This window comes from Zea mays, chromosome 8 (genome assembly GCF_902167145.1).
Source record: "Zea mays cultivar B73 chromosome 8, Zm-B73-REFERENCE-NAM-5.0, whole genome shotgun sequence".
NCBI lineage: Eukaryota > Viridiplantae > Streptophyta > Magnoliopsida > Poales > Poaceae > Zea > Zea mays.
This window is the reverse complement of record NC_050103.1, coordinates 112450423-112521957: the sequence shown is the minus strand read 5'-3', so window position 1 is coordinate 112521957 and position 71535 is coordinate 112450423. Positions and strand designations below refer to the sequence as shown.

At 44.3% G+C, this 71535-nt stretch overlaps 4 protein-coding genes and 2 long non-coding RNA genes across 6 annotated transcripts; 4 read left to right on the top strand and 2 right to left on the bottom strand.

The window, feature by feature from the left end:
- The first annotated feature begins 34988 nt into the window (after positions 1 to 34988).
- Positions 34989 to 41615, top strand: LOC100283638 (saposin-like type B, region 1 family protein). Its single transcript, NM_001156539.2, has 6 exons — positions 34989 to 35284; positions 36079 to 36158; positions 37899 to 38083; positions 38190 to 38387; positions 41017 to 41076; positions 41160 to 41615. Exons 2-6 carry the CDS (start codon positions 36080 to 36082, stop codon positions 41310 to 41312), a joined length of 675 nt encoding a protein of 224 aa, NP_001150011.2. The 5' UTR covers positions 34989 to 35284; position 36079; the 3' UTR covers positions 41313 to 41615.
- A 6420-nt stretch (positions 41616 to 48035) lies between these two features.
- On the bottom strand, positions 48036 to 49092 carry LOC103637187 (Transcription repressor OFP17). Its single transcript, XM_008659438.2, has one exon. The coding sequence runs from the start codon at positions 49067 to 49069 to the stop codon at positions 48389 to 48391; it is 681 nt and encodes a 226-aa protein (XP_008657660.2). The 5' UTR covers positions 49070 to 49092; the 3' UTR covers positions 48036 to 48388.
- Positions 49093 to 50548: 1456 nt separating this feature from the next.
- LOC103635706 (phosphatidylinositol/phosphatidylcholine transfer protein SFH8) lies at positions 50549 to 54612 on the top strand. Its single transcript, XM_008658092.4, has 11 exons — positions 50549 to 50645; positions 50730 to 50841; positions 51617 to 51769; positions 52640 to 52772; positions 52859 to 52936; positions 53018 to 53119; positions 53203 to 53252; positions 53344 to 53443; positions 53534 to 53635; positions 53763 to 53882; positions 54040 to 54612. Exons 1-11 carry the CDS (start codon positions 50549 to 50551, stop codon positions 54229 to 54231), a joined length of 1239 nt encoding a protein of 412 aa, XP_008656314.2. The 3' UTR covers positions 54232 to 54612.
- A 1151-nt stretch (positions 54613 to 55763) lies between these two features.
- LOC103635705 (uncharacterized) lies at positions 55764 to 56752 on the top strand. The gene is made up of 3 exons (XR_002264275.2): positions 55764 to 55870; positions 56466 to 56582; positions 56652 to 56752. It is a non-coding gene; the product is annotated as an uncharacterized lncRNA (long non-coding RNA).
- A 4414-nt stretch (positions 56753 to 61166) lies between these two features.
- Positions 61167 to 62923, bottom strand: LOC100274065 (uncharacterized). The gene has a single exon (NM_001148444.2). It carries the CDS (start codon positions 61930 to 61932, stop codon positions 61246 to 61248), a length of 687 nt encoding a protein of 228 aa, NP_001141916.1. The 5' UTR covers positions 61933 to 62923; the 3' UTR covers positions 61167 to 61245.
- A 60-nt stretch (positions 62924 to 62983) lies between these two features.
- Positions 62984 to 64099, top strand: LOC118473127 (uncharacterized). Its single transcript, XR_004852014.1, has 2 exons — positions 62984 to 63069; positions 63156 to 64099. It is a non-coding gene; the product is annotated as an uncharacterized lncRNA (long non-coding RNA).
- Positions 64100 to 71535: the final 7436 nt, after the last annotated feature.

The following is a 71535-nucleotide window of genomic DNA, read 5'->3' as shown; positions in this document are numbered from 1 at the left end:
GTCAGCAGTGCACAATGTGTTCCACGTGTCGCAATTGAAGAAGTGTCTGCGAGTACCAGAAGAACAGTTGCCAGTGGAGGGCTTGGAAGTCCAGGAGGATCTGACATACATAGAGAAGCCAACGCAGATTCTGGAGGTTGCAGACAGAGTCACCCGGAGGAATACCATCAGAATGTGCAAAGTCAGATGGGGTCACCATTCGGAGGAAGAAGCAACCTGGGAACGAGAAGATGATCTGAAAGCCAAATACCCTGAACTCTTTGCTGACCAACCCTGAATCTCGGGGGCGAGATTCTTTTAAGGGGGATAGGTTTGTAACACCATGAATTTGGGGGTATAAAATTTCTTTGCTCATATTCACAAATTCAGGTGTTACTTCCTTTTCTCATCCTTCCTAATTCTTGTCTCTCTCATTTCTATAGGAGCTAAGTGCTTATTTTACTTGTAGTTATAGTTTATTATGTTAAACCCTAAGGGAGTATGAATTGTTGCATCATGTTGAACCCTAGATTTCACTTTTGTTTGGTGCATAATTCTCAAAAAGTCTAATTTGGATTTGGGGCTCATTTGAATTTGAATCAAATAGAATAGGTAAAAAGAAAAGGGAAAAACAATTCAGAATAAAAGAAAAAGGCAAAGCAGCCCACTTACCCGCCCCCCCCCCCCCCCCTCGGCCTTTCGGCCCAGTCGGCCCACCTCGCGCGCGCGCCTCTCTCCCCTCCTCTCTCTGCGCAGCGGGCCCGGCCTGTCGGCGCGGTCGCCTCCCACGTACCCGCCCCCTTCTCTCTCTGCTCGCCCGGCCCCACCTGTCGGCGCTGCCGCTTCCCCGCGCGTACCCGCTCCCTCGCTCTCTCTGCCCGTGGGCCCAACCCGTCAGCCCCGCTTCTCTCGCGCCCGCACCCGCTTTCTTCTCTCTCTCTCTGCGTCGCGGGCCCGGGCTGTCAGCCCCGTCGTCCCCGCGTAACCGCCGCCGAGCTGCTCGCGCCCGCCTTCCCCGCGCCCACGTCGCGCGTGGAGCTCGGAACTGACCCGCCCCTGGCCACTTGAGCCCCGAGCCCCACTCGCCCTCACCCTCTCCCCCATTTGCGCTCCAGTAGACCCTCTTTCCCCCTCGCTGCGCGCACGCAGAGCGCCGCCGCCATAACCCCGCCGTCCCGAGCTCGGTTCCTCGTCGCCGTTGGAGCTCCGCCGCGCCCCTAGCCCCGGTGAGCTCCGCCCCGACGTCCGCAACCCGGAACGCACCCCAATTCCCTCTTCCCCTCCCTATTTCTCTCTGCCCGCGCTCACCCATCGTCCGCCGTGCAGCCGCCACCGTCGACCTGGGTCCCCGTCGCGTCTCTGTCGCCGCCGAGGAGTCCCCGGAGCCCGCCTTGAGGTAAGGGACCTCTCCCGCCCCTATCGCCCTTTGTTTTGCTCTCTGTTGCGTTTGATTGCTCGCCGGAGTAGAGTAACCCCGCCGCCGAGCCGCCCCGCCGTGAACCGCCCCCCTCCGGTGCCTCTGCCCTGACCCAGACCCCACCAATGGAGTCCCCGTGCCCTCCCTAGCCTCCCCGACCACTCGGATTGCCCTAGAGCCCCGCCAATCGCCCGCGCCCCTCGTCTCCGGCGAGCCCTCCGCCGCGGGGACGAGCGCCGCCGCCCAGCTAGCCGTAGGGAAGACCCAGGCCGCCCATCCGATCTCCGCCGTTCAACCCAGATCGGGCGACCCTGATTCAACTCGCCCGGACCTAATCCTGGCCGTCCGCCGGAGATCCAGCGGCCCAGGCCCACTGCCCCCTCACCCCGTCTCTCTGCCCGTTAGGCCCCACTTGCCAGTCGCCCGCGCGCCCGCGCTGTCCGCCCGGTCCCGCCTGCCAGTCGCCCGCGCCCGCGCTGTCCGCCCGGTCCCGCCTGTCAGCCCGCCCGCGCGCGCGCTCTGCCCGCCGGCCCCGCCTGTAATCCTGCCCGCGCCCCGCGCTGCCCGCCCGGTCCCGCCTGTCAGTCGCCCAGGCCGCCGCGCGCTCGTGCGCCCGCCCGCAGGATCTAATCCTGGCCGTTCGCTTTAGATTTGACGGCCGTAGTAGCCCGATACCCCTTCGCCCGCGCGTTTTCTTAAAGAGACCCCCGGTTTTCTGGAATTTGAACCCGTCGTCCCTGGTTTCTCGCAGATAAGTCCCTGGACCTTTTATTTAATTCAAAATAGGTATTTAGGGTATATTTTTAATCCCCAAACTTGTAAAATTCATAACTTTGTCATATGAACTCCAAATTAGGTGCTTCAAATTGCAAAATGCTCATGATGTTTTTGTCTATCCATTTAAACAATGTTTCTCTGCTATTTCCATGTACCAATTAATAGTTAATCACCAGGATAGGATTAAGGCTATTGGAACCCTAATGGAGATAATTAGAAATTGGTAGACTTTAATAAGAGTTGGATTACTTAAGTTTATGGACTTAAACACTTAAGTTTAGTAACTTAAAACCATGTAATAATTTAATCCCACCACTGACTTAAACCTGATTAGTGGATAATGAATCACTTTGTATAGTCCTCCACCCCAGACCTAGGGAACACCAGAGTGCCCATCCTTTTCTGCTATGAGCTTGTGATCTCTCTCTGCTGCATATGTTTGGTATGTTGCTTTTTGTTTGTTATTTTCCCAAGTGCATAGTGTGAATGATTACTTTACGTAGACAACGAGCAGTCTGTGTTTCCCGAGGCAGTTGCAGAGGAAGTCCCTGAGCAGCAGTTTGGTGAAGGCAAGTGTCCTCTGTCCCACTATGTCCTATTCATTTATAACTTACTACCCCGCATTACTCACTTGAAACCTAAGGATTGACTAGCTTTACACTTTACTTTGTCCTTGATGACCTATTGGGTTGTTATGGTTAGCACTTTGCTATTGCTTTAACATAATCAATGAACATGATGTGACTATTTATGATACTGTTATCATGTTGATGTTGATGATCTTGTGATACTCTAGGGGGCTCAGGCTGTTTCCTGAGTACCTCTCCGTAAGGACTGGTTCGTTGAGAGACCACCCGGGATAACAGTGCAACCATGAGGGTGAAATGGGATGCCCTTAGCTGATTAATTAGATGAACTAGAGGTGTAGTTGCTTAGCCGTCGTGCCGTCAATGGGGTCCAGGCACAGTGCTTGCTCTGCCGAGGCTGAGTGCCGAGGTTCTTTCGTTTTGCTCTTTGTTAGTCACTCTCCTGCGGGGAGGGGTACTGTGTTTATCAAACTGGAGAAACCTAACGGGCAGCTACGATCTCTAGGGAATCTTTGTAAAAGCTACGTAGTGATGCCCTGCCGGACCACCTAGGTAGTGGTCAATGGGGAGTAGCTCTCCCCGGGTAGAAAGGGAATCATGACTCATGGGTAAAGTGTGCAACCTCTGCAGAGGGTAGTGAAACTGGCATATCAGTCGTGCTCACGGTTAAGAGCAGCCTTGGGATCCTCTTTGATTAGAGATACAGATGGTCCGAGATACAATGATTATGATATGGTTTTGGTTCGACTATGATGATGATGTTCCTCGACGAGGAAATGGTTTACGGGTTGGTTAATGCTAAAATCTGGCTTCTACTAATGATAAGTACCTGACCAACTAAAAGCAACTGCTTGAGCCTAACTCCACATAAAGCTAGTCCACCTCAGCCAAACGGGACATTTGCTGAGTACGTTGATGTGTACTCATCCTTGCTTTACCACAAAACACCAGGTTGCCCACATTGTAACCACTGCTCAGGAGAAGGCGAAGCCGTGGAAGGAGACTTCCAGGAGTTTCAAGACTACGATGAATTCTAGGAGTGGGTTGGCGGCAACCCCCAGTCAGCTGCCTGTGGAGGCTTTATCGTTACTGCGTTTCGTTTAGCACTTTGATTTACCTGTTAAGACAATGACTATGTGGATGTCTATGACTCTATGATGTAATAAGTACTCTTTTATGTTATTATTCGAGCATTGTGTGATGATGTTCATTTATGTAATCGCTGTGTACGTGAGTTCTGATCCTGGCACGTACATAGTTCGCATTCGGTTTGCCCTCTAAAACCGGGTGTGACACCACTTCACCTATTTGATGAACTCGGTGTTCATGCCCGAGTTGGATAAGTTCGTGGTGGTCTTCATCGACGATATCTTGATATATTCTAAGAATGAAGAGGACCATGCTCAGCATTTACGGATTGTATTGACGCGCCTGAGGGAACATCAGCTATATGCCAAGTTCAGCAAGTGCGCGTTTTGGCTGGAAGAAATTCAATTTTTGGGGCACGTGTTATCGGCTAAAGGAATTGCGGTAGATCCTAGCAAGGTCAAAGATATTCTGGAGTGGAAACCCCCAACAACTGTTCACCAAGTCCGGAGTTTTCTTGGACTAGCTGGGTATTATCGCAGATTCATACCAGATTTTTCTAAGCTTGTGAAGCCAATCACAAGTTTATTGAAGAATGACATTAAGTTCAATTGGTCTTCTAAGTGTAATGAAGCCTTTGAGCAATTGAAGACACTATTGACCACTGCTCCGGTATTGGCTCAACCGGACATCACTAAGCCTTTTGATGTATATTGTGATGCATCTGGCAGTGGGCTCGGCTGTGTACTGATGCAAGAGGGCCGAGTAATTGCGTATGCTTCAAGGCAGTTGCGCCGACATGAGGAGCATTATCCAACTCATGATCTGGAGCTAGCTGCTGTAGTTCATGCCCTGAAGATTTGGCGTCACTATCTGCTGGGAAATATCTGTCATATATATACAGATCATAAAAGTTTGAAGTACATCTTCACCCAGTCAGAGTTAAATATGAGGCAAAGACGATGGCTTGAGCGCATTAAAGACTATGAACTGGAGATCCATTATCACCCACGCAAGGCCAATGTGGTGGCAGATGCACTGAGTCGTAAGACTTCCTGCCACTGTCTTATGGCAAAGACCTCTGAGAACACTTTGTGTCAAGAGATGGAAAAGCTAAACCTGGGAATAATCCAACAAGGGACTCTGAATCAGCTAAAGCTTGAGTCAATCATTTTGCAAAGGATAATTGATGCTCAAAAAAATAATCTGGGTATGAAGCACATACGAGAGAAAATAAGGGCTGGAGTAGCCAAATTTTTCAAGGAAGACGATCAAGGTGTGATATGGTTTAAAAACCGCATAGTAGTGCCAAAGAACGAAGAACTCCGCCAGCAAATTCTTGATGAAGCACATCTTAGTCGTTATTCTATTCATCCCGGAAGCACTAAGATGTATCAAGACTTAAAGCAACATTATTGGTGGACAAAGATGAAGATCGAAATTGCACGCTATGTGGCTAAGTGTGACACTTGCAGACGTGTCAAGGCCATACACATGAAAACTGCTGGTCCATTACAATCTTTGCCAATCCCAACATGGAAATGGGAAGACATAAGTATGGACTTTATTGTGGGACTGCCCAGGACGGCCAAAGGGTATGATTCTATTTGGGTTATTGTTGATCGACTCACAAAGATTGCCCACTTCTTACCCGTCAGGGCCAAATATACAGTAGCCACTTATGCAGCATTATATATCGACCGTATTCTCAGTTTGCATGGTATTCCAAAGACCATAGTGTCGGATCGTGGACCCCAGTTCGTATCCAAGTTTTGGGAAGAACTTCATAAATCCTTGGGTACCAAATTGCTCCACAGTTCGGCCTATCATCCTCAAACAGGTGGACAGACTGAGAGAGTTAATCAGATACTCGAGGATATGTTGCGGGCATGTGTTCTGGACTTCTCGCAAAAATGGGATGAATGTTTGCCCCTAGCGGAGTTTTCATACAACAACAGTTATCAAGAAAGTATCAAGATGGCACCTTTTGAGGCTTTATATGGGCGACGGTGTCGAACTCCGCTAAATTGGTCTGAACCTGGAGAAAGATACTTCTTTAGACCTGATATGGTGAAAGAGGTCGAAGAAAAGGTTCAGAAAATTATTCATAATATGAAGAAAGCTCAGACTCGACAAAAGAGTTATGCAGACCGACGACGACAACCCTTATGCTTTCTGGTAGACGATTATGTCTACTTAAAAGTTTCACCAATGAAGGGTGTATCGCGTTTCGGGGTTAAAGGGAAGCTTGCACCTAGGTACATTGGTCCATTCCTGGTGATTGAGCAATGTGGACCAGTGGCGTACCGACTCCAACTACCCGAAACATTGTCTGCTGTGCATAATGTGTTCCACGTGTCACAATTGAAGAAGTGTCTTCGGGTTCCTGATCGAACCGTTGAAGTAACTGATGTTGTCCTGGAACCAGATTTAACATACTCGGAACATCCTATTCGAGTTCTGGATCAAAAAGACAGGGTTACCCGGAGAAAAACTCTCAAGTTTTATAAGATACAGTGGAACCAGCATTCTGAAGATGAGGCTACATGGGAAACCCAAGACTTTTTAGATAAGAATTTCCCAGGCTTTTTAGCCTCTTGTAAATTGTAAAGTCTGTATGACTGTGTAATAAAGAAGTGACCCCCACACCACCCCTGTCTTGTACCAAAAATAAGGAAATAAAAGTGTTCCGCGTTTCCTTTTCCATTACTTACCCTAGGATTTTTAATCTCGGGACGAGATTCTTTTATGGGGGGAAGGATGTAACACCCCTGGTGTTACCATAACTAAAACTTGAGCATGGCATCATAAGCATTGGCATTGCATATGTTTGACACACTTAGAGTGCATTCACTAGGCAAAAATTTCAAACAAATTATATTGTTTTAATGTTTTGCAAATAGGACCCTGGATAGGAAGCTTTACCCTAAATAGGGATTAAAGGGGTAAAATTTAACCCAAGTTGAGAAAACCTAAAAGCTTTAAGGGAAAAGTCATAAAATGACCCTAAGAATAAACTTGAATCACATTTATACCCCTAAGGTACCAACAACCCTAATTGGAACCCTAGAAAACCCTACAACCAAACCCTAGGGACTTATGTGCAAAAATGATGAACCTTTGGACTAAAGTGTAAAAACTACTATGTTTAAACATATAAAGTCATTTGGTTCACAAATGTGTGAATTTGCAAGTTAAACCCTAAGTTTTGGGCTTATTTGCAAAAATCACCTCTTAAGCACTATAGAGCCTAAGTCTGAAATTCAGTTTAGTTGGTTCAACTTTGGAGCCCTGTATCTTTTTAAATATAGGGTTTTTGCCCAAAGTGACCACAACAAGTTTGTAGCCCAATTATAGGAGAACAACTTTGTTTAAGGATTCAAGCCATGTTCTTGTAAAGAATTTGGAGATAATCACCCTCAAAGTCAGGCTGTCAGGACATCTTAAGTCTGAGATTCCAGTAACAGTGAAATTGGGCAGACTTTGAACCTAATTTTGAGTTGGATTCGGTAACTATTTTATGGTGAGCTCCATGGCAAAGTTGAAGATGAACTATAGGTCTATAACTTTAGTATAGAGACTTAAATCAGTCACCACAGTAAATTTGGAGGAAATTCGAGTTCAACATTGGCTGTCAGTTTCATCTGACTGAAACTCGTGATGGTACAGTAGCCTGGATTGGATCAGGCTGCCAGCGCGGAACTCTCACCGCCGACGATACCTCCGCCGTGATTCGTGTCGTTGCCGGCCCAACTTGTGCACGGGATGGGCAGATAAGGGCACACGGTAAAAGATCTTCGCCGACGGTGAGCTGGCGATCACTCCGGTGACCCCCGTGGCCCTCTCTCCCTCTTTGCGGCTGAGCGGATTAACTCGCCGGTGACCGCCGCCTCCCGGCCATGTGCCGCGTGGCTTAGCCTTTCCACCGCACCACCGTGACACCTTAAGGCTGTCCCATCGTCGCCGGGGAGGTTGCCACGCCGTTTGCCACGAATTTACTTGCGCCAGTGTTCTTCCTTATCTCCGGCCGCCACCGCGCCATCGTCAATTCAAGCGCCACCGCCCGTCCTCCCTATAAATTGAGCCCGTGACTAGCTCCGTGAGGTCGTCAGCTAACTAGCCACCGCTAATCGGCCACAATCATCCACCAGTGAGCTCGAATTCGCGTTTTCCCCCAAATCTTTTTCCGCCACCGTGAAACAAGCTTCACCGTCGCCAGCCATACTCCGATTAGCTCCTCCCCTCTGCTCTCTTGTTTAAGCCTTCTTATGCGTCTACGATGCTTGCCGAGCCACTGAATTGAACTAAAAGTCCTCTGGTCGCCGGGAACACGACCGTATAGCCGCCATGCTCACGGCCACCGTGGCCAGAGCTCCATAGTTGATCATTAGCCAAATTAATTTGGGGAAAACACTGGATAGGACTTGAATTTGGTTTCTACCGAAGTAGGGCATTAATCCTTAAGTAAATCAGCCGGTCCAGGACCTCGCCGGAGCGTCCCTGTGCCCACCGCCGTCGTGGACTTCTCCCTGTGAAGACTTAGAAGTTGGAGGGCTCTTCAGTAAAGTGTCAGTGACTGTGTTAAATAGTGAAAGGGCTCGTTCGCAGTTAGTTAAAACCCCAAGGGCCTCTGTGCAAGTTTGCCAGCGCGGGCGCGCGCGCGGGCGCCTTTCTGCCCTAGCTGGGCCGCCTGGGCCGGATTCGGCCTAGTGCTATTCAATTGTTTTTCTTTTTCTTTTAATCTCCAGAGCCAAAACAATTATAGAAAAATGTAGAAAAATGCTAAAATTGTGAAACTAATTTTCCTAGGCTTGTTATTTTCCCTAGAATTTAATAAAAATAGTTTTATGATTTTTAGTGGAAATAAGAAATTTTAGGGTATTTAAAATAGTTAAAAGTATTAGTTATGGATTTTTAGAAAATAATTGGTAAGTCCAAAAATGCCCAAACTTTTTATGGGAACTTAAAACAATATTTAGAAGCCTTGGGTAGAGTTTGAATTGATTTGGACCTTGTTTGATCACCAAACCCCAAAACACCCCCCTGCCCTGTGAACTCCTTTACCGACTCCGGAAACCCTAAGTTCCCGGAATTCCGTGAAGGAAAGTTGTATTCAAGACATAAAATAATAAGTTTATGCTATCTTTGCGTCCTCATGAGCATCCCATGGCATCCATTCTTATACTTATGTATGGTTATGATTAGAACGTGAAGAAGAGATAGAAGTCACCGAAGACAGGACACCACCACCTTCGGAATCTCAGGCCGGGAATAGTTTCTACTTTGATATCTGCGGATCCGAGCCTGATTCACCTGTGAACGAAGGCAAGCCCCGGTGCATGCAACCCCTTTCCTTGTGTTTTTAAATACTTTTCGCACACTTAAGTCTAGTGAAATGTGCATTAGGTTCATAGGAGTTGCTTGAAACCCTTTGATGCATTACTTTCCTTGATATCCATACCTTTATAGATACTTCTGTGAAGTATCAAAATTATGATTTACAAAAATGCTTAGCCTTGCTTAGATCTTGTGGATAGAGGTTGTCCTCAATTTAACCCGGGAGAGGATGGCTTCTACCTGCAAGAATATTTTCATTTGGAGCAATAGTGGGATCTTACTGCAAAGTTCCCTGTGATGCTCTTTCATCCTAAGGAACAGACACAATCCTAAGGATGGAAATACTTAAATTGAGACTTGGGTTAGGAACAGGTGATGTTCTACCCAGGTTGGTTAAGGATTAACGCGTATGTAGGCGTGCTGACCGAGGATGTAACACCCGGTTTTAAGGAACAAAGCCGGGTGCATCTCATACATGCGCCAAGAAGACAACATATATAATAACAGAGTGTATAGAGATAAATGTCATAAAACATCAGAGTAATTATTACATAGCGGAAGACTTATTACAAAATAAAGGAATAAATGTAAAACGAACTAAGGATCGTCGGCGCCAATGTCAACTGAGAAACGCCACCTAGATCAGATCATACTCCTCGCCTTGTGGCTCCTCCTGAACCACCGGTTCTTCTCCTGTGGGGGGGTGTGAGACAGCAAGAGTGAGCTCACATACGTTCATAGCTCAACAAGTCGTGGGGAATAATGTGGCATGAACTCACCAAAGGTGGGAGTTCATGAAGTGTAAGGCTGATCAATGGAATAAAGGCTGAAGCTGAGCATTGCTTTTATAAGTTGGTCAAAATTTTATTAGCAATTACTAAGTGTAAGTAAATACCAAACCTTAATAATAATAAAGAAAAGTAATAGTAAAATAATCCCAAATGCGATGCAAATGTCAAATTGAATTTAAGTTCCATAATTAATCATGTGAGGGTCCGAGCCGCTCATGACCGTGAGCACGGCTAGTATACCAGTTTTACACTCTGCAGAGGTTGCGCATCTTTACCCACAAGTCATGTTACCCATCTACCAAGAGATGGCCAATCCCATACACCTCTACCGAGGAGGCGAGGCAGGGTAACACTACGAGGCCTTTACAAAGTTCCACTAGCTTCAGAAATCCCGCTACAGTTTATAGGAAGCTCCAGTGCAGGGTTCTTGCCTGACCGCCATCGCAGCAAAATCAACCCAAGGACCTCCCTACACTGACCACTCCCCTACTGCCCTTGCCCCTTTTGGGTAAGGAAGACCTCCACTAGCTTTCCTAGTTAATCAGCCAAGGGCGTCCCATTATACCCTTGTGGTAGCACTGTTTTCCCGGGTGGTCGCTCCATGTTCCCATTAACATAATGATCTTAACATGAGCAATAATAATAAAAAGATAATAAAGGTGTAATCATGAATAATGTATCTTCATACCCAAATCCACATAAAGCAATAGCAGGTACTACCCAAAAAATATTTCAGTGGTAAACAAGATATAAAGATAGCCAAAACTAGGGTAACCTATTGGGTCCCATCAAAATTATCCTATGCAGATCATTATAATTAATAAGAACATGGCTGGGAAAAAGTAAGTGATCAAGGGCACAACTTGCCTTCCACGAGCTCCTGCTCAGCAGTCTCTACTTGCTGAACCTCAGACTCCACAGTGGCTTGCTCGTCTACTCGCATCAACACAATACATACATAGCATAGCATAAATTAACATCACATCAAACATGCAAATGGAATATACAGTAATAAACTAGACATTAAAATATGATCACAGGAACTGAAATCATTAAATTTGGAGGTATAGATTTTAAGTTATGGATTTTCTAATGTTTTATGTGCTTAATACAAGATTAAGTACTAGCTAAAAGTTAATGTGTCTTTCATGCCAAAACAGAGACACAAATGGGTAGACAATATTATTATAAAAATTTAGGAACTGGAATTAACTAATTTGGAGTTCATATGGATTTACTACAGATCAAACAAGTTTTTACCATTTATTTATGCATTATGAATCAATTTCTGTGATTATTTCTTATTTTCCCAAGTCTCTGGACCGGGCCTAAAATACAGAGAACTGCAGGGGCTCTCTGGTAAATTATTCTAGACTCAGTGAACAATGCCACCAGGACGGCGGGTTCTAATCTATGATTCCCGAGGGGCTATTGTGCAAAATGTTGCGGCGAAGGGGTAGGACTTGATCTCGACCGATGGATTCTGAATCAGCGGTCATGATTAGAACCATACTGTAATGAACCGGTACGCTATCGCATTCGTCCGATCCAAGATCTACGGTTAATATATTACGCGTGCCAGTGGCCCTACGATCCTAGATCTACGGCGCACAACCCATCAAGACAAGGGGGTAATCTACGTTTTAATCCGTACCGCCCGCACTAGAATCAATGGCTGGCGCGCGCTCCCTGCCTCCCCCTACTTGAACGCTGGACGACACGGTGGAGCAGAGCTCCCGCGGCGTCGCACTTCGCCGGAGTAGATGATGATGCGCCCTAGAGTGCAATCCCCAAAACCGAATGGTGCTACGTGTAGAAGAGGCCGGAACGAATTAGGTAGGAGTGTTCTTACCAGGATGAACATGCGGACAACCCCATCCATGGCTTGGTGCGGGTCCGCAGTGGTCGCTTCCCAGCCCGCGGCGGTGTCCGCCGCCCCGAAGCCCGAGCAGGTCCAGCGATCCCCACCCGCTCGTGCTCCACGGTGAAGTTCCCCCCGGCGAGCAACGAATCGAGACAATCCATGCCTATGCTCCGCGCGCGAAGAAGATTTGCACCGCCATTCTCTCTCTCTCTCCGTTTCAGCTATGGCACCGAGGAGACCACAAACGAGGCTCCGATGATGCGGATCAGGGGAGGTAGTCGACGCGCGGCGAAGTGGTGGACCGGATCTGCGCATTTATGGCCCCCAGGGAACAAGGAAACCACCCAAGCGAGCACCCAGGCGAGAAACTCGGTCCATGCGCAACCTCCTGGGAAGAAGACCGAGCTGACCTCCGTGGCCCACAGCACAGCGTCAGTCACAGAGGCTGCAGACCGGGCCCTTCTGTCAGCGAGCGGGGCACAGAAACGATAGGGCAGGCGCGCATGCGGGCTGCGGGTAGAGTAAAGGCTAGCTGGGCCGGAATGAGCAGAAGTGGCCCAGTTATCTGTTTTTCCTTTTTCTTTTTCTGTTTTCCTTTCTTTTTCTTTTCCACTTGATTTCATAATTTGAATTCCATTTCAATTCAAACTTCGTGATAAACTTACCTTAACTTTAAATATCCAACTCAAACATGGCATGAGGTCATCTTATCTATTTAAATATTTATTTTGTGATTATTAGTGTCTCTCTTTTCTCATTTTACTATTTTCAAATCCTAAATTTCAATTTAGTGCTCAACCCAACTCTCAAAGCATTGTTGTATTCCTAATAGTGTTATTATTATTATTATCAAATGTACAAACAAAAATAAAATATGAGGCCTAGTTTATTTTTTTAGGTATTATTAATTCATTGTTCATTTTAAACAAGAATATTCCCCTGTTGTAATGAGTGGTTGGCAAAACAATCAAAAGGATCAACTCTTTTATTATGTTTTACAATTTTAGGTATTACAAATCCTACCCCCCTTAAAAAGAATCTCGTCCTCGAGATTTAAGAAGAACGAGGGAAAAGATAGGAAAAATCTATGCGAAACTCTTCTTCTCTTTCCCAAGTTGCTTCACCTTATCCTTGGTGACTCCATTGCACTTTACACATCTTAATAACTTTATTTCTTGTAACTCGAGTCAATGTATCAAGAATCTTGACGGGATACTCCGTGTAAGTCAAATCCTCTTGAACACTAAGGTCTTCCATTGGTAACTGTTCTTCAGGTACCCTGAGACATTTCTTCAGCTGAGATACATGAAATACATCATGAACATCTGCAAGATGATCCGGTAACTCCAATTGGTATGCAACCTCTCCCACTCGCTTTAAAATCAAGAAGGGTCCAATAAAGCGAGGGGACAACTTTCCTTTGACTTTGAATCTTCTCATACCCCGGAGTGGTGACACCTTCAAATAGACATAATCTCCCTCTTTAAACTCAAGCAGTCTTCTCCGGGTGTCAGCATAGCTTTTCTGCCTAGATTGTGCAGTTCTCAAATTCTCCCTTATTTGCTGAACTTGTTCCTCTGCTTCTTGTATAATCTCAGGTCCAAACAACTGCCTTTCACCAGTTTGATCCCAATACAATGGAGTCCTGCACTTCCTGCCATACAAAGCTTCAAACGGTGACATCTTCAAACTGGCCTGATAGCTATTATTATATGAGAACTCAGCATACGGTAGACTCTTATCCCAACTACCACCATGCTTAAGGGCACAAGCTCTTAACATATCTTCTAACACTTGGTTAGTCCTCTCAGTCTGCCCATCGGTCTGGGGATGGTAAGCCGAACTAAAATTCAATCTCGTATCCAATGACTCGTGTAACTTCTTCCAATACCGAGAGGTAAACTGTGATCCCCGGTCTGATACAATCTTCTTTGGCACACCATGCAGGCATACAATCCGTGCCATGTACAACTCTGCCAACTTGGCTCCTGAATACGTGGTCTTCACTGGAATAAAGTGGGCTACCTTAGTTAGCCTGTCCACAATCACCCATATAGAATCGTATCCAGCAGACGTGCGGGGTAATCCAACAATGAAGTCCATGCCAATCTCTTCCCATTTCCACTCAGGTATCTTCAGTGGATGCAGTAGTCCGGCTGGCCTCTGGTGTTCAGCCTGAACTCTTTGGCACACATCGCACATCGCCACATGTGCAGCCACATCTCTCTTCAATCCATACCACCAGAACTTCTACTTCAAATCCCGATACATCTTGGTACTACTAGGATGAATAGTATAATTCGAGTCATAGGCTCCCTTTAAAATAGTCTCACGAAGGCTTTCAATATCAGGAACACACATTCTGTCCTTGAACCATACGGTGCCTTGCTCATCTTCTGTGAATTCCGGACCTCGACCTTCAGTAATAAGAACCTTGATCTCTTGTATTTTAGCATCACCAATTTGTCCTTTGCGGATTTCTTGCTCCAAAGTAGGTTCCACATCCATAATAACTCCTTTAGTTTGAGCAACTATTCCCCAGGTTAAGTCTCCTGAAATCCTCAACAATCTCATCGAGTAGCTGGGCAACAACAGCTGAATAAACATGCTCCTTTTGACTCAAGGCATCTGCAACCAAATTGCCTTGCCTGGGTGATAGTGAATCTCCAAATCATAATCCTTAATAAGCTCCAACCAACGGCGTTGCCTAAGGTTGAGATCCTTCTGAGTGAATATATACTTCAAATTCTTATGATCCGTGTACACTTGGCACTTAGTTCCCATGACACAATGTCTCCATATCTTTAGTGCATGCACAACGGCTGCCATTTCTAAGTCATGCGTGGGGTAGTTCAACTCATGTTTCCGCAACTGGCCAGACGCGTAGGCGATCACATGTCCTTCTTGCATGAGCACACATCCTAAGCCTTGGCCACATGCATCACAATAAATATCAAATCCTTTCTGCAGATCTGTCATAACCAACACTGGTGGTGACATCAATCTCTTCTTTAAGTGTTCAAAACTATCTTGGCACTTCTCGTCCCACTTAAATTCTCTTCCCTTCTCCAGAAGTGAGGTCATAGGCTTAGCAATCTTAGAGAATCCTTCAATAAATTTCCGATAATATCCTGCAACTCCTAGGAAATTCCGAATCTTCGTAACTATAGTGGGTATGCTCCACGCCACTATCTCCTTGACTTTAGCAGGATCCACTAATATCCCTCCATTAGAAATGATATGTCCAAGGAATGACACCTTGTCAATCCAAAACCCACACTTACTGAACTTGGCATAGAGCTGATTATCTCGCAGCTTCTGTAGCTCCAATCTCAGATGTTCCTCATGATCACTTCACTCTTAGAATAGATAAGAATATCGTCGATGAACACCACGACGAATCTGTCCAAATACTCCATAAACACCTTATTCATCAAATCCATAAAATAAGCTGGTGCATTAGTTAGTCCAAATGACATAACGGTGAACTCATATAATCCATATCGAGTCGAGAAATCCGTCTTGGGAATATCCGATAGCCTAATCTTCATTTGATGGTAACCCGATCGGAGATCAATCTTCGAGAATACCCTTGCACCTATCATCCGATTAAATAAATCCTCAATGCGGGGTAATGGATACTTGTTCTCCACAGTGACATCGTTACGGGACCTATAATCCACGCACATCCCTTGCGATCCTTCTTTCTTCTGTATAATTAGAACTGGTGCTCCACAAGGTGAAGAATTCGGACGAATGTATCCAACCTCTTGTAATTCCGTTAATTGTTTCTTAAGTTCCTTTAGTTCTTCTACGGACATCCTGTATGGTCGCTTAGATATAGGGGCAGTTCCAGGTAAGAGATCTATGATAAACTCAACTTCCGTATCTGGTGGCATCCCTAATAACTCTTCTGGGAAGACATCCGGAAAATCTCTAACCACACGGATATTGACACCAACAAACTTCCCATCTACTAAGAATGCCGCTAGTCTGGTGGCGGTAGTTACTGCAATTCCAACTTCAAATCTTTCTTCTTTGGAACTGGTGAGTTCTATGGTTCCTTCAGCACAGTGTATAAACTGCATTTGACTTTCTTAACCATGACATACCAAGGATTTACGTCTATAGTGCTCTCTTCTAACACTATAGGGGTAGCCCATCTGGGTTAGGAACACAAGGTAAGAAGGAAAGAATGGTAGACAAGGCGTGTAATTACGAGAAATGTTACTGCAGGGGATTTATTAGCTAAGTAGATTAGTGTGTTATCCACTAAAGCTAATACATTACCTTATGGTGGTACATGCTAAGATGTCCGTCTATACTATTTCAATCAATCAAAGAAGCAAATCAGGCATTGATCATCAGAACAATCAACCAACATTTTTAAATAGGGAAATTAGTTTTTTTTTGTCTTAGGTCTCCTATCTCTTAAAAATTGCCATAAGGGTAGGGATTCCAAGGTGTGAAATCCATCTTGTCTTGGAGTAGAAAAGGTAAGAATGATCAGAGTAGAACAGTAGAAGGTGAGACAGGATCAAGATAAGTATAGAAAGAATCAAAGTAAGGTAAGTGTAGGATGAATCAGAATGAGATAAGTAGGTAAGGGTTTTGTCCATTTCTATCTAGGTTTCGTCCTACAGTCAACATTTCCTCTGATACCACTTCTGTAACACCCGGTTTTAAGGAACAAAGCCGGGTGCATCTCATACATGCGCCAAGAAGACAACATATATAATAACAGAGTGTATAGAGATAAATGTCATAAAACATCAGAGTAATTATTACATAGCGGAAGACTTATTACAAAATAAAGGAATAAATGTAAAACGAACTAAGGATCGTCGGCGCCAATGTCAACTGAGAAACGCCACCTAGATCAGATCATACTCCTCGCCTTGTGGCTCCTTCTGAACCACTTGTTCTTCTCCTGTGGGGGATGTGAGACAGCAAGAGTGAGCTCACATACGTTCATAGCTCAACAAGTCGTGGGGAATAATGTGGCATGAACTCACCAAAGGTGGGAGTTCATGAAGTGTAAGGCTGATCAATGGAATAAAGGCTGAAGCTGAGCATTGCTTTTATAAGTTGGTCAAAATTTTATTAGCAATTACTAAGTGTAAGTAAATACCAAACCTTAATAATAATAAAGAAAAGTAATAGTAAAATAATCCCAAATGCGATGCAAATGTCAAATTGAATTTAAGTTCCATAATTAATCATGTGAGGGTCCGAGCCGCTCATGACCGTGAGCACGGCTAGTATACCAGTTTTACACTCTGCAGAGGTTGCGCATCTTTACCCACAAGTCATGTTACCCATCTACCAAGAGATGGCCAATCCCATACACCTCTACCGAGGAGGCGAGGTAGGGTAACACTACGAGGCCTTTACAAAGTTCCACTAGCTTCAGAAATCCCGCTACAGTTTATAGGAAGCTCCAGTGCAGGGTTCTTGCCTGACCGCCATCGCAGCAAAATCAACCCAAGGACCTCCCTACACTGACCACTCCCCTACTGCCCTTGCCCCTTTCGGGTAAGGAAGACCTCCACTAGCTTTCCTAGTTAATCAGCCAAGGGCGTCCCATTATACCCTTGTGGTAGCACTGTTTTCCCGGGTGGTCGCTCCATGTTCCCATTAACATAATGATCTTAACATGAGCAATAATAATAAAAAGATAATAAAGGTGTAATCATGAATAATGTATCTTCATACCCAAATCCACATAAAGCAATAGCAGGTACTACCCAAAAAATATTTCAGTGGTAAACAAGATATAAAGATAGCCAAAACTAGGGTAACCTATTGGGTCCCATCAAAATTATCCTATGCAGATCATTATAATTAATAAGAACATGGCTGGGAAAAAGTAAGTGATCAAGGGCACAACTTGCCTTCCACGAGCTCCTGCTCAGCAGTCTCTACTTGCTGAACCTCAGACTCCACAGTGGCTTGCTCGTCTACTCGCATCAACACAATACATACATAGCATAGCATAAATTAACATCACATCAAACATGCAAATGGAATATACAGTAATAAACTAGACATTAAAATATGATCACAGGAACTGAAATCATTAAATTTGGAGGTATAGATTTTAAGTTATGGATTTTCTAATGTTTTATGTGCTTAATACAAGATTAAGTACTAGCTAAAAGTTAATGTGTCTTTCATGCCAAAACAGAGACACAAATGGGTAGACAATATTATTATAAAAATTTAGGAACTGGAATTAACTAATTTGGAGTTCATATGGATTTACTACAGATCAAACAAGTTTTTACCATTTATTTATGCATTATGAATCAATTTCTGTGATTATTTCTTATTTTCCCAAGTCTCTGGACCGGGCCTAAAATACAGAGAACTGCAGGGGCTCTCTGGTAAATTATTCTAGACTCAGTGAACAATGCCACCAGGACGGCGGGTTCTAATCTATGATTCCCGAGGGGCTATTGTGCAAAATGTTGCGGCGAAGGGGTAGGACTTGATCTCGACCGATGGATTCTGAATCAGCGGTCATGATTAGAACCATACTGTAATGAACCGGTACGCTATCGCATTCGTCCGATCCAAGATCTACGGTTAATATATTACGCGTGCCAGTGGCCCTACGATCCTAGATCTACGGCGCACAACCCATCAAGACAAGGGGGTAATCTACGTTTTAATCCGTACCGCCCGCACTAGAATCAATGGCTGGCGCGCGCTCCCTGCCTCCCCCTACTTGAACGCTGGACGACGCGATGGAGCAGAGCTCCCGCGGCGTCGCACTTCGCCGGAGTAGATGATGATGCGCCCTAGAGTGCAATCCCCAAAACCGAATGGTGCTACGTGTAGAAGAGGCCGGAACGAATTAGGTAGGAGTGTTCTTACCAGGATGAACATGCGGACAACCCCATCCATGGCTTGGTGCGGGTCCGCAGTGGTCGCTTCCCAGCCCGCGGCGGTGTCCGCCGCCCCGAAGCCCGAGCAGGTCCAGCGATCCCCACCCGCTCGTGCTCCACGGTGAAGTTCCCCCCGGCGAGCAACGAATCGAGACAATCCATGCCTATGCTCCGCTCGCGAAGAAGATTTGCACCGCCATTCTCTCTCTCTCTCTCCGTTTCAGCTATGGCACCGAGGAGACCACAAACGAGGCTCCGATGATGCGGATCAGGGGAGGTAGTCGACGCGCGGCGAAGTGGTGGACCGGATCTGCGCATTTATGGCCCCCAGGGAACAAGGAAACCACCCAAGCGAGCACCCAGGCGAGAAACTCGGTCCATGCGCAACCTCCTGGGAAGAAGACCGAGCTGACCTCCGTGGCCCACAGCACAGCGTCAGTCACAGAGGCTGCAGACCGGGCCCTTCTGTCAGCGAGCGGGGCACAGAAACGATAGGGCAGGCGCGCATGCGGGCTGCGGGTAGAGTAAAGGCTAGCTGGGCCGGAATGAGCAGAAGTGGCCCAGTTATCTGTTTTTCCTTTTTCTTTTTCTGTTTTCCTTTCTTTTTCTTTTCCACTTGATTTCATAATTTGAATTCCATTTCAATTCAAACTTCGTGATAAACTTACCTTAACTTTAAATATCCAACTCAAACATGGCATGAGGTCATCTTATCTATTTAAATATTTATTTTGTGATTATTAGTGTCTCTCTTTTCTCATTTTACTATTTTCAAATCCTAAATTTCAATTTAGTGCTCAACCCAACTCTCAAAGCATTGTTGTATTCCTAATAGTGTTATTATTATTATTATTATCAAATGTACAAACAAAAATAAAATATGAGGCCTAGTTTATTTTTTTAGGTATTATTAATTCATTGTTCATTTTAAACAAGAATATTCCCCTGTTGTAATGAGTGGTTGGCAAAACAATCAAAAGGATCAACTCTTTTATTATGTTTTACAATTTTAGGTATTACAGAGGACCCTTTAACTGGTCACATGCCTCGTCATGGGTAAGCCTTGCCTCGGGCAGACTAAGGCCAAAATAAGATAACACGAAATGGCATGGAGCGGTGGCGAGAGTAGCGTGTACCCTCCGTGGCAAGAGGCTGGACGGTGGTGTATCTGTGCTCTCGGTTTGCGTGAACCTGATCTGGTCTTAAGAACCCCGGTGGCGGGTTGACATATGCAAGGGTTAAGTGCTACATATGTCGTGTGATTGGAGATCCTCAGCTGAGTATAATCGATTCGGATCGCCGTACCTTCGCGGTTATGAAGACTTGGTCACTTCCCTGCAACCTAAAGTCAGGACGTGAACAATATGGATAAAAATGATGTTGTCTTGATGTGATGGGAAATTAGACTAGATGCAATAGAGTCTATTAATACTTAATATGGCGTTAAAAGATTGAAAGTAAGGACTCACTTAGTAAGCTACTTCTGCAAAAGTATAAGTTGATTTTTGCTAAAGCCTCTCCTTGACTCCTATTTATCCAGCATACCCTTGAGAGTCTTTTCCTTAGTCGGGTAAGACTTGCTGAGTAATTCCATGCTCAGGGTTTATCCCTTTGTTGTTTTTAGGTGAGGAAGCGACAAATTTTTGTTGCTTTTGCTCCAAGGTGGTACCAAATGAGGAAAAACAAGACTGAAGTGCGGGAGGACTCGGTCCTCCACTTAGGATCTTTTGCTTATAACTTATCGGGAGGAGTCTGTGCCTCCCTTGGTTTGTATAATATTACTACTCTGCACTCACTTTTAGTTATGGTCTGTAATAAGTAACTTAATCTTACTTTCTAAATAAATGTGAATTTATGTAATTGCTTCCGCATTTCTTTATCTCCGATGTTCTGTAATGTCTGCAAGACGGGTGAAACGTTCCTGGTAAGGTAAGGAAAGATACCGAACTTATCAAGTGACTTAGGAACATCTACAGGGTGTCTGATGTCTGTTGGACAAGGACAACTGTAGGTGGGACTAATTACTTAGGAGGTTCCGTCACACTCGGGGGCTGCTCTCGCAACCCGGCTACGGCCAAACCGTCGACAGCGTCAACAAACCAGCCTGAAAACTCGGAACCTGACCATGCACCCGGGCTACAATCAGGTCGCATGAGGGAACAACCAGGCCGGCCAAGGCGTCACGAACGGCATTAAGACCTCAGAGGAGTCAAACCACTCCTCCGAGGCCTCGGGGGCTACACCCGGCGGGTGCGCTCGCGCGCACCCACCGGAACAAAGTGTAACCAAGAAAGGCCGGTCCCCTCATAAAAAAGTGCGGCAAAGCCTCCAAGCGAGTACCAACACTCCCTTTGAGGCTCGGGGGCTACTGTCGGGTACCATAATTAGGGGTACCCCCAACACTCCTAAACACGGCTGGTAACCACCGTCAGCACAAGCTGCAGAGACTGATGGGCACGATTCAGGTCAAGGCTTCGTCTACTCAAGGGACGCGATCTCGCCTCGCCCGAGCCCAGCCTCGGGCGGGAACAGTAGTCCCAGACAAATTCACGCCTCGCCCGAGGGCCTCCTCAAGCAACGGGCACACCCTCGACTCGCCCGAAGCCCAGCTCGGGCAGGCTTCGTAGTGAAGCAACCTTGACCAAATTGCCTCACCAACCGATCGTATCGCAGGCGCATTCAATGCGAGGATCGCCTGACACCTTATCCTGACACACGTGCCTCAGTCGGCAAGGTCGAAGAGACCGCAGTCACTTCGCCCTTCCACTGATCGACCTGACAGGAAAACAGCGCCGCTCGCCCCGCTCCGACTGTTGTGCCACCCGCCAGGGTGAAGCTGACAACAGTCAAGTTCAACCTCATGTGCAATAGGAATCTCCGCCTCGCCCGACCTCGGGGCTCGGCCTCAACCTCGGCCTCGGAAGGTGGTCTCCGCCTCGCCCGACCCTAGGGCTCGGCCTCAACTTCGGCCTCGGAAGGAGGACTCCGCCTCGCCCGACCCCAGGGCTCGGCCTCAACTTCGGCCTCGGAAGGTGGTCTCCGCCTCGCCCGACCCCAGGGCTCGGCCTCAACCTCGACCTCGAGAGGAATCGCGTCCTCGCCCGACCCCGGCCTCAGCCTCAGGAGGAGTCTCCGCCTCGCCCGACCTTGGGCTCGGACCGACCGCGCCACGGGGGATACATCATTACCCTACCCCAGCTAGCTCAGGCTACGGGGGAACAAGACCGGCGTCCCATCCAGGCTCGCCCCGGTAACAAGTAATGATGGCTCCCCGCGTGCGTCCATGACGACGGTGGTTCTCAGCCCCCCTACAGAAGCAAGGAGACGTCAACAAGTGTCACACCCGGGTTTCGGGGCACCAAGACCCGGGCGCGAACATCGTCACCATGTGTGCTGGGACCAAGTCTCACACATATGATGAATCATGGCACAGGATCGAATGTCACATTTTACTATATAACAGGAGTTCTATACAAAATAAATAAATATTTACATTATAAGGAGACAACGGTCCAGCAACCCAAAGTTGACTGGGAGACGACAGCCTAGATCTCTCACGAACACATCACAGCATCCTTCAAGCGCCTCATCCTGTGGTACCTGTTCTTGACCTGTGGGGGGTGTGAGACAGCAAGAGTGAGCTCACATACGTTCATCGCTCAACAAGTTGTGGGGAATAATGTGCATGAACTCGCCAAAGGTGGGAGCTCACGTGAAGTGTAAGGCTTACCAAAGAGGATGGTTAGAGCTGAGCATTGCTTTTAAAGTTGGTCAAAATTTTATTAGCAGTTACTAAGTATAAGTAAATACCAACCCAATTAAGTAGTAGAACAAAAGTAACATCATCACCTGCGATGCAATGCATATGACAAATTGAATTTAGTTCCATAAATTAATCATCAGAGAGTCCTGAGCTGCTCATGACCGTGAGCTCGGTTAGTATACCAGTTTTACACTCTGCAAGAGGTGGTACCCTTTACCCACAAGTCATGTTACCCATCTGCCAAGGGATCGCGACTTCCCATACACCTCTACCTAGGAGGCGAGGCAGGGTAACACTACGAGGCCTTTACAAAGTTCCACTAGCTTCAGAAAACCCGCTACAGTTTATAGGAAGCTCCAATGCAGGGTTCTTGCCTGACCGCCATCGCAGCAAAATCAACCAAGGACCTCCCTACACTAACCACTCCCCTACTGCCCTTGCCCCTTTCGGGTAAGGTAGTCCTCCACTAGCTTTCCTAATTAATCAGCCAAGGGCGTCCATAAACCCTTGTGGTGGCACGTGTTTCTCAAGTTAAGCTCTATGTTCCAATTAACATTAATGATCTTGACATGAACATAAATAGAATAACAAAATAACTGGAACATAGATATGATAAATAATTATCCCAAATCCATGTAAAGCAATAGCAAACTACCCAAGTGATTCAGGGGTAAACAAGGTAATGAGATAAACAATCTAAGGTAACCTATTGGGTCCCATCAAAATTAACCTATGCATGAATAAATGATTAAAGAACATTATTGGGTAAAAAGTGGTCAAGGGCACAACTTGCCTTCAATGAGCTCCTGCTCAGCTACTTCAACCTGCTGCTCACAAGGATCCTCAGTCACGTGTTCTTCTACTCGCCACAATATAAACAAGCACAGTGCATATAGAGAAATTAACATTACACCAAACATATAAACAAAATACACAGTAATAATCTACACATTAAAATAAAATTCTAAGAATAGGAATCATAATTTTTGGAGTTATAGAATTTAAGTTATAAATTTTCAAAGGTTTCATGTGTTTTAAATAGGATTAAGTGAGAAATAACTTTTCTTACTGTTTTCATGATAAAACAGAGACTTTAAGTGATAGAGAATAATATTACAAAATTTTAGAAAGTGGAATGGAGTAATTTGGACCAAAAATGAATTTTCTATGAATTTAGCAAGTTATAACAATTATTTATATATCGAAAATCCATTTATAATTTAATTTCTCTGATTTTTCTACTCTCTGGTCTGGGCGCAACATTACTGAGAAAAGCAGGGGCCTCGGGGTAAGTTTCCTAAGACACAGAGAATAGTTCCTGTGGACCGCGGGTTGATTCTCTAAAATCATAAGGTTCTTTCCGCAACTGCGCAAACGAAGGGGTACGAAGTGTTAACGGCCGTCCGATCAGGCGCGGATGGCCCGGATTAGATATTCCCTGGTTCAGGACTGGCGCTCCCAGATACCGCTTGATCGCGCGCCAACGGCTCAGATTTAATTAACCTAGATCCAATCGCACCCGAACGCTTCCGATCCTACGGTCCCGGTTAACCTATGTGAAAGGGGTACGCGCAGAGCCATCCCAACCGTTCACCCCATGATCGACGGTCAGCACCAACCATCGAAACCCCTCCCCGCTGATGGCCGAACCAGGGCGGCGCCACCATGGTTCCGCGGTGGCGCACTCACCGGAGTCACCCAATCGCCGCACACCGGAGCCCAAACTTCAATCCACATGTCCCACGACGAGCATGCGCAACCAGGAATCAAATGAGGGGGTTCTCACCGTGGTTTTCGAAGACGCAAGACCCCGGTGACGACGCGGGGAAGATCCACCAGGCACACCAAATTCCGGTGAGGAATTACTCGCCGACGGAGACTCCGGATCGCCCAAGGACGCCGCGACAACAACCCCCACACTCCCGCGACACTCCACGAGTACTTTCCAGTGGCCAATCGGGGAAGATAACAGGGCCGAAAGGCGACGGCCATCGTTCCTTCTGCGACGGCGAGCAACGCTTGCGTTTGTAGTAGGGAAGGCGGGATGAAAGGGGACGGGTGAATCGGGTCGACGACTGAGCGCTTATATGACTCCCGCGCGGTCAACGCGATCCGATTTTGGTGGGCGCGATCCGCCGAGCTCGGTTGAGCTGTTGCGCCCGACTGCACGGGGAAGACGAAGTCCGTGAACTCATGACGGCCGCCCACTGGCCAGTGTCGGTCCTGACTTTGTAGAGGTCCAGGACAAGACTTATAAAGAAGGCTCTTTATAATTATTATTATACATAAATATAGTGTCTATATATTGTCTACAACTGTGTGAGAAATATAGATGAAACGTCAAACGTCGTTGTCTCGTTGTACGCTGAGAGCCTAGGTGGTTGGGTCTGAGACTATAAAATACTACTACTAGAATATAGAAATCAAGATCGATAGGCTATGTCTAATTATCCTTGCTGGTTGTTTTCGTGTTGTTCACTTATAATTAGGTCTTTAAAAATTTTATAGAGCTATTAGATAAACCTATACAATACTGTTATTTAATATATGGGTGAGGCCCCATTAATCTAGGGGCCCTGGTCGGGGGGCACTGCTCGACCCCCGCCAGGGCCGGCGCTGCCACTGGCCAGTAGGGCCCATCCGACAGTGTAGCAGAAGAGCGAGCGGTGTGGAGATGGTATGGCTGAGCGGTGGGCCCCGCCCATCCGTGAGTGCAAAGGCACAAGCGTGCGTGATGGCCCGTTCTGGCGTAGGGGCCTCGCGTGTCAGAGACGGTGAGGCAAGCGCGTGTGGGCTGGCTAGGGATAGTTGCTTAGGTGGGCCGAGGAAGGGAAAATTCGGCCCAAGAGACGTTTCAGGCTTTTCTTTTTCATTTCCATTTTTCTTTTCTCTTTCTCTTCCCTTTACAAATTCAAATTCAAAATTTGAGTTTATATTTGTGGAGTTCGTACTTAGGTTAAATTTAAATAACTAAATCTAGTTATTTTATATATCTATTTTATCTCATTTGTATAGTATTTCCTTCTCTTTTCTCACATCTCAAATTCTAAATTTCCTTAAGAATTTAAATTCCACTTTTGGGCTTTTTAATATATTTCTGGTCACATTATTATTATTATTATTATATTGTCACCAAATGCACATAAAATAAAATCCCAGCATGACGCATGATTTAGTTGAGTGTCTTTTGTTGCTTATTTATTGGGGTAAGTGATGTGTCCACATGAAATGATAAACACTGGTAACACATATAGATATAGAGTAACATAATTTCTCTTTTTAGACCTTTCTTTACAAAGTGGGTATTACAAATCCTACCCCCTTAACAAGAATCTCGTCCTCGAGATTTGTAAGAGGATGTAGAAGAAATTGTTTGTTGTCTATGGGTTAGTTTCTAATTGATTTTAATACCAAAACTCTTCTCTTTTTTTATCGCAAATTATCAGGTGATTAGAAAAGCATGGGTATATATGAGTATAGCCACTTTATTATGCAGGATAAAAGATATCTTTAAAGCATTTATAGGTTTGGGTAAGAAAGAGTAGGATAAGAAAAGACTCCATCCAAGATTGTGGCTCTTGATTCTTTTGAAGATCTAGCTTGAATCTTATCCTTCCATGCTTGATTTGATGTTGATCTTTTCTTCTCCAGTCTTGGTCTTACTGATTCGACATTAGTGTATATTATCGAAGTGGGGAGTATGGTTAAGGTAGATATAGGTGAGATAGACTACATGATGTTGGTCAAAAACTTGTTTGATGTTAGGTGGGGTAGACAGATTATGCAATCCACCATGACACTATTGGTTGGGTTAGCTCTTATGCTCACGGTTGAGTTGGTCTAATGCACTAATTTAGGTTTAAGTGCATAAGGGGAGAACAAGGTTCATAGGAGTAGCATCCAGTTTATTTCACTAGTGTTAACTTGTTAAGTTACTGTCCTTAGGTTAGCTCAACTTAAGGTTAGACTTCGTTAGGTTAGATTAACCTATTTGATTGGATCAGATCTAGAATAATTGATATGACTATTTTAGACTAGATAAGATCTAAATAAATTCTTTGGATTAACTCACGGTTGTTACTTTAGGATGAGATAAGTAAGGTGATTAGGATAAGATGAATCTTTCAAGATAAGATGAATCTATTAAGATAAGAGAGAATCTTTTAAGATAAGATGGATATTGTTAGGCTAGATACTTTAATGAGGGATAATCTAGTTTGTCTAGTTATTTTAGGAATTTTATTTATTTATATTTATGCCTATATGTATATGCAGATGTAATTGTGGACATTACTCCACAACTCATCACACTCAATCAAAAATCCAAATCAAACATGTATCATAAGAACAAGCATTCAAACACATAGATACCTATAAAAATAGTTTTGTTTTTGTTCCTAAGATTAGGTCTCCTAGTCCTAAGAGTCACTTTAGGTACGGAATTTCAAAGTGTGAAATCCACATTTGTCTTTTAGAAAGAAAAGGTAAGAATAATCAGAGTGAAGCGGAAATAGATGAGAAAAGATTAAGAAAAGTTTAGAAAAGAATCAGAGAAGCAAATGTAAGTAAGTAATGATTGTCCAGTTCTATCTAGGTTTCGTCCTACAGTCAACATTCCTCTGATACCACTTCTGTCACACCCGGGTTTCGGGGCACCAAGACACGGGCGCGAACATCGTCACCAGGTGTGCTGGGACCAAGTCTCACACATATGATGAATCATGGCACATGATCGAATGTCACATTTTACTATATAACAGGAGTTCTATACAAAATAAATAAATATTTACATTATAAGGAGACAACGGTCCAGCAACCCAAAGTTGACTGGGAGACGACGGCCTAGATCTCTCACGAACACATCACACCATCCTTCAAGCGCCTCATCATGTGGTACCTGTGATGCAATGCATATGACAAATTGAATTTAGTTCCATAAATTAATTATCAGAGAGTCCTGAGCTGCTCATGACCGTGAGCTCGGCTAGTATACCAGTTTTACACTCTGCAGAGGTGGTATCCTTTACCCACAAGTCATGTTACCCATCTGCCAAGGGATCGCGACTTCCCATACACCTCTACCGAGGAGGCGAGGCAGGGTAACACTACGAGGCCTTTACAAAGTTCAACTAGCTTCAGAAAACCCGCTACAGTTTATAGGAAGCTCCAATGCAGGGTTCTTGCCTGACCGCCATCGCAGCAAAATCAACCAAGGACCTCCCTACACTGACCACTCCCCTACTGCCCTTGCCCCTTTCGGGTAAGGTAGTCCTCCACTAGCTTTCCTAATTAATCAGCCAAGGGCGTCCATAAACCCTTGTGGTGGCACGTGTTTCTCAAGTTAAGCTCTATGTTCCAATTAACATTAATGATCTTGACATGAACATAAATGGAATAACAAAATAACTAGAACATAGATATGATAAATAATTATCCCAAATCCATGTAAAGCAATAGCAAACTACCCAAGTGATTCAGGGGTAAACAAGGTAATGAGATAAACAATCTAGGGTAAACAAGGTAATGAGATAAACAATCTAGGGCCAGCGCTGCCACTGGCCAGTAGGGCCCATCCGACAGTGTAGCAGAAGAGCGAGCGGTGCGGAGATGGTATGGCTGAGCGGTGGGCCCCGCCCGTCCGTGAGTGCAAAGGCACAAGCGTGCGCGATGGCCCGTTCTGGCGTAGGGGCCTCGCGTGTCAGAGACGGTGAGGCAAGCGCGCGCGGGCTGGCTAGGGATAGTTGCTTAGGTGGGCCGAGGAAGGGAAAATTCGTCCCAAGAGACGTTTCAGGCTTTTCTTTTTCATTTCCATTTTTCTTTTCTCTTTCTCTTCCCTTTACAAATTCAAATTCAAAATTTGAGTTTAAATTTGTGGAGTTCGTACTTAGGTTAAATTTAAATAACTAAATCTAGTTATTTTATATATCTATTTCATCTCATTTGTATAGTATTTCCTTCTCTTTTCTCACATCTCAAATTCTAAATTTCCTTTAGAATTTAAATTCCACTTTTGGGATTTTTAATATATTTCTGGTCACATTATTATTTTTATTTTTATATTGTCACCAAATACACATAAAATAAAATCCCAGCATGATGCATGATTTAGTTGAGTGTCTTTTGTTGCTTATTTATTGAGTGTCCACATGAAATGATAAACACTGGTAACACATATAGATATAGAGTAACATAATTTCTCTTTTTAGACCTTTCTTTACAAAGTGGGTATTACAGCAAGGTCCCAGCAGCCCCGACAGTTGTGCTTCTACAGGGCTCAAGCGCTCCTCCGACGGCCACGATACCGCGTACACAGGGCTCTAGCAGCTCTCCGACAGCCACGTTGGCATGTACACAGGGCTCAGGCACCTCTCTGCCGGACACGTTAGCTCATAGCTACACCCCCATTGTATACCTGGATCCTCTCCTTGCATCTATAAAAGGAAGGTCCAGGGCCTTCATGCAAAGGGGTCGCGCGAGAGAAGGAGCTGACGAACCGGCTCGCGCTCTCTCTCTCTCTCTCGCGAACGCTTGTAACCCCTACTGCAAGCACACCCCCGTGGCGCGGGGCAACACGAGCCGCGATTTTCCCCCTTGTGTTCCGTCTCGCGCCAACCCATCTGGGCTGGGACGCACAGCGACAAATTTACTCGTCGGTCCAGGGACCCCCGGGGTCAAAACGCCGACACTAATGGCTTCAAAGTCGGAAAAGCTGATCCTACTCTCTTTACTAAAACACTTGGAAATGATTTGTTTGTATGCCAAATTTATGTTGATGATATCATATTTGGGTCTACTAACGAATCTACATGTGAAGAGTTTAGTAGGATCATGACTAAAAATTCGAGATGTCTATGATGTGGGAGTTGAAGTATTTCTTAGGATTTCAAGTCAAGCAACTTCAAGAGGGCACCTTCATTAGCCAAACAAAGTACAATCAAGACATCCTCACAAAGTTTGGGATGAAGGATGCCAAGCCCATCAAGACACCCATGGGAACTAATGGGCATCTCGACCTCGACACGGGAGGTAAATCCGTAGATCAAAAGGTATACCGGTCGATGATAGGTTCTTTAGTCTATTTATGTGCATCTCAACCGGATATTATGCTTTCCGTATGTATGTGTGCAAGATTCCAAGCCGATCCTAAGGAAGTTCACCTTAGGGCCGTAAAACAAATCTTGAGATATTTAGTTTATACTCCTAAGTTTGGCCTTTGGTACCCCAGGGGATCCACATTTGATTTAATTGGTTATTCCGATGCTGATTGGGCAGGGTGTAAAATTAATAGAAAGAGCACATCAGGGACTTGCCAGTTCTTGGGAAGATCTCTGGTGTCTTGGGCTTCAAAGAAGCAAAATTTTGTGGCTCTTTCTACCGCCGAAGTCGAGTATATTGCCGCAGACCATTGTTGCGCGCAATTGCTTTGGATGAGGCAAACCCTTAGGGACTACGGTTACAAATTAATCAAAGTTCCTCTTCTATGTGATAATGAGAGTGCAATCCGCATGGCGGATAATCCTGTTGAGCATAGCCGCACTAAACACATAGCCATTCGGTATCACTTTTTAAGGGATCACCAACAAAAGGTGGATATCGAGATTGCATATGTTAACACCAAAGAACAATTAGCCGATATCTTTACCAAGCCATTAGATGAGCAAACTTTTACCAAACTTAGGCATGAGCTAAATATTCTTGATTCTAGGATTTTTTATTGATGTTTTTGCACATATAGCTCAAATATATACCTTTGATCATATCTCTTTCTTTGCTATGACTAATGTGAATTTCAAGTGTATTTCATGCTAAGTCATATATTGAAAGGGAAAAGGAGTCTTGGCGAGGACAAAGGCTTCCACTCTAATCCATCGACTTACTCATCCTTCGCCGTCACTCCACACCGTTCTCCATATTTGGTATAATCTTCACTCATATATTATTTACCAAAGGGGGAGAAGGGCTCTAATGACTCCGTTTTTGGTGATTCATGCCAAAGGGGGAGAGAGTATTAGCCCAAAGCAAAAGGACCGCACCACCACCAATTTCAAAAATTTTAGTCTTTCAATTTGTTTTTAAAGTAGTGTTTTCAAATTGGTATCTTCTTATTGATATAATTTCAAATTGGTATACCCTCTTCAAAATTAATATCTAAAACCCTCTTGAACACTAAGAGGAGGATTTCATTAAGGGGGAGTTTTGTTTAGTCAAAATAAAAGCATTTGAAACAGGGGGAGAAAATTTCAAATCTTGAAAATGCTTCTCAAAATCCTATTCATTTACCTTTGACTATTTTGCAAAAAAAACTTTGAAAAGAATTTCCAAAACATTTGCAAAACAAAACATGTGGTGCAAGCGTGGTCCAAAATTTTAAATTAGAAGAAAGCCATCCATGCATATCTAGTAGAAATAATTATTGGTTTCATTCCAAGCAACCTTTGCACTTACATTATGCAAACTAGTTCAATTCTGCACTTTTATATTTGCTTTGGTTTGTGTTGGCATCAATCACCAAAAAGGAGGAGATTGAAAGGGAAATAGGCTTACACCTTTTCCTAATTGATTTTGGTGGTTAAATTGTCCAACACAAATAATTGAACTAACTAGTTTGCTCTAGACTATAAGTTTTACAGGTGCCAAAGGTTCACAATAAACCAATAAAAAGACCAAGAAAGGGTTCAAACAAAGAGAGCAAAAGACAACCAAAGAGTGCCCTGGTCTGGCGCACCGGACTGTCCGGTGCACCAGGGAACTCCACTCCGAACTGCTCACCTTTGGGAATTCTGGGAGCCGCTCCGCTATAATTCACCGGAGTGTCCGGTGTAGCACCGGACTGTCCGGTGTACCAGTGGAGCAACGACTACTTCGCGCCAACGGTCGTCTGCAGAGAGCAGTTAATGCACTACAGTGCGCGCAGAAGTCAGAGCAGAGCCAGAAGGCACACCGGACTGTCCGGTGGCCCAGAAGACAGAAGCTCCAATGGTCGAACCCTAACGGTCGGGTGATGTGGCTGGCGCACCGGACAATGTCCAGTGGTGCACCGGACTGTCCGGTGCGCCATGCGACGCAGCCTCCACCAAACGGCTAGTTTGGTGGTTGGGGCTATAAATACCCCCAACCACCCACCATTCATTGCATCCAAGTTTTCAGCCTTCACACCTCATACAAGAGCTATAGCATTCAATATAAGACACAAACAAGAGATCAAATCCTCTCCCAAGTCCAAAGACAATTCCAATCAAATAGTGACTAGTGAGAGAGAGATACTTGTGTTCATTTGAGCTCTTGCGCTTGGATTGCTTTTCTTCTTCCTTCTTTCTTGTGTTCAACTCAATTGTAACCAAGGCAAGGGACACCAATTGTGTGGTGGTCCTTGTGGGGACTTAGTGTCCCGTTTGATTGAGAAGAGAAGCTCACTCGGTCTAAGTGACCGTTTGAGAGAGGGAAAGGGTTGAAAGAGACCCGGTCTTTGTGACCACCTCAACGGGGAGTAGGTTTGCAAGAACCGAACATCGGTAAAACAAATCACCGTGTCATCTGCCTTATTTGCTTGTAATTTGTTTTCGCCCTCTCTTTCGGACTCGTTTATATTTCTAACGCTAACCCCCGCTCGTAGTTGTGCTTAAAGTTTGTAAATTTCAGATTCGCCCTATTCACCCCCCCTCTAGGCGACTTTCAGTTATCACCCAACAACTTACCTGAACCGAGGTACGCCCGCCAACCTAGGCCCTCAGCTCCTCAGGCCCTTCGGCCCTACGGTGGGCACTTGGAGCGGGACATCGGCCTTCTCCACCACCTCTGCCTCCTCCTCGCCTACGGGGTTAGGTCCCGGCTCGGCTGACACCCATGCCGCGGATAGGGACGCTGTCGCCCTAGGTGTGGGCACGTCCTCGTTCCTGGATGGGCCCACCGAGGTCGGCTCGGACCAAAGCCTGACCTCGAGGCTGAAGCCCAGCTGGACCTCCATCCCCTCCTCCTCCTCGTCGTCATCATCCTCAGTGATGGGAGAGGGCTCTAACGTCACCCCTCTCTCTCCTGCGTCTGGCTGTGCTTCTCCAACACGTCGTAGGCCACCCTTTTCTCGCGGGCCCGCTTCTTCTTTGTGTCCTTCCTCTTTTTTCCTTGGTGGCCAACCGACACGCCGTTCGACCGACCGCGTCCTCTGGGACCGGAGGGCGGGCGATTTGGTATCCTCGTAGCCCTGCAAATGGGTGGAAAAAGTAGAATGGGACAAAGAAGAAAGGATGGAAGCAGATGCAAAGCTCGAAACTTACCAGGGACACATAACCCTGGTTGGGGCGCATCGGGACGGGGAGGGTGTAATACGCCTTCCCCACTGTCCCCTTCACTCGCCGGAGGAGCTCGTCGGTGGAGAGGGTGGTCGAGGCCATTCAGGAACTCTCCACGGAGGCCTCAGGCGTCATTTTGTCTTGGCGAAGCCGACGCTTCGCCCACGACAACACCCTCCTACGGTGGAAGGTGGCGACAACCCTGGCTGCAGTGAGCCCCCGGTCATGGAGTCTCCGTAGAGCATCCAGTAGCAGCTGCAGCTGGGCTTGGTGCTCTCGCGGCGCGCCCCATCTCCAGTGTTCCCTCACCACGAAGACGACTCACTGGGTATACACAGGCAGCCGCTTGTCGTCGTTGCGGAGGTAGAACTAGCTGCTCTGCCACCCCTTGTTCGATGAGGTGATGGTGGCAGGGATGTAAAGTTGTGCTCGATCCGAGTGCAGCTGGAGCGTACAACCACCGGCCCTCACCATGTGGCGCACCTTCCTCACGTCCGTGGGGAGGGAGAATGTCTCCACACAGAAGAGGTGGAGCCACAAGTCCCAGTGGGGCTCGATCCCTAGATACCCCTTGCAGACCGCGCACGAAGATGGTTGCCTAGGCGATGGAGTTGGGGTTGAAGTTGTTGAGCTCCACCCGTAGTAATGGGGGAGCTCCCACATGAAGCAGCTTGCGGGCACCCCGAATCTCCGCTCATGGAAGGAGGTGAAGCTGACCACGTAGCCCACAGGCGGGGTCGGCTCTTGCTCGTCTCTCGGTGCAAACCACTCACGATGCGCCCCGTAGGAACGGGGGCATAGCAGTCCTCCGTCCACCAAGGCTTGCAGATCTTCGTACGTGACGGAGGAAATGGGCCACGTGTCGCGGGGGGGGGGGGGGGGAGAACACTGAGCTTCTCAGCCATAGCAACCGAGGAGGAAGACGAAGGAGGGCGCACATGCGTTTTTTTTCTTTCTGTGGCTAAGGAAGGCAAAGGTGAGGTAAGAAACGGGAGGATCCCATCTCGGTCACCGAGGGTTGGGCTGAGCCTCCCCAAGTCAAAACCGGGAGTGGGCTTTGTATCTTCGAATTTGACGCGCCGCAACGGACGACCTGTGGGTCATCACGTCTCATCACATTAATTCCCACCTACGGGTTGCATGTCCTGTCCGGATGACGCAAGGTAACGGGCGCCGCTTCGCCTCCCTGGGTAAGCGCATCAAAAGGTGTGCCACACTCTCTCCCCGTTTTCCATTCCTCCACAGGTAGCAGGAAGGGGACGCCCCCTCAGGGGTTCGAAGGGGGCTTGGGTACGTGATCGAGCCATCGGCCTTGGCCTCGGCTCTCAGCAGAAATCGGGCGGGCATAAGTCAACAACAAGTATAAGGGCCCGTTTGGTTCCTTTAGTCTAGGGACTAACTAAAGTTTAGTCCCTACCATGTTTGGGTCTAGGGACAAATTATTCAAAATGCATTAAATGGAGCAAAAGAGGACTAAAATACCCCTTAGCATTCTTCCGCCATTATCGCAACTGAAATAAAGGAGGGGCAAAAATTGGAATTTATATGGTTTATTTCCTTTTAGTCACCCCTTAAGGGTTGATTTGGTGACCGGGGATCCCGAGGGGAAGAAATCCTCTTGCTATTCAAAATTGAATTGCAAGGGGATTCCTCCCCCATGGATCCCCTAGGGATCCCTAATCACCAAATCAGCCCTAAGGGACTAGAGACAAACAGTTTAGTCCCATCGTTTGGCAATTTAGGAACTAAATAGGACTAAAATAGAGGGACCAATCTTTAGTCACTCAAACCAAATGAGGCCTAAGACTCATGCTCCCGTCCATACCGTTTACTGGGACTCGGCTTAACCTCCTCATTGTTCGTGACCAGCTCCGGTACTCCTATACCCCTCCTTGTGGCTATAAATAGGGCAGTCTACGACTTCAAGGGGGCAAGGCGGACACTTCACAGTTTTTACCACCACTATGATATTGACACTTATTTCAATTAACTCCTGTGAATTGGGATCCCTCTCTCTCTAGATGAACTTGTATTCCTTACAATAAGCACTTAGTTACAAGTAATATAAGTCTCACTCCTACTCTGCTGAAAGTAGTGACTTCTTTTGTCTGATCAGAATAAAGACTTGTGTAATCTTGCATTATCCCGTGTCAGGACACACAGTATTATTTCAATTGTTGGTAAGACCCTGGATCGACACATCGAAAGAAATAGAAATAGAAATTATGGTAACACCCTAATACATTCCCTCGCTCGCGGCCTTGTACAGCATACTGTCCTTGCGGCGCTGCTGGCTCCGCCGGGTGTTGGGTCAACGTTCTCCCGTCCCCCCGAGCGCAGTCTCGCGTGGTTCTCCCGTCCCCCGAGGCCCGAGCGTAGTCTCTCTCTTTTGCCGTGGTTCTCCAGTCCTCCCTCATCCGCTCTCTTTCTTTCTCTCGTGGCGAGTGGTAACGACGTCAGGTGCTCAGGTCTTGTTCAGGCCCTTCGCCGGCGACGAGCACACAGCAGTATGCCTAACCTTTCTCTTCCCCTAACTTAGGGTGGGACTAATTTGTAGTTACTCTATTTTATTCTATTTTAGTTCCTAAATTACCAAATATGTAACCTAAAATAGAGTTTTAGTTTCCACATTTAAAATTTAGAGACTAAAATAGAATAAAATAGAGGAACTAAAAATTAGTCTCTAGAAACTAAACACCCCATAACTGTTTGTATTCGAATAGGGTGTTATTACACAGTATACATGTAGTATTACTCCTACTAAATCTGATTTTTTTGCCAGAAATCATGGAGAAAATAAAGTTAATCTTTTTAGATGCATATCTGGTGTTCATGTATTTTTTTACTTATTTTGAGTTGTCGTTAGGTTTACTTGAAAATTTGCACATAATGAAAGAACAAAGAAACAAGTTGGAGTGGATAACAGAGCCAACTGAACTTTTTTCCCTCTCTTCGAAATTGATAGTCATTTCTATTATAGTCTCCTATATTGTTGTTTGAAGCCAACTTCAAACCAAGTTTAATGATCTGAGACAAAACTGAATTTCATTCAAATTCTGCTACTTTTGATTTTGAAAGAAAAACAAGGGCAACTGGAACATATTTTTGTAACAAACCACCGGGTTTATTGTCCAGCCCTCAGATTTGTGCTTGAAAGGAAATTATCTGCCTCTTTTTTATGTCTACCATTTAACTTTTGCATTATCTGCTAGTTTAGTTACTAGTTAGCAAATAATTGATAGTGACATTGTTTATGGAATGGACTGAATTGTTCCTTATAATTCATATGTGTTACATGCAGAATGGATACAGGAGCTCAAGCTATGTTCATCATCAGTCTTGTGCTCTGGTGTACTACAAGCTTTGCCTTGGATGATGCTGGTGCGTAATGATTTATTGTATGCAAACCTGTGTAGGGCGAGTATTACATCTCTAGTAATTTTGTTTTATTCAATTTTCTCAGAATAAAGTTTTGATCATGTGATAAAGGTCTAGTATTCTATTTTTTAGGGTTTTAAAAAGAAAACAGTGCAACATCAGTACTGAATATTAACTTAGGCCCCTATTTCAGATGCAAATAGACAAGAAAAATTAAGAAATGTGTACATTTATAGTTTTTATTACTATCCTGGTGCAGTTCTATCTTTTTCTGGCCTCAGATGAACTTGAAGGCTCTGATGAAACATAGTAGATTGTCTCCCTTATCTGTTCTGCGTTCTCAACTTTATGGTTTTGCATTGTTTATGCATATTTGAAAAGGAATCGGAAGATGGCAATTTTCATCATATACTACGAAAATCCTAGCTGGTAATTTACATATTTATATTTTTTTCTCGAACGCGCAGGAGAGCTGCACATCATTATATTAAGAAGAAAAAGTGTTAGGCCGCAAATGGACCAATACAAGAAAGCCGTTTTACGGCGGCCAAAAACACAAAAACATAAAAGAACCCATTAAGCCTAAACCACTCAACCCACTACTACAACACAGGCTAGTGAGCAACCAGCCCCGGCACAGGAGCAGTAAGGAGAGACCCCTGCCCCCTGCCATCATCCAGAGCTCCCCTTCTTGCTCAGCCTTGGAAAGAGCTTTCTCCATATTAGGCCTCTTGTCAAAGACCCATTGGTTCCGATGCTTCCAAATGGTCCAGGCTCCTAATATGATCAGAGAGTTCAAACCTTGAGCGGCAACTCCGTTGACCTGATTAGCAGCCCTTTTCCACCAGCCTAATCAATCAGCATCCCCCAGCTGCAGAGCAAGGAACTAGAGGTCAACTTTCTCGAGAAACCTGGACTAGAAACTCCTAGCAAAGACACATGCAACTAGAAGATGGTCGACGGATTCCTGTTCCTGGTCACATAGAAGACAACGCTCCAGATGATCCATCCCTCTTTTTTCCAAATGATCCGCAGTCCAACACTTTCGGAGGGCTGTTAGCCACATAAAAATTTTATACTTTGGCGGTGCCCAGCTCTTCTAGATCAGTTCAAAAGGCTCAAACGGAATCGAACCAAAAAAGAGACACTCATAAGACCGCCTTAGCTGAGTACTGACCACTAGAGACCAATCTGAAATTGAGCTTATTGTCAAGGGCCTCAGCGCCCAAGAGAGTAGGACCTCGACTACGTAGTTCGTAGTCTCGGCGGGTAGGAGCGCTAGGGTTTTTGCCTAGCTGCTCAATGGTGAATAAGCTGAGATTAAGAGTAGAGAGAAAGATAGGAGATAGGTGTTTATTTTCTGCCCCTAAAGGGTGCCGATTACATGGCTTATATAGGCCCGTGGCCTCCTAACAAAAAGGAACAAACTCTTTAACAAAAGGAAACAACATGCCTGCATGCCTAAATCCTTGCCTAGCTACTTGGTGCTGCCGGCGGCTGCTCCTGGACGCGCGGGCGACGTTGGTACCGGGTGCCCCACATGACACTTATCATCCCTTAAATTCCAAAACTCAGTAACTGAATCTTAAGCAACTGCTTTGTTTGGGTATTAGTGAGCAATAATACATTACCCACATTGGTTTCACTGTGCTTTTTATTCTGTTGTAATACATTCTATATCTCTGATATTCATCTTTTTTTCAAAGTATCTTGTCATTTCTCACTGATTTTCTCTCATTCTAGCTGCTACAAGGATTCCAATTGTGGGCACATTACCTCTGTCAATGAAAGAAAATCCGCAATTATGCCAACTTTGTGAGGAGTTTGCATCAGAGGCCCTCTTCTATTTAAATGAAAATGAGACCCAGACTGAAATCATTGATACACTACACCAAGCTTGTTCAAAGTTTGGCTCTTTTAAGCTGGAGGTATTGTTGTTTTACTTTCAATATTTTTCATGCTTCAATATTTGTGCTGTATCCTAAAAGCTGACATTTCATATGTAATATATGATTCTACATGGACTCCTGACAGTGCACGAGGTTGGTGGATTATTATGTCCCTCTTTTCTTCACAAAAATTGCTTCATTAAGCCCTGAAGAATTTTGTGCATCAGCAAGTTTTTGTGGGGGGGTAACATTCATTCGTCTTCCAAGACATGAAGATACTTGCACCCTTTGCCATGAGGTTGTCGATGAGGTTGTTACTAATCTTGAAGATCCAGGCATGGAGGTATTTGCCTGTTACACTATCATCATTTCATTTTATGCTACACAATTCTTGTATGGTTTGTGCCTATTTTTTATGTTGTGTTCTTTGATTGTAATGATTCAAGTTACCTTTTCTCTGAATTTTTGGTAATTTTTTGTAGTCCGAACTTTCTAGTGTTGTTATTAATTCATTATCCATCTTTAAATAGCCTATCAGATCATGTTGGAATATGTCAAAATTATAGAACGATGATATACATCAGAAAAATTCTTTCAAAACTCCGGAAATGATGATGGGACAAAATTTGGTTGTTGGGACTACATCACCTGTTTGGTTTATCGAGACACAACTTTTGGAGGATTGTTGGTACTCCTCAATCCTGTCTATGAATTTGCACTTGTAACTTGTGCAGATCTGGTGCACTACGGTTATCTAGTAATATGTCTGTGCTGTATCATGTCAAGTCCAAAGTTTCTCCATGGATATTAAATTGACCCCAATTTTCCATTATTCTCATGCAGTTCCTCACGGTTAGTTGCCAGTGAGTTTGCTATGATATTGCTTCTATATGCGGGATCTAACTCATTACCTTTACTGGGGGTATAACTCATTAGGCCTTGTTCGATTATTCCTATCACATGTGGATTGGATGAGATTGGAAAAAAATTATGAATTTTTTTGACTTTTTGGGATTTAAACCCACTCAATCCCACTCAACCCACATGGATTGAGAGCAAAACGAACAAGCTCTTAGCTGGACAAAATGGGAACATATGTATAGTTTGGGCATATGCTTTTCAGGTCAAAATTGCATGGGGATCACTGACCATTCTAATTTGCTCATTTTTCTTTCATCCATGTGAATCATTCTATGTTGATTGCCATGGATCATTCTCTCAGTTTAATTGCTTTGAATGCTAGTCAATTGGACTGGCATGTTCATTGAAAGTCGCCTAGAGGGGGGTGAATAGACGTAATCTGAAATTTATAACTTTAAACACACACTACAAGCCGGGGTTAGCGTTAGAATTAAATTTAAGTCCCTAACTTGATTTCTTTCTTAGTTCGTGTTGAACCTTATGCACCTGTAATACATGAATTTTAGAGCAAACTAGTTAGTCCATATGTTTGTGTTGATTATCAGCCACCAAAATTAGTTATAGGAAATGGTTAACCCAATTTCCCTTTCATTCATGCATGGTTAGAGTTTGGTCTCAATAACTGCAATATAGGATGACCTGGTTTGTGAATTAAACTCATTATATGTTGCCTGGGCCAACATTCCAATTTAAGATCTGGTGAATATACTTCAAAATAAATTGACCTGTTGCTTACCTTTTCTCAACAAATCGATCAAGTGAGAACTATCCAGTCTGTACTTTGGCAGCTGAACTTGCATATGACTTTCTGACCATGTTCAGCAAGTTGCATTTGACTTATATGTGGCATGCTTTCATTTTCCTTGTGTATGGTGGGAGTGTATCTGATATTTGCTCAATCAAGCAACCACAATATTTTATCAAATTGGTTCAACCCACCCTCCTAAGATATCTTGGGTGTATGGTGTCTCTTTCCTATGCCGAGTTATGGTGTTTTATTTTTCATTTGGCTTGCTGCCCATAATAGATGCTGGACGGCTGTTCGATTAGCTAAAAGAGGCCTAAACCACCCTGAGAAATGTACATGTGACCAAGTTGCAGAAACTGTAGATCATCTTCTGGTGGTTTGCTCCTTCTCAAGAATCTTTTGGTATCAGCTTCTTCGGAAATTTGGGCTGCATTCCCTTGCCCCTCAGTCGGCTGCCACCTCCTTCCTAAGTTGGTGGGAGGAAGTTCAGATATGGTTTCGGGTCTTACAAGAAAAGGCCTTGACCCCCTTATCATCTTGGGTGCTTGGACTATTTGGAACCATCGGAATAGATGTGTCTTCGATGGATTGACTCCATGCCTCACCTCTATCCTTGCTTTGGCAGATAGAAGTCGTTGGGAAACAGCTGGGTGAAGGGCCTATATTCTATGGCTGCCTCTCCAGCTGCTCCCTAGGGTGGTTTGTTGGTTTTTGTATGATGAATGTTTTCTTGTATGCTATCTACTGGCCCTACGGGGGCCTTATGATGTATGGTCTACTTTAGACCTTTTACTCTATCTTCTTAATATATATATAAAGGGGCGCAGTTTTCCTGCGCGTTTTCGAGGAAAAAGAGTTATGGTGTTTTACAACATTTTTTGTTAAATACCAATTTCTGATCTTTTGGGAAACTGTGAAAGCATTGGCATATTGTGACTGTGACATACCTGATTGTTTTGAACTACGGTTTCTGGCTAAACAATACTGAGGTTTCCTTGACAGCGGTATTTTGTGCTGTATTACCCGATGGCAGATATAATATTTCGTAAATAACCCGTTGACCCTGTCTATCCCTACAACTTTCTTTCTATGTTGATTCCCTGTACAGTAGGGTTCTACTGTTTTCCCTGTAAAAATAAAATATTGATATTTCAACAGCAGATGCGATATGGAGTTTTGTTAATTTTTGGCTGTTAGATCCATATGTCATACTACTTTCTTATTTTTAACGATTAGCAGATTTTGGCCAATTTTTTCCCCAAAAAACAAAGCCTTATGCCATGATGCTGTTTACTGTTGACAGCTTAAGATAATTGAGATACTTCTGAAAGGATGCAATAATGCAGAGGATTATGTACAAAAGGTAAAGCTTACAATTGAGGTAAATGTACTACTATTATTAATGATTTATAATCATTTCTGAACCATGCCACTTCTCCAAATCAGTGCAAGAGGTTGATAATCCAAAATGCACCTATCATAATGGAGAATATTAAGAAGTTCCTCGAGAAGAGAGATTTTTGCAATTCTATCCATGTCTGTGGAAGTAAATCCGTTCGCGCTGGATCACAAGTCCTCAGAAGCCTTTCTTCAGCCTGAAGCCCTGAACTTGCACGGATTGTTATGATCATGCAACAGATATTAGTGTAAAAACAAGTCCAGGCGCCGCTATGTGAGTCCCGTGTGACATCGACTGTACAGATTTGGCTGTGTACATGTTAAAGGAAAACACAACTGAGGCACAAACCTCTTCTGTTTACGGGTCATGAGCAGGGTGTGTATTTGAACTGTATATCATTATACCTTGGATTGGATGTCATGTTGCTCTATATTTATACGTAACCGAGTTTTGTAACTTTGGAGAAGTAATGTATATGATGCCAAAGCTTGATCTTCCATGAATTTATGCGTCTAGAGCTTCATGAATTTATTTATAATCAGAGGGTGTTAGACAAAACTGATTGTTAGGGGGATCTGATAAAACATCTTGGGATGGATTCTTAAGACTCTGAAATGTGTCTATAACTCTACGCCCTCCCATAAAAAAATGGGCCTCAATGGATCTGTTCGAGAAAAAAAAAGAGCAGGCAAAGAAGGCCTAACCAAATCCAAGACATGTTTTCAGAACTTACATTACATACAGTGGGATTCAACGAAAGAAAAAGCTGAATATATATGATGTCCTAATGCTAGCTGTAATAAAAAAAAACGGGCTGCTACCAACTGAAATTTAGAGAACAAACATAGGTCACCTGTAATAAGGCTATCTCTGTTAGAGCAACTTCAGTAGTTCTCTAAAAGACTTCCTAAATCAATAATTTAGGTAGTTAACATGAAAACTATTCTCCAACAGTTCTCTAAATAAACTTTCTAAATTTAACAACTTGTCATCTAACCTCATTTTCTCTCTACATTTGGCAACCATTTAACAACTCCCTAAACAAAAATGTTGACTGCATTATATAGTTTTTGTGACTTATTTTTTATGTGGATAAATACAAAACAAAATTACAACCTATATTTAGAGAACTATTGGAGAACTCACATTTTTTTACTCCAAAAGCCATTTAGCAACTTCTTAAATATGTGATTTAGAGAGCTAAAATTTACATAACTATTGGAGTTGCTCTTAGATCCCATATCATATCTTTTATTTCAAACTTAACTTTATAAACAGTGTAATCTACAGTTCTACGTCCTGTATTTTACATTATCTGTTGGAGACATTCCAACACTACACTACTTTAACCATGCAATACCGCGGATCATGGTCAACCAAAATCCCCAGCTCAGTTCCAAGTCCCCCAACTGCAAAACAAAATATAACTTATAAAATGTCATCTAGACTTGTAGAGCAACGCCGTTAGGTGGGGAGGGGAAAAAACTCAGAAGTGGCAGGCAGTGATAAAAACATACTACTAGCTATCATGATAAGGAAATCCGAAACAACGACTCTCAAGTGTATGTATGTCCTCGTCCCCAAAGCAAGCAAGTGGAGGGCGTCACATTCTAGACTTTGTATACTGAAGTGTATGCATAATCGTCACTCGGAAGCAGGAACCTGCACACATTCTTTCTAGACTTTGTATACTGTGTCAAAATCAAAGATATCCGGGCGTCAATGCCGACGACGGTCGACGGACTTCTGTCCCAACATCTGCTCCTCCTCCGACGAGCAGCAGTTCAGGTTTGATTTGGTTACCAGAGATCACAGCGAATTAATGAAAAGAAATCTCTTTGCTATTCAATTTTGAATAGTAAGCAGATTTCTCTCTCATATATATATCCTCTCGTAATCCACCTATCCTGAGGAAGGTGGATGGACGGGGACGGGGCTGGCGCTGGCACGTGAAATTGACAAAAAAAAAAACAATTCCGTTGCCGAGATTTTGTTTAGCTATCATATGTATGCTTAATTGTTGGAAGTCTTGGTCAGGTAAGTTTCCTAACCACACCATGAAATCCAATACACCACTACATATTTCTTGTTCTGTGTACTCGCTCAATAAACTATAATGTGAAATACATATTTCTTGTTATGCGCGTAATCGTTCAATAAACTATATTGTGAGAAACTGAGAATGTATATTAAATTTCTAGGCATTACCTGGGGACGAGTTTGTCGCCCCCTTCACCTAGGCGGGTTGGGTATTTCTAGCCTAAGTGAGCTTTGTTGGGCGTTGCGTATGTGCTGGCTGTGGCTTTAAAAAACCGATCAGGATCGCCCTTGGTCTTCTTTGCCCATCCAAGTTCCTAAAAAGGCCCGAGATTTCTTCACTGTGGTGCTGATTTCAGAGGTGGGAAATGGATCTAACACCTTGTTCTGGTCTGATAAATGGTTGAATGGTCAGAGGTTAGCTGATATTGCTCCATGACTGGTTGAAATTGTTCCCAAGAAATTTGCTAAGAAGAGAACAGTCCAGGAGGCTCTATCAAATAGGGATGGGATCTCTGATATCTGGGTCGCCTTGTCTATACGGGCTCTGGTTGATTAACTACAGCTGCGGGAGCTTTTGGAAGACTTTCATTTGCAGCCGGAAGTGGAGGATAAATACATGTTTAGCATTGCTGCCAATGGTGTTTATTCTGCTAAGGCTGCATATGAGGGTTTTTTTGTCGGTTCAGTTGACTTTGCTAATCATGAAAGAATATGGAACACCTAGGAGCCCCCAGGTGCTGTTTCGTTCTTTGGTTAGCGGCACATAGAAAATGTTGGACATCTGACAGACTTGCTAAAAGAAATCTAGAGCACCTAGAAAGATGCCCTATTTGTGATCAAGAAGAGGAAACCATTGATCATGTGTTGGTTGGTTGCATTTTCACAAGGGAATTTTGGTTTTATGGTTAAGAAGGTTTTGTTTGCAGACTTTTGCTCCTCGCCCGGGTCATACCTCCTTTATGGCTTGGTGGGAACAAGTTAGTGGAGCTGCATGTGGGTTACTATAGCAAGGTCTTAATTCTCTAGTAACATTGGGAGCCTGGATGATTCGAAATCACAGGAATAGATATGTCTTCGACAAATTGGCTCCCATCTTGGTTGTGGTTCTTAGACTAGCAAGGAAAGAGTGCAAGATGTGGGAGATGGCCGAGGCTAAAAGGCCTTATCTTACTTTCAGTCGTATTTAAGTCCTAAGTGCTGCTAGTCGGTTAGTGGTGGTAGACACTTAACTTGTTTATGGATCCGTTTCTTTTCTGTGTTTTAGGCATCCTTAATGGGGCCTTGTAACTCTTGCTAGTTTGGTCTCTGGGACCTTTCTTCTTAATATAAAGATGTGTAGTTCTCTGCGCATTCGAGATTTTTTTTCTAGGCATCACTACCCAACTGCAAAACAGCAATACTTTGATATGTTATAAGTGGAGTATACATATAAGAGGAAATATTTGATGTACACATAATAAAATTGAATAAACAACCAATGGTTGGACCCCACAAAAGGCTTTAAGCTCTCCACAATAGAACGTGTAAAATAGAGGATTTATATTGTAGATTATACTTAAACACGGCCTAACGACACCTTATGCTATCATGAACAGTAGAAAGGAATATTTCTTTGAACTACCTCATGTTCACATATAAAAGGGGCGTGGCTCTGCTTCACACTAGAGCAACTCTGTTCCAAAACTCTAGGGTAGAGCAGGTCTACTCCGGAGTTTAGGTTTCTTTCTATAACCAGTGACAATGACGGGTAAATAAATCCAAACTCTAGTTTAGGTTGTCTCGTAAGGATTTCGGGGTAGCAAAAGAGGTACTCCAAAAATTTATACTTCAGCTCTCAAAACTCTATAGAGTTTGCAACTCTAGAGTTATGTTATTTGGTTGTTTCTGTCCATATGTCCCTTAAGTTTTGTTCTAAAGCTATGTCAAACACCCCCATGGTGTACAATTTGGCAACACTATTGACTATAATGTGAAGTTATGAACTCATTTGGTACTGGCAGTCAATGATAAGTCAATGATGACGATTTTGTGCAGTGCAGCAGCGCGTAGATTGGGGCTCCCCCATGTACAAATTGTAAGCATCAATCTAGAATTGATCGTACTGACAATAATCAGTAAAAAGTCGGCACCAGGTAGCATCCAGAAATAGAAAAGAATAATAAATTCACCGGATTTCATTTGACATGACAGTAAAAGGAGGCAATAATAGATTCATTAAACACACATTTGCTATTTGCTTATGATTCATCGACGGTCAAGATCGGCCACACAACACAACTATCCCAAAAGAGAATGCATCCACCTGCATGTGAAGTACTGGATAGTACATATATAATGATGAAGTCTCAAATGGTCATGGACACCTTAACCCTAGATTAGGGTACACATATTTATATTTATATGAAGAGTATATGGATAATAAAAATATAGTGGCCATACTTCAGGTGAACATGCTAGGAAAAAAAATCTAAACCCATTTCTATAAAGCTGGAACAAACATGGCTCACAAATGGATGCACCATTCTAGAGAACACTAACTAGACATCCAATAATTTCACAATTCTCATGCATTTTCAGTGTATTATAGACCGCAAAAGTTTTTCTTCATTTTGTACGTAGCATAAGTTAAGGAACCCAAAGTTTTATGTTTTTCGGAGGTAGTTTGCTATTATGGGTTATTTAAATAAATTTCTGCTTGACAATATAAAGTAACTACATGTTGAACTAGAGCTACTCTAAAATGACTAGAAATTAAATGGTAGCAAATTTCTAAACAGGGTCACATGGTCCAGTGAACCAATTTTGGTGGAGGTGGATGGAATATTATATTATTTTGAAGGGATAGTTCAACATTCTTTCTCTGTTTCAACATAAAATAAATGTAATAATAACAAAATAGGTCAGAAAAATACAAGATTCTATGTAGGGCCATACTTTTGGTCCACAGGCTTGCCAAAAATCTAATATTAAGTTTGGGGCCATACTTTAAGGGTTATGAGAGAGTTAATGGTCACAACATTTACTAGTGTTTGTGCCACTAGCATCCTGCAGTGAAGACCAACATCATTGTCAGTTATGGGTTATAACCAACAATGATGGCCTCGCGTCATTGTAAAGGGCTGTTTGGTTTGATTAGTCCCTCTACTTTAGTCTCATTTAGTCACTAAATTATCAAACAGTGAGACTAAAATAGATACTAAATTGTTTTAGTCTCTAATCCCTCAAGGAATGACTAAAAGGGACTAAATCATATAAATTTCATTTTTTGCTCCTCCTTTATTTAATTGCACTAATAGCGGGACAATTCTAATGGGTATTTTGGTCCTCTTATGATTCATTTAATGCGCTTTGAATACTTTTAGTCCCTAAAACAAAACAGGGTAGGGACTAAACTTTAGCCCCTAGATAAAAGGAATCAAACATGCCCTTAGTTGTACATGGAAACTACAGCGATATACTAGTATCACTATTGGTTTTAACTACAACCAACAATGATGGCTCATCCCATATACGATTTTTTGAGTTCCAGTTTACAGGTGCATTGGTACCAGGCCCCAACATTATCCTTGATGCCACCATCATACACACCACCATGACAAGAGCCCTATCCATCGTCCTATCAATTTTCATCATTTTTTGAACTTGTACTGAATTCACGTGTTTTGTAAAAAAAAATCCAAAACAATAATTTTTTTAATTAGGGGAACACTCCCACCAAACACAACCATCACCAATGCCCTATCCATCATCCTATCCATTTTCATCATTTTTTTGAACTTGAACTGAATTCACTTGTTTTGTGATCGGTGAGATTCGAACTCGTAACCTCTCTCACGCGCAATCTCCTCTACCAATACATCACTATATCACTAATGTCTATATTACGTTTTTCTTCCCCATGTATTATAACAAACTGAAAGTAAATAAATTATTTGAGACACTAAAATAATTCAAATGAAAATATTTTCAACTATAAAGTTGTATAACTTTTCAAGATCTACAACTTTCATATTGATAGTTTCTTCATTCGATGTCGTTTAAAAAAATTTGAATTTCAAATTTGAAAACTTCAAACATATTTTTCTATGACAAGATGATTTCAAATAAATAAATATCAATTATAAAGTTTCGTAACATTTGAAGACCTACAACTTTTATGTTGGTGGTTTTTCCATCCGAGGTCATTTGAAAAATTCGAATTTTAAATTTCAAACAAAGTTTTGTATGACAAGATGATTTCAAACAAAAATGTTGTCAACTACAAAGTTTCATAACTTTTTAAGATCTACAACTTTCATTTTGATGGGTTTTTTCATTTTGAGGTCATTTTAAAAATTCTAATTTTAAATTTTTAAAAGACATAGTTTTCGTTGACAAGATGACTTAAATAAAAAACGTTGCCAACTATAAAATTCTATAACTTATAATGATCTACAAAGTTTATATTTGGTTGTTTGGTCATTTATTCGTCTCATATGTTGGTTCTAACACTATTCACAAATTTTATACATCTCTTGTGTAGTTTTATAAACTACGAGAGATATAGTTTTTATAAATAAATTTACTTTTATTTTGTCATATGAACAATTGACCAAAATATAAATTGTATATATTGATGAGTTATATAAATTTATAGGTGAAAACTTTTTCAATTGAATTAATTTACTGCTTCAAAATGCGATTTTTAAATTATCTTTACTTGGTGTTGAAAAAACACTAGGTAAAAAAGCTCTTTGCCGAGTGTCAAAAAAAACTCTCGGCAAAGAAACTCTTTGCCGAGTGTCGGCACAGAAAAATTTTGCCGAGTGTTTTTTTACCAATTGGTTTTTTTTGTGCCTGATAAAAACACTCGACAAATTATTTGGCACTCGACAAAAAACAGATTTCGGTAGGGACTATGAATCAATCAATCCCAGATCTTTGTCTCGCTGATTATACACAAATGATTATGCGATAGAAAGCCGCGGGTATGTGGATATATTACAGAACATCTTAGTGTAACTTAGACCGTGTTCTAAACCTTAGCAACTAATTGCTAAAACTGGCTAATAACATATTAGCTGATTAACAATTAACTCTAGAGGTTTAGAAGGAACATGGTCTTAGTACAGTACTATTTACATAATGTCGATGAGATGATGCAACCTGCAGATTCTTGAGCAGTACGTGTCTACGTGATCAAGCAGTGGACATGGACTCGGAGCCATAGCCGCCGCCGCCTTCGATGTCAACTTCGTCAACCCCTTGCGTGGAACAGGTCATTGCAGAGCTCGCCATAGAAGGACCACACCAGCTCGATGAAGACTGGTGACCTGAGCCGCTCCCAGCATTGCAGGAGCTCCTCGACGTCCTTCAGGTCCCTCGCTTTCCCCTCCTCCACCAGCATCTCCATCAGATAGCTCTCGAAGCTCCGGCACGCCTCCTCCTCCTCCTCCTCCTTCTCTTTGTCTTCGTCCTCTCCGCCTCCCCTAGCAGCTATCCTCTCCGACCGCAGCCGCGCCACCACCTTCATGTACGCTGGCGTCTCTGTGGACGACACCGGTGCGACTGCGATGACCGGAGTCTCGTGCACCACTGTTTGCGGTGCGGGTGCCGGTGCTGCTCTACGCGCGGCCTCGCCTTCGGCTGTAGAGGTCGCCGGCGCGGTCGACATCGGGACGAGCGGCCAGAAGACAGCGCGCACCGACCGGAACGTCCTGTGGCGGCGACGGCGGCGCGGGCTCATCCTGGTCGCTGCCTTCCGGAGGCTACGGAAGCGGAAGGCCCTGATGGAGAGGTTAGCCGGCGCCGGGACGCGGAACAGCCGCGTGAGTGCACGCCGGCATGGCGCGAGGATGCCGCACGTCACGCAGGAAGGCGATTTGTTATGAGACGAGGAAACCCGCATCACTACTGGAAAGTGATGGGCGCGCAGCATCAAACTGTTGATTTGGAACGGCACCGCATGATTTGAGCTGCATGCGTAAATATATATATATATATATATATATATGGTTGACTCATTGACTGCGTGCGTAGCTCCTCGTCGTTGCAGCGATGTGGTGTGCACGAACGTACGAATATATATAGCATTATATGTCATATGAACTGGGACACGTACTGGGTAGCATTATTATGTGCCATAAGAATGGGGTGCCACTAAGTAGTCGTTACCCTAATATGAGCCGTTTAATAACGAACGTGAGTGCCTGCACTGCACACATATATGATCCATATTATTATATATTTAAGCTACAAGACAGTCATTAGATCAATGTGAGTCATTTTAGTTCATATCTCTACAACTATTAAGCCCTTAGTGTAGACCGCCCCCGCCGCTACCCAACGCCCCCCTCCCCCGCTGCCGCACGCCTGCCAGGCCCCGCGCAATCCCACGCCCACCGCGAAATCCGCCGCCGCGCATCTCGCACGCCCTCAGGCCCGCTCGCCCGCTGCCGCGAACCCCTCCGCTACACCGCAGCACATCTCCACGACCCGCGAAATCCGGCGGCGTGAGGCGATGACCCGCCATCCCTCCTCCCCACGCCCCCTCTCTCACCTACTCTCTCACCTAACTGCCCAGCTCCGATCTCGCCGCCGACGCAACCTAGACCGATGATCTCGACAGAAGGCCGGCGGGTCGCAGGGCGCTCGAGCTGCCGCACAACCCCTCCTTCGAGCGAGCCGCAGCCGGCCCCCGCTCGCGTCCCCGTCGCCTATACCGCGTCACCACACCGCCCACGCCTCAGCCGCCCTGACCCCGGCGCATTCTCCTCTCGGTGCCGACTGCCGAGATCTCCCCGGCCCTCTCCTGAGAGGAGTGCCCGCTCTTGACCCGATGTCCGCGATGACGGTGGCGACTCTGCAGGCGATGGACGCGCTGTCGCGGTGGGGGATCATGCTGCGGGACTCTCTGCGGCGAAGCCAGGGGAACACGAACGGCATGGTCACCATCCTCGGCTCCTTGAACCACCGCCTCTCCGCGCTCGAGGCCGCAATGCACCCCACCCACGGCCTTAGAGTCGCTCGTTCCCGCCCGCGTGCAGTCGGTGTGCACGAGCCTCCGGTGGTGCGGGCCAGAAAGAGCTAGGCCTGCGAGGCGCGCACGGGACCTCGGAAAGCAGGGATCAGGCCGCGCCACTGCTCGCAGCCACAACGTCGAACAAGTCACGTGCAGGGAGCAGTGCAGCGCCATGGTGCTGCCTACCACGCACTCGCGCAGGGCGTATCACTCACCTCTTTGCTCGAGCCAAGCTGTGAGCTTGGAAGTGGCGGCCACGGCCACGGCCACGGGCGCCAAGCCCAGCCGCGTGGGCGTGAGGGCGCCGGCCGCGGGCGCTCAGCAGAGTGGGGAGTAGTGGGCGCCGCGTGTACCGCCGCTGGGCTGAGGTCCCGCTCCTAGCCCGCGTCCACGTCCATGGGCTTCCTGGCGGGGGCGATGGCACTCTTTTCCGCGGCGCCCCTGACCTTTTCTGCCGCCCTGTGGCGCTGCACCGGCTACGTCCCCAAGATGTGTAATCTCCTCAAGCTGAAAGATAGCAGATGATCATCGCCTCCTGGTTGTAGCTTTTTGTAATCTCCTCTTTTTCGACCGCCAGCGGCGGCGAGCTGTTGCGCCACGGCTAGGGAATTGCTGTGGCGGTGGTGGTGCTCGGAGGGCGCGCAGGGCACCACAAGACCTACTGCGTCGTGGTGGCAGCAGGAAGCGAGGCGATGATCTCTGGCTGAAGACAAGCTGGAGTCTGCCTCCGTGTCCGTGCGTCGACTGACGAGCTTTAGGAGCTAGAGCTAGCAGGAGGTGGGATTCACCATTCATCTTCCTTTCCTTTTTGTTCCATGTTCTTCTCGATTCAGCCAGCCATCATAGAACTGCCACCGTTCATTCCGTTCTTATTAGTAAGTTACATTTAACACAAGTGTCGTATAGATGGATTGGAAGGTTATGGCTGCTAAGAAATACACATACCAATTAGTTGTGTTTGGTCCTGAATACCTGAGTTTCTGTTTCCCTCTGTAGTTTGTTGTAGAGTATAGGTATCGATTTTGGTGTGTGCGTGCAAAACTCAATGATGCCGTTGGATTTATGTTAGTAGGGTGTCCATTTTATTTTTCCTCTCTATCTACCAGCTTTGGGCTTGAATAAGTAAATGCTCATACGCTCATGTAGCCTTTATTTGCCATTCTCATGTTTAGTAAATTAAGTCATGTTCCTTCTTTTTGTGTAGCATTTGTTTCGGCAAAACTCAATGATGCCTCTGTCTACAATGCACTAGGTTTCAGACTTTCAGTGTTTTTTAACCTCTGGTTGAGTTAGAGCTGCAAAAGTGATCTCCTGACTCTTGACTTTGGAATGATCAGCACTGTTTCATAGTACAGTTCATTGTATCTGTCACATGTTGTAGCTTTCCAGTTTACAGGAATGATATATTAAATACCTGAGTTTGAACCAATCTGAATATTAAATGCTTCATTGCATATATTGCAGTTGCAGGCTTGCAGATACTACCCAGATCAAAGATGCAGAATGGAGCGCCAATTGGCCAATTTGGAAAGGTATCCTTCAGCAGGACATGAATCACCTTTATGTTGTTATTCAGACTACTCTTTTCGTGGTACTGGTAGTATTTGAAGTCACGAGGTACACACATGGATTGACTGATCTTCATGGTTTAGGATGTTGGATAATTAATCAGGTGTTTTGTTGTTTGTGTTGGTCTTGCCTTGGTTTCTTGTACGGGACACAAATTTATAATGTTGTCTTGTACAATGTGTTTACATTTATATCTTCTTTCATCTATGCAGTAGGATATTTCTCTAGATCATCTGCTATCTTCGTTGCCAAATTCATACTGCACAATGAGCTCATTTAGGAATTTGTCCTGGTGGGCTGTCTTTTTATATTTATTATGCTAATTGTTGGACTGGGTTGTGTTCAATTGATCTCTGTAGGAGATTTTATACCCTTGGAGAAATTGAAATACTTAGGTCTCAATACTTTGTTTTGGATATCATGAATGATGATATGTTTTATTGGTACATGCAAACATGTCGTAGATGGTGTTCATGACCAGAACTTAGACCAAACTGGGAGAAAATTAAAAAAATATCTTTTACAGATCCTTTAAACTGATATTTTTAGCGTTCTAGCAACGATGTGCATCTGTCCTTCCATTTTGTATTTTGGGATAAAATCTGAATTAAACAAATACTTTCAGCCATATCATGTACTTGTAAGATTTAAGGTGTTGCCCCTTCCTAGCATCATCAGGAAGCAGCGCCTTATGTGCACCAATGAATTGAGTTTGGATTGTTGTTTGTGTAGAAAACGGTAATATTTAGAGCTTTTTGTGGCACATGGATTTTATTTGTTGTAATAAAAGCAACTCAATTCCCATAGTAACAACTCAATTCTAAGTCACATCTGGGAACCTGGTAGGAGATACAATGTTGCTGATTGTTCATGTGTGTGTGACTATGTGCGGCCATGTTTCCACTGGCCTATGTGTAGTCAGATGGATCGCTACATCAAGTACCATGTCCAGGAGTTTGATAGGGCCTTCAGGGAGAGGTTCCCTGCCTGCACATTGGCTGCTAAGAGGCACATTGACTCCACCACTACCATCTTGGACGTCCAGGGTGTGGTAGGTGAACGATTCAGTTTGAGCTGTGCGAACAGAACACAGATCTGTTCTGTATGTAGTTTTTTTAATCTGGTTGTATTCTGCAGGGGTTTAAGAATTTTTCCAGGACTGCTAGAGAACTTGTAAACCGAATGCAGAAGATTGATAGCGATTATTATCCTGAGGTAATTATACTTTTTGAAGGGGTATTATGTTGTTGGGACTTTTGCCTGGTGATCCAATCAAGTAAAATGTTATAAATGCAGACACTCCACCAAATGTTTGTTGTGAACGCTGGCAGTGGATTCAAGTGGATCTGGAACAGTGTGAAGGGCTTCCTTGACCCAAAAACTTCATCCAAGATTCATGTGAGTTCCAGCATTTATATACCATCCTTAGTGCTAACTTGTTTGGTATCGCAATCTTTAGTTTTCTTTTTCTTCTTACTTAGGTGCTCGGTTCGAACTACCAGAGTAGGCTTCTTGAAGTAATAGATTCGAGGTAGGTTTGTATTCAAGGGTTGCATAGCCCATTCTCTTCATAAGATTCAGCCCTCAACCTGTAATAACTAATAATGCTTGTATTTTCTCAGTGAGTTGCCAGAATTCCTTGGTGGTTCATGCACATGTAGTGACAAGGGTGGTTGCCTTGGATCGAACAAAGGGCCATGGAATGATCCTTATATATTGAAGGTACCCTTTACTGCTTCGTGTTTACATGAAAATAATTCATCTAGATGCTGTCCTTGTTTTTCTATGTAATGAAGGATATATTATTTGTAGCTGATCCACAATTTGGAAGCTGGATGTATGAGGGAAACCACCAAACCTGTTTCTGAGGGTGGAGAAAGAAGCAGCTCTTCCTTTCGGTTGGAACAGATGAAAGTAAAATTCTAAAATTACAGCCTTCATCAGTAGTAATTCAGGAAGCTGGTTGCTTTTCAGTAATTCAGGAAGCTGGTTGCTTTTCTGGATTCTTGTTCTAAACTACTACAATATTTGCCTCTTTCAGTGGCAGGGCATGTTAAGCGATACATCAAATGCTGAATCAGGATCCGATGTTGATGATTTTGGTCCATCATTTGTTCATAAAGTTTCAGGCTATGGTTGCTTGACTCTGGTTCGTGAGGAGGTAAGTTTATCTGTCTGCCTTTGTTCTTACAGTTGGGTCTGCTTTTCCCTGTGCTATTAGTCTTATGAACCACATTGGTCATGCTGTCCTGCTTGTGTCCATGACTCCATGGCATGTTGCATTATATTGATTTTTTTCGTATTTATTTCTACCAAAGGTAAAGGGCACAGATTGTGCAACATACTTGAGCTGCGATGATCAAAGTCACCCGGATATGGTTCCTGAATTTTACCATGGAGTGCAACGAACTACTGAAATGGTGCAGAAACAAATGGCTGATTTCAGGCAATATTCCACCAACAGAAGGCCTCATGATTTAGGTATCTTATTTTCCTATCATTCCGGGTAAATGAATTCTGAACCTGTAGTTGTTTGTTAACATTTAATAAAGAGTAAGGCCATTGAAGACGGTGTATAATAGTAGCATTATTCATGATAAATTGTTGCCTTGTTAATAAATGTTATACCAGGAAACTATCATCTAGAAAAAACCTGGTTCAGCAGGAAAGCAATTGAAAGAAGCGCAAAGTATAAATAAATCTCTTTTTGCTTTGGATGATGTTATTGGTGCTTTATCTTCTGATGGACAACATATACCTTACCGGAACCATAAGTTAACAATGCTTACGAGTGATTATCTAATGTGGATTGTCTGCAAAAAAAGGTATTATACTTTAATCAGTCGTTTGTCTTTGCATTATGATTATCTAATGTGGATTGTCTGCAAAAAAAGTATAAGGATCAAATATTTGTAGGGATGTCAAACATGTCAGTATTATCGGCTTAAACTAATAGCATATGTTGAAGGTTGAAGACTCAATTAGAATGTTTAAAAGTATAAGGATCCAAATGAAGCTTAAGTAAAACATGGGACCAATAGCGACATTTATTCAATTAATTTTACCCTCACCATTGCAATACAACCTAACTTTGTTTCCATACATATATGTGTAAAAAAGACATTTTTTAGCTGAAAGAACAATTTAAAAAGACTTGTTCTCATGACTTACATCGAAGATATAAATTGATGGCATGGCTGAGGTAACCAGTGCCAGGAATACCAGTTAGAACAGGTGATAGGAACAAATCTCTACTAACTATTAAGAGAGGAGTGTAGACTGCCCCGCCGCTACCCAACGCCCCCCGCTACCGCGTGCCCAGCCCCCGCGAAACCCGCCGCAACCGAACGCCCACACGCCCTCAAGCCCGCACGCCCGCTGCCGCGAAACCCTCCGCTACCGCATCGCCCGCACGCCGCCGCCGCGAAACCCTCCGGTTCTGAACCGCCCGCACGGACATCGCGCAAGCCCCGCTGCCCGCCTGCCCCCGGAATTTGAAAATCCCATATGTTGGCATCGCCTGTATCGGCGCCCGCGGAGAATGCGGGGTCGGGTCCGAGGGCGGGTGACGATGTCGCGTCGTCGCAGCCCCCGAAGCGAGCCAAGGTCCGGATCTCCCTCCATCCCCCATGCATGTAGCCCCTTCAGGTCTCTGGTTTTGATCTGGTTTTTGTTGTTATTGTGATCTCGCTGGTGGTAGGTTGGGTGCACGGAGGCAGACACCGCGAAGCCGTCGGTGGCGCTGGCAGAAGTCGGCACTGTTGCGGGCCCACTGCCCAACACGGCTGGTCTGCAGGCGCTGACCGGCGCCATGGACAAGCTGGAGGCCCTCTTGAGGCCGAAGGAGGGTCAATCCAATCCGGCCGGTATGAGCCTTGTCCCTACGATGTGCCTACGGCGTTCTTTCGGTTTTTGGCTTTGGGCCTTAGGGTTTGATGAGTTCCCCTGTTTGTGTAGGGCATAAGCGGGGCACTAATGATAAAGATATAACGACGAAGATAAAGAGAGCCATGGATTTATCGGAGGATTTATCGGCAAAGATAAAAGAAAACCAAGGATAATGTGGCTGGGATATTGAATAAGCCACAGGCGGCAGCCACCAGCAGGCGTCAGGAGCCCTGGTGCAGACTAATTTCACAATATACCATGGTGCGACTTCTCTTCTATCTTTTCACTTCTCTTTCAATTAGTAGAACTCACCCATGATCTCTCGTGCTTTGGATGAGACCTTAATTACCAAGAACTACATGGCACATGTTAATCGTTCTTTGTAATTGCTATAGAAATACCATATAAAACCTCATATCAGAACTCAGGAATACGCAATACTACCTTGAACCTTACCTGTTCTCTATCTGCTCTGAGTCTTGTAACTTTAAAGAAAGCACCATCCAACCCCATTCAGTTGCAATATACACATACGCTTTCTGTTTACTTTCTGTTTGTAGAAAAATAATTTCATACATAGTTCTATCTCAGTGCCAAGGTTATTAAGATGTTTTGTGCTTCATTTTTTGCTTTATTGGATAGGCTGTATGTGATGTGACGTTTGGCTACATTTGTTGAGAAACTTCAATGTCCCATTGTTAGTGCTTGTGTGCATATGATATTGTATAAGATTTAGGATTTAAGGTGCCTTTCAGTGAGTTAACGAACTTCATTATTGCTCTTTGGAGCAACTAAAATGATTGAACTTTTTATCATATACCAATGGATTGCCATCTGCTGTATTTTTTTTCAACAGCACCCTACCCTTTCTATTTACGGTGCGCTTTTCACTATCGGTCATGGAGCACATCATGATTTCAGACTGGGCGAATCATCCACTGCCTCACCTGTTTGTAGACTGAAGCAGGCTAAGGTACTATGAATTTATTTTTTGTTTTTTTCCATGCATTTGTTCCCCTTTTATTCTGACATTTTGTTCTAGCGAGGTGCACTCCTTGAAGTCTTTGAACCCAAAGTTGTCCGTGTCAATGGGAAATCTTTGGACAAGGCTGCCAAGATTACCTTGAATGGAGGAGATGAAATTATCTTCCGTTCACCAGTGAGGCATGCTTATGTATCCTTTTCTATTGTCTATTTCTTTATCTATTAAATACTCCCTATGTTTTTGTTTTTTTAAATGTATGACACCTGGACAGGTTAAATAGTTAACAAAGGAAATAATTACCTGTCTTAAACATCATATTTTAAAACAAAGGGAGCATCTTACTTTTCTGATTAAGGCTAACCGGCTAAACACAAATGAACCTTGATTTTTATTGGACTTGTTCGTAATAAATATAATATAATGATGGTCAAAGAAGTAACATTTGTCATTGGAAGTTTTTATTTCCTTAATGTAATGGTAGATATTTGAGCAACTTCATGAGGAGAAATCAAGCACTCCAGCATGATCTATGACAACAACTCAAAGATGGTCCTGATTTGTAAGCAAGGGTAAACCCTTCGCTCCAGCCATGTTCTAACTCCATAGCTCTGGACCAAGTTACTACTGAACGAATGCAATCATATATCCATTGCTTGAGAGCTTGATGATGCACCCTTCTTCCTCCTTTTCTTGTTCTTGGAGTCCTTTCCCTGCTTCACAGCATCGCCCTTTGCAGCTGCAGGTGGCTGCGTTGCTAGCAGGTGCTGATGGATCGCAGCAAATGGGTCAAGCTGGAACTGCATCTTTCCCAGCACAACCTTGAGATGAGCAGCCTCCCGTAACCTGGACAAGAAAATTGGGTTTACAGTCCAAAACTACAGTTGAAAAACATGACGACCTGAATGAAGCAAGGGAGAAGGTGTGAAGAGAGGATTACACTAATGTCTGTCTTGACTTGCAGTTCAACTTTGCTTCAGGTTTCTGCTTTGGTGCACATGGTTCTGGGAGGGACTCGGACAGTGCTGAGAGGTCATATGCTTTCAGTTTCTTCTGACGCCGACTCCGTGTATTTTTCTGCTGAACAAAAAAATTGAAATTGTAGAACACTAGCATCAATTATCCTTTGCTTTGCCAATCAATTATGCGAAGACATATCAGATTGGCCACATGAATTTGGTTTGGTAAACTGATATTTTTAGCGTTCTAGCAACGAATGTTCAGCACTACCGATTTATGTAGGACACGTTTTCCCAGTCACTAACAGGAACTGCATCTTCTATGTACTCAAGGTCTTCTTGAACACTACGTACGTATAATCCAACATGTACCCTGCCTAACCATAGATTAATTGATCAGAGCCAGCAAGGTCTGTGGGTATACCGTCAAACCGCATTATGCAAAAACAAGCAATGCATATCAATGGGAAACATTATTAGCGTCGTAGTTAAAATATGAAAGCTAGACTCTCACTTTTATATTACAGTGTCTGTGGGTTATCAGATAAAATAATCATCTCAACAAAGAAGCTAAAAGGCAAAGAACTTAGGACTTAGAGATGAAGTTCAACAAATAGACAAGCAACTGTTAGCCTTCAGATGGTACGGACAATTAATTCAAGTCATTGGCCAGAAGAATAGCTTGGGGTACTGACTGAATTTCTTTCAATTTCAGGTTCCACTTGTCATAAATTATGATCTCCCAAATAATCGTGAGCTTTACATCCACCACATTGGTCATTCTGATCGTTTTGGGCGCAAGGTGAAGTTTCTAATTTCTGTTACCACTTATGGCTTCCGTTTATTTTGGCATCCTCTTGGCCTGTCACCAGTGGATAGATTTGTTCTTGCTTATTTGCTTAGCTGGGACAAATCGACAAGTATACAATTGTGGGTGTGATTTCTCAAACAAAATAAAACACTAGCAAAGTATGTGACATGACAAGATAAAGAGTCTTCCTTGTCCAATTTTCATATAGAGGAGACAGGAAACAAAGATTGTGCTCTTGTTAACCGGAGGATAATCAATACTCCCTCGATCTATCCCAAATTATAATTTGTTTAACTTTTTTGTGTCGAGTTTGATCTGCTCGTCTTATTCAATTTTTTTTGAAAAAATAAAAAATTCAAAGCCATACTTGAAGTATATTATATGCCAAACAATATCACAATAAAAATTAGTAATAAATATGATTTTTAATAAAACAAGCCGGTCAAACTTAGGTTAAAAAAGTCAAACGGATTATAAATTAGAATGGAGGGAGTACTTTTTAACTTTGTATAATCTTTTTTAGAAAAGGTTTGATCAACTATCGAGGAGAAACATAGATTTAATTTGAAAAATGATTTATGTACTTGACATTATATCTTTTTTCAGGGCCTTACACAACAAAATTGCATGATCAATATAATACTATCGTTACGGTGATATCTTGCCACACGAATTTTGTATATCATAATAATATTTCTCGTTCTGTATTTATGTTTTATACTAATTTTTTAATCCCGTGGCAACGCACGGGCACAAACCTAGTATACTATATAAGCACGATTCCTGAGTCCAGGTCACACTAGGAACATAGAGACCATAGAGGTATTTTGGTAGAGAAAAAAATGACGTCGACATTATTCCCTTGTCTTGAAACAAGGGCGTCATGAAGCATGCAAAATCTTCGTCTGATAGAAATTACAGATTCTCAGGATCTTCCTAAGCCCTAGAAAACCTCTATGATGTGAAGTCCTAAACTAATCTGAGAGGAAAAAACCTACATACATTCGTTGTTGGCATTGATTCTCTTGATTTGGGGTTATAGTAAATTGATGGCGTGGACTTTGCTGAAGGAACCCGTCTTTCAGATGAAAAACAATAGGTGTGTAATGGTATGTGGTTAGTTGTCTTCTTTGTTTTTGTTCTCTATCACCAAAATCAAATATTTTGTTTTGTACAGAGGGTTTTTTTGCCTATTTTGTCACCTGAAATTGGAATGGAGTTCAACAATATAGATGAGGCTTGGATGTTTTGGGTTAGTTATGGAGGTTTGAAAGGTTTTGATGTTAGAAAAAGGTACACAAACAAAAGAAAGGCAGATGGAAAGGTCAGGTCGTACAGATATGTTTGTGCAAAAGAGGGCCACACATTGGAAGATAAAAGGAATCATCTAATAAAGTGTCTAAGGGCTGAAACTAGAACCGATTGTCAAGTTCGTATGGGTCTTGTAATGGACCGGGAGAAAGGAAATTATAAAGTGCCAGACCTGTTTTTGGAATACAATCGCATCTATCACTTGTCGGAGACCTCACACTTAGGCCCCGTTTGATTTGAGGGACTAAAGATTAGTCCCTCCATTTTAGTCCCATTTAGTTACTAAATTGCCAAACGGCAGGACTAAAACAGGGTCTAAATTGCTTTAGTCCCTAGTCCCTCAAGATGTGGCTAAAACAGACTAAACCATATTATTTCACATTTGCCCCTTATTTAGTTCAATTGTACTAATAGCAGGAGAATGTTAAAGGCCATTCTAGTCTTCTTATGAGTCATTTAATATATTCTTACTAATTTTAGTCCCTAGAACCAAACATGTTAGGGACTAAACTTTAGTCCCTAGACTAAAGAAACCAAACATGGTCTTAATGGTGTCTCAAAGAAAAATTTCAGAGGTACAAGATTTTGAAATTGAGATAGTCGATGATACTAGAATTAGACCTAAGGCTGCACATGGGTTGGCTGGTCTTCAGGTTGGTGGTGGCTCCCATAACCTCAGTTATACTATAAGAACTATTTACGGGGCAAACAACAACGAAGAAATGACATATGGTCAAGCGGGAAGCATGCTTATGTATTTCCAATAAAAAATTGTAGAGAGCGCCTCATTTCAATATGCATTACAGATGGATTGGGAAGAGTTATACGAAGGATATGTTCACATTAGGGACGAGAAGTACACAATTGAGAGTCTAAATAGTGACTTAAAGAGGCACTTTAAATATGATTTTGATATAATTCAGTTTCTTAAGCATTTTGAAAGAGCGGCGCAATATAAAAAAATAACGAGATAATGGAGAATTTGAATCAAGGAAAAAAATGCCTAGAATCAAAATGAGGACACCTATGTTGATCCAGGCTAGCAAGTTGTATACGCCAGTTATATTCGAAGCATTTCAAGGTGAATATGAAAATCAATGGCAGCATGCACAAGAGATTTAGATGGAAACAATGAATATCTTGTAGCAATTGGGGGCCTTGATGAAAATTTTACATTGAAGGAGTACAAATTTATTGAAGATCCATTACAACAAACTAGTACCTGCAGTTGTGAGAAATTCAATAGAGTTGGAATATTATGTGTCCATGCTATAAAAGTCCTTGATATAATGAATATCAAGTCATTACTCACACAATATATTTTCAAGCGATGGACCCGAGAAGCTCATAGTGAAACTGTACAAAACAATCAAGGTCAAAACACATAATAGAGAATCCAAGATTAGATTGTATGATTCGTTGCAAATATATGACTCGCAAGTTTCTCAATTTAGCATAGAGTTGCTAGCTATGCAAGCTACACCTTATTTTTTTGAACATAATGGCAGGAGCTCTGCCTCTCAATTAAGAAGAATAGAATTGATCCAGTTTTAAGGAAAACCGGACCCAAAACCTACACAGGGCGCACGGTAGAAAAACCGGTGAAGGCCCTAACAAACCACCTAGACAACAGCAGCCTCACACACACAAACACATCTAGAGTCATTGTTGCCAAGCTCAAACACAAGGGACGAGCAGCTCCGACTCCCCAAGACGAGCCGCACACTGCCAAAGCAACTCGACGACGCCTAAATCCAGACACCGACGCAAGGAATAAGATCACGGCGCGCCATCGTTGCCAAGCCTCGCACACCCCACACGAGGCAGCTCCGATTCTTCGCCACGAGCAAAGATCCACAACGCCGAACTCCGGGAGAAAACAGACGCCTAAAGCGACAATGGCCCCGACACCACCGAGCCAAGCGGAGTGACAAAGAGCCTCCACAACGCCGACGAACACACAAACTAGAGGTCTTCTGGGCTGTGCCTTCAAGAAGGAGAAACGAAGTCGAAAAGTCGTCGCCGCCCGCCTGGTACCAACCAAGCAAAGTTTCCTCCGAAGACCTCCTGTCGTCCGCCGACCCACCAACCCAGCAACCCCAACCTTCAGAGCCCCAACGTCGGACGAGCACCAGCGAAAGTCCCCAAGAAGGCCGAGGCGAGGGTTCCCGCATTGTGGTGAGAGGTCCAAGGACAGCACCCTCAATAGGGCAGGGGTGGCGCCCGCGGGCGTCACCGCTGTCCGCCCGCAAGCGGGCATGGCTTTCGCCAGAGGCCCTCCCACCACACGCCCCAACGCACGGAGCTAGCCGCCCCTGCAGAAGGCGCCGCAGACAGCTGCAGATCCGGCGACGGCCAACGCCCCGACCAAGGCAAGTACAGGCAAGCCACGCCGCCACCACAGCGCGCCAGCCGCACGCGTGGGTGCCGACGCCGCAGACCAGCTACGACCACGCGAGCGCGCAGGCACCGCCGCAGCAGCCGCAAGGCCACCCGCCCAAGCCAGCAACAGGGAGGAGCGGCGGAAGGCGACCAGCCCCCCAGATCCGGGCAGACAGCCCGCAGATCCAACCAACCCAACGCAGATCAAGACGCCGACCACCTCATCGTAGACGCAGACGAGTGGAGGTCCCGCCACCGCCAATCCGGTCGACTGCGCAGGCCCACCGACGCACCACGCCGAACACCACCCCGGCACATGCCCGGGACCAGCCTGTCGACGCCTCCGAAGGCTGGCACGCGGAGGCCGCGAACCCCACGCGCACTAGATTCCAGACCTCCACGCGCGGCGCCGCTCCCTGCCCTGGGGGCGCCAGACAGCACCTTCTCCGCGCCTGCGACCCACGGCCGGCCGCATGCCCCCCTGCTGCGCGAACACCCATCCAGGACCCGCAACGCCCGGATGTGCCATACGAACGTCGCGCTCACTGCCGCCAGGATGCCGCCGAGGCTGAGCCGCGCCGGCGAAGGGTCGCCGCCCCACACACGCCGCTGCCACCTCCTGGAACCCGACTAGATCCGGGCAGACGCGACCAAACCAGAGAAAAATCGCCTCGCCGCCACCTTCCTTGGGGCCGCGCGGACATCCGGCGGCGCCCTCTGGTGACGGCGAGGTGGGATGGAGTGGAGGGAGGGGGCGGCGGCGCTAGGGTTTCGGCCGCCCGTGTAGTAAGTTGACATCCTTAGCAAGCAAGTTGAGGAAGAAATCAATAATTGTAGTAGTACAGTGGATCCAATCACTTCTCCCTCGAATGTCACTCTCCCATGTAATTTGGTTAGTACAACACAACTAAAGAAGAAGGAGGTGGAGACAAAAAGCTCAAAGCGGAAAAAAGTTAGGTTGAAAAGATGCATAAGGGCTAAAAAGGGACATAAGAAAAGGGGAAAATGTTCAGTGGTACGTCGCAGACTAGAATAATTTGATTGATTTTAATTGTATTAGTGTCTAATTGTATTACTTATTTCATTCTCTTTTATAAGAAGGAACAAAAAGCTACAACGGTGCCATTCGGTGAGAGTGTTCCAGCAGTCCAAAATATGTCCCCTAGTACAACAACTGTGCAATTCGAAGATGGTGCTGTAGCAGTCCCTAGTACTTTTTGCTAGAAGGAAGGGGTGCCTGAACATGTATGGCCATCCATAAATTTTCTCGGTTGTTGATGGTAATATTTAACAACGATGACATAATTATTCAGATGATATTTCATAATAAAAAGAATTCAATTGTTGTTCTTTCCTCTTGTAGGGACCAATCACCTATGATCTTACTGCTGAATTTTAGTTTAAAATCAGCACAGTTTGTTTTTTTGTACAACCTCGGATGTTTGTCTTTGCAGATGGAGAACAATATAAGCTTTTGTGTTGCCTTTCCACTCGCAGATGGGGAATAGTATGAGCTTTTGGGTAGCCTCTAAATTATGGATAGCTTTTGGTTTTTTGTGGCTGAAGTGTAAAGCCACTTGAGTGTTTGGTTTTCTCAACTGCCATCACTGAGATGAGATCATCAATATCAGTTGTATAAATTGGAGCATGGTCATTCTGGAATCAATACTATCTGAAACTTGTTCGCTAATTTCATTCATATTTCACAAACTGGTACAAACATCACAATAGCACCAGAATATCAGTCTAGAATTGATCCACAATCATCATACTCGATATTGATCCACAATCTCAATCTAGAATTGTTTCCTATCTAATCAGAATACATGTCTCTGTCGCCCTCCTATGAAGCAGGTAGAGAGCTTCGTGGCTGTGCTCTCTTGAGTAAGGTCTGACGGCTCTGCAGCTAGTTTGGGCGTCAGGGGCATCCACCGTATTCGTGAGGAAGTCGAGATCTCACAACGGACCGTCGCTCGAGCACTCCATGGAGGCAGTCTGCAGATGAACGAAGAACAGTCATGCCTGCTTTCGGGGGGAAAAAAAAAGAACAGACATGCCGACGGTACTGCGAGACATGGCTGTCGCTCTTGGACGGGTCCCGCAGCATCCGACATGGTGATGCCAGACCGCTATGGCAGCAGTTGGCGACGGGGAAGGGACCTTGGGCGGAAGACGACGGTTAAGGCGAAGGAGCGAGTCGCCTGCTTGCCATGGCGATGGAAGCGGCGGCCGGCAGAGGATCTCATCCCGTAGAAGCGAAGGACCGATGGGAATTAGATGGGCCACCTGTCCCGGCCCATGAGCGAGTCATCGTTGGATTTAAACGCATGGTGCATGGTTAGGATGAGACGACTGCATAGACACGTTAGCTTAGACAAAGTGTAACACAATAAATATATATCATCATCAGTTTATAAATATATAGAATAAAAAAAAGTCTAAATATTTGGTTTGAATCGGTAAGCAGGTTCCCGAATGACGTGCCAGCCACAGCTAGCCCCTTTGGTACCCAGATTGACGGCCGTTTGTACAGTAGTAGAATCACTTATGAGACTTTAAGAATTTCGTCGTTGAAGCAAGCCTTGTTGTGACGTTTGACATTTTAGATTTTGAGACGTGAGACTAGAAAGAAATGTTAAGACTAGAAACTCTGTTTCTCCTGGTGCCAAAACTAAATAAATTTGAAGACTGAACATTCAAATCCTGCGCTTTGTTTGTCGGCTGCCCCATCCCCCCCCCCCTACTCGCGCTTCCTGAGCAGTCAACACGGAGCCGTGGCATTAACTTTTGGCCCTGTTTGGCACAGCTTATTTTCAGCTTCTTCACAAATTTAAGCCGAAGTTCTGCCAAACAGATAGCTTCTGCAGCAGCTTATCAGTTCAGCTGCTTCTCAAAATGAACTAAAAGCAGCCAATAAGCAGAAGCTGTTTTTTACCAGCTTATCAGATAAGCTGCTTTTTCAACAAGCAGCAGCTGTACCAAACAGGGCCTTTGTTGGAAGCGAGTCAGCGCTCGGCGGTCTTGCACACGCTTTTTGTTTTTCTTAATTAATTTGCGGCACCGCCGCTGATCATCGATCGTCATGTTGTGGAGAGCACTAGCTGAAGGGCCCAACCAGCTGATCAACGTATCATTCTCACTACTTGCACGTGTATGACGTCCGTGGCAAATGCAAGGAAGGAAGGAGTAGTATGTAGTAGTCTAGGCCACTAGCTAGGGTGATGTGATTTCTCGCCACTTGGCCGACCAGCCGCGGGCCGAAGCCGCTCGGCAACGTGTGGGGGGAACCACCGGCGGCTGCGACACGGGCACACGAGCGCGGCGCGCGGCGTCAACGAATGCGCTGCGTGCCCACTGCCGGCCGGCGCGCGGCGCCCGCGTTCTGCTACTACTTTGACCGGCCTGGGCCACACCGTCACTCACACCTCACACGTTCTCTGCCTTGGCGCTTCGGTTGGCACCGCCGGTTTGCGACTGGGACACGGCTCACGCTAACCCTGCACTATTTTGTGTTGGCAGGTCCCGATGAGGATGAGGACACACCGGCCAGGCAACATGAGTATAAATTGTCTATTTAAGCCTATAAATAAATATCACTAGCGTTTGATAACCGAAACCATCACTATAAATATCACTAGCGTTTGGATAACCGAAATTAAACTCCACCGCAGACTTTTAACTCTTTTCTACTAGCGATTGCTCTTACTTTTTGTTGTTGTAAATTAACTACGTTTAGTTTTGCTGACACGTTGAGGCTAGATAACTTTACGATTTTGCATTTTAAGAGGTTGCAAGCAAAGGCCACGCTCTAGCTACAGGCCATCGATCTGTTCTAGGTTAGTGCTGGAATGTCAAAGGGAAATATGTGTGAAGAAGATCATAGGAAGCCAAGGTATATTCAGAGGAACAATTCTTAATATCTTTGCTAGTCATTTGGTATATCCGCTCTTGCACATAACACATGCAAACATTTTTGTGGGATCATTTAAATGATGCATATGGTGTGCACCAAATGCATACATTGTTTAGAGATTTCATTGCTATAAGATAGTTGGTGACCAATATATAACCGAGAAAGCTCAATATGTTCACCACATGGTGACGGAACATGAACTCTGTAAGTGTCTTGTACTAGACGAGTTCGTGGACAGATGCATTATTGACATGGTGCCTCCTTCTTGGAGGGGCATTGACACTACTCTCAAACACAAGAGCGAGAAAACATCGATGGAAAACCTAATAGCATATCTTGGTGTTGTGGAGAAACCTCAACCTAATGACATTACAAAGAAGGGAACGAGGATCATTTTATCATCAACATGGTGCGGAAAAATTCCCACATCAATAACAAAAGAAAGAATAAGCCTTACAATACCAAGTCTACAACTACCGTCAAGAAGAAGAAAGCATAGTTATCTTGCTTTACATGTGGAGAGCTTGGTCATTTTTCTATTTAGTGTCGGGATCAAGTAGACCACAAAGCAAAAAATAAAATCAACCTTATGACTACTAGCAGAGTAGCAGTGCAGATGATGAGTATGGTAATATTTCTACTTGAATTTTCATATCTCAATCTCCAAGTTGGTGGGTTGATAAAAGTGCTAATATTCATATGTGTGTTAACATCTTTATGTTTTCTTCTTACCAGGGGCTCCAAGGTTTCAACATCCTGATGGGGAATGGGTCACATGCTTCTGTTCATGGTGTTTGCATGGTACATCTAATGTTTACTTTGGAGAGTATCATGTAACTAAAGAACATGCAACATGTCCACAAAAGAACTTGCAATATGCTTCTGACAAATGATTGAAAGATATATTTCATGTCATTAATTGATGATACAACTATATTTTGCTATGTTTGTTTGCTTCAATCTAAACATGGAATGCTAGACTACATTGAAACTATAAGGCTAAAATTGAGAACTAACTAGAAAGAAATATTAAGTGTTTAAGGTTAGATCATTGTGATGAGCATTTTCTAGGATTATTTGATGAATTCTAAGAGCAACACAATATATTCATGAGAGGATGTTTCCCTATTCACTTGAAGCAAATGGGATTGCTGAGAGCAAAAACCGCTTAGTGACTAACTTGGTGAATGCCAAGTTAGGCACAACTAGTTTCTCTGAGGTATGGTGCGGGAGGCTTTATTAACTTGGTGTCATGTTTTTAATAGAATTCCATGCAAAAATAGATAGACAACCCCTATGAGAATTTGGTTGGGAGGAAACCATCACTTTCATACTTATGTACATGGGGATGTTTGGTGAAAGTCAATATACCAATTTCTAAGAAGCTCAAGCTTGAAATAAAAACTATGGATTGTGTATTTCTTGGATATGACAACCAAAACATTGCCTATATGTTTTAGTAGTAAGATTTGAGCTCTTGATATGCATGTTGATTCAATTATGGAATCTTATGATACTATATATATTTTGAGAACATATTTGCTATGAAAGATATGATAACAATACTCTATTTTCTTCTAAGGTAGTGTTCGGGGTGAATACCTCGGGCATGACATGGAGCAGGAATGATGAAAGGGAACAAGTATTCAAATGACTGAAACAGTCCGATCCTTATGGGATTGATCTCGTCCGACCACTTGGTGTGGAGGATAAACACACGTCATCCCACCTGACCCCGACTGTTAAGGGTCTGGGGAGCAAATGACTTTGACTTACAATTTCGTCCCACCCGACCCCTAATGTCTGACCCTCGAAGGGTTTAGGGAATAAATAGCTCGATTTCAAGTTCCCCCCTCACCTAACCCATGACTTCTAACCACCAAGGGTCTTAGGGTCATGAGACTTTGCCCCAAAGTTTCGCCTCGCCTAGCCCCCGAGGGTGAGGGGTTAGATACTTCATCCAACCTCGCAAGCCCAAAATCTCAGGCTCATACTACACCGATTATTCCATCATGGGAATGTGCGGACCAACTCTAACACGAGCATGTGGCCTGAATGACGACACGAAGGTTGGTACATCAGGGTGCAAGTGTCACCTATCACGGCTTGGCGACTAACACATGTTCAACTGCTCTATCACTAAGAAGTCAACAAAGGACATCAAACAAATTGTTGTGGGACACGATGGAGCGTAAAGACTGAGAGCACCTAGAGGGGGGGTGAATAGGTGATCCTGTGAAAACTTAAACTTATAGCCACAAAAACTTGTTAAGTGTTAGCACAATAATTGCCAAGTGGCTAGAGAGGAGTCACAACAAAACACAATACCACAAGAGATCAAACACAGAGATGACACAGTGGTTTATCCCGTGGTTCGGCCAAGACCAACGCTTGCCTACTCCACGTTGTGGCGTCCCAACGGACGAGGGTTGCAATCAACCCCTCTCAAGTGGTCCAAAGACCAACTTGAATACCACGGTGTTTTGCTTTGCCTTTCAATATCCCGTTTGCGAGGAATCTCCACAACTTGGAGCCTCTCGCCCTTACACTTAAGATTCACAGAGAAATACGGAGTAAGGGAGAACTAGCAACGCACACAAGACTCAAAATCAGAGCAACAGCACGCACACAAGTCGCAACAAGAGCTCGCAACACAACTCAATGAGTTCACAACTCAACAAGAGCTCTAGATGCTATCACAATGAACCAAATGCGTGGAATCGATGTCTTGGTGCTTAGGGATGTTGTAGGAATGCTTGGTGTACTCCTCCATGCGCCTAGGGGTCCCTTTTATAGCCCCAAGGCAGCTAGGAGCCGTTGAGAACAAATCCAGAAGGCCATCCTTGCCTTCTGTCGTCGGGCGCACCGGACAGTCCGGTGCACACCGGACACTGTCCGGTGCCCGATTTCCTTCCTTAAACAGCGCAGTCGACCGTTGCAGATCTGGGAGCCGTTGGCGCACCGGACATGTCTGGTGCACACCGGATAGTCCGGTGCCCCCTTCCGACCATTGGCTCGGCCACGTGTCCCGCGTAGACCGCGCGGCCGACCGTTGGCCCGGCCGACCGTTGGCTCACCGGACAGTCCGGTGCACACCGGACAGTCCGGTGAATTTTAGCCGTACGTTGCCAGTCAATTCCCGAGAGCGGCCAGTTCGACCGAGGCAGCCTGGCGCACCGGACACTGTCCGGTGCACCACCAGACAGTCCGGTGCCCCAGACCGAAACAGCCTTTTGGCTGTACACAGCCAACTCTCCTCTTTTCTTCTTCTTCCTGTTTCTGATACTTAGACAAGTATATTAGTACACAAAACCAATGTACTAAGACTTAGAAACATACCTTTGCTCTAGATTTGCACTTTGTTCATCCATGGGCATAGATTCACATTTAAGCACTTGTGTTGACACTCAATCACCAAAATACTTAGAAATGGCCCAAGGGCACATTTCCCTTTCAATCTCCCCCTTTTTGGTGATTTATGCCAACACAACATAACGCAACTAGAACAAGTGCAATATCACTTCAAATAAAACTCAAGTTTATTTTGATTCAATTTTGGCATATATGGATCATCCTTTGCCACCACTTGGTTTGTTTTTGCAAATCAAGCTCAAATCTCTATCTCTAAGTCAAACACACATGTTGAAGCACAAATAGAGTCATTCCAAAAGAGATTGATCAAAGATTTCAAAAAAACTCCCCCTATTTCCAATAATCAACACTTCTCCCCATAAGAGACCAACTTTTGACAAAAGAGAGTTTTGACAACACAAAAGCTCTATTCTACTATTTTCAAAATTTCTCAAGTGGTAGCTGATCCATTTATCACTTTGGCCTTTATTTTCTCCCCCTTTGGCATCAAGCACCAAAACGGGATCAATCTTGGCCCTTTAACCCCATTGCCTCACCAAAATCTTCAATTAAGAGCAAATAGGCAATAAGAGTTTAAAGATGAACTTGGAATAAGTTACCCTCTCATCGGAGTGCAGTGGAAGTCTTTCATGGTCCAAGTCCACCTTTTCCCTTTCAATCCTCCTTCGAGACTAAATCATCAACTCAAGCACATGGTTAGTCTCAAAGGGTCAAGTTGTAACACATCTCCCCCTAAACATGTGCATCACTTTGCAACGGACTTGTGAGGTCCAGGGAGTGTTTGTACAACTTGAGCACCATAATAAGCAACAAAATGCAGAAAGGAACATGATCAAAAGCATAAATACAAGTATGCTACAATTCAATCCAAGTTCTGCGAATCTAAGACATTTAGCTCACTACGCAACCTGCAAAAGGTCTTCTCATCTAGAGGCTTAGTGAAGATATCGGCTAGCTGGTTCTCGGTGCTAACATGAAACACTTCGATATCTCCCTTTTGCTGGTGGTCTCTCAAAAAGTGATGCCGGATGTCTATGTGCTTTGTGCGGCTGTGCTCAACAGGATTTTCCGCCATGCGGATAGCACTCTCATTATCACATAGGAGTGGGACTTTGCTCAGATTGTAGCCAAAGTCCCTGAGGGTTTGCCTCATCCAAAGCAGTTGCGCGCAACACTGTCCTGCGGCAACGTACTCGGCCTCAGCGGTGGATAGGGCAACGGAAGTTTGTTTCTTAGAGTTCCACGACACCAGGGACCTTCCTAAGAATTGGCACGTCCCCGATGTACTCTTCCTATCGACCTTACATCCAGCATAGTCGGAGTCTGAGTATCCAACTAAGTCAAAGGTAGACCCCTTTGGATACCAGAGCCCGAAGCAAGGCGTAGCAACCAAATATCTAAGAATTCGCTTCACCGCCACTAAGTGACACTCCTTAGGATCGGATTGAAATCTAGCACACATGCATACGCTAAGCATAATATCCGGTCTACTAGCACATAAATAAAGTAAAGACCCTATCATTGACCGGTATGCTTTTTGATCAACGGACTTACCTCCTTTGTTGAGGTCGGTGTGTCCGTCGGTCCCCATCGGAGTCTTTGCGGGCTTGGCGTCCTTCATCCCAAACCGCTTTAGCAGATCTTGCGTGTACTTCGTTTGGGAGATGAAGGTGCCGTCCTTGAGTTGCTTCACTTGGAATCCAAGGAAGTAGTTCAACTCGCCCATCATTGACATCTCGAATTTCTGCGTCATTACCCTGCTAAACTCTTCACAAGACTTTTGGTTAGTAGAACCAAATATTATGTCATCGACATAAATTTGGCACACAAACAAATCACCATCACATGTCTTAGTGAACAGAGTTGGATCGGCTTTCCCAACCTTGAAAGCATTAGCAAGTAAAAAGTCTCTAAGGCATTCATACCATGCTCTTGGGGCTTGCTTAAGTCCATAGAGCGCCTTAGAGAGCTTACACACATGGTCGGGGTACCGTTCATCCTCGAAGCCAGGGGGTTGCTCCACGTACACCTCCTCCTTGATTGGCCCGTTGAGGAAAGCGCTCTTCACATCCATTTGGAACAACCTGAAAGAATGGTGAGCGGCATATGCTAGCAGAATACGAATTGATTCTAGCCTAGCCACAGGAGCAAACGTCTCCTCAAAGTCCAAACCTGCGACTTGGGCATAACCTTTTG

Bases quoted from the DNA above. Each gene is read 5' to 3' on its own strand.
- LOC100283638 (NM_001156539.2), top strand. From the start codon at position 36,080: ATGGATACAGGAGCTCAAGCTATGTTCATCATCAGTCTTGTGCTCTGG. The intron at 36,159-37,898 runs GTGCGTAATGAT...CTCTCATTCTAG, and splicing joins CTTTGCCTTGGATGATGCTG to CTGCTACAAGGATTCCAATT. The intron at 41,077-41,159 runs GTAAAGCTTACA...TCTCCAAATCAG, and splicing joins CAGAGGATTATGTACAAAAG to TGCAAGAGGTTGATAATCCA.
- LOC100274065 (NM_001148444.2), bottom strand. From the start codon at position 61,932: ATGCCCGCTTGCGGGCGGACAGCGGTGACGCCCGCGGGCGCCACCCCT.
- LOC103637187 (XM_008659438.2), bottom strand. From the start codon at position 49,069: ATGCTGCGCGCCCATCACTTTCCAGTAGTGATGCGGGTTTCCTCGTCT.
- LOC103635706 (XM_008658092.4), top strand. From the start codon at position 50,549: ATGGGCTTCCTGGCGGGGGCGATGGCACTCTTTTCCGCGGCGCCCCTG. The intron at 53,253-53,343 runs GTAGGTTTGTAT...GTATTTTCTCAG, and splicing joins CTTGAAGTAATAGATTCGAG to TGAGTTGCCAGAATTCCTTG. The intron at 53,883-54,039 runs GTAAGTTTATCT...TTTCTACCAAAG, and splicing joins TGACTCTGGTTCGTGAGGAG to GTAAAGGGCACAGATTGTGC.